Source organism: Euphorbia lathyris, chromosome 5, assembly GCF_963576675.1.
Source record: "Euphorbia lathyris chromosome 5, ddEupLath1.1, whole genome shotgun sequence".
Taxonomy (NCBI): Eukaryota; Viridiplantae; Streptophyta; class Magnoliopsida; order Malpighiales; family Euphorbiaceae; genus Euphorbia; species Euphorbia lathyris.
In genome coordinates, this window is record NC_088914.1 from 82,911,519 (window position 1) to 82,983,607 (window position 72,089).

The window sequence follows — 72,089 nt, forward strand, 5'->3', positions numbered from 1 at the left end:
TAACAATAAGATAGAAAAGCCCACTTCCATAAAGGGAAGCCCAATTCTATTCCATGCCCTAGAATTAGAATTAGAATTAGAATTCTCAATTCTTTTCAATTCATCATCCTCCATCCATCCTTTCAAAAAAAATCATCCTCCATCCATAATCACTCATTCTAACACGAAAATCCATTTGAGACCAAGACGAACAGCCCTGTAGTACGAGCAAATCCACAGTTTTGTAGATTCAATCTTTTTTTAGCTAATTGCTAAACATGACTGATTACGAAGCGGCAAGATATGATGGCAATGGTGCGGATTTTGATAACAATAATTACGGTTCTGACGGTGGTGCCTCCTCTCCCCAACCTCGAGCTAACAGCCACAGCAATGGAGGCGCTGATGTTCACAGAGATTCCAAATCACAGGTTATATATAACTTTTATCAATTGCTTTTGGATTTTTCAATTTTTTGTTAGGTTTCATGCAACCACGACTATTACATAGCTTTGCTTCTCTTTGTTGCGGAGTGATCTTCTTGAGCTTATTTCGTTGCACTTATGTAATTTTTAGATGCAAAATCTTCTCTAGGTATTCAAGTCATCGTGCGGTAGATGAATTTATTTATGGTTTCTTTAGTATTACTCTGTCAATCCACCAAATTTTTCTCTTTTCCTTTATGAGTCAATTCAAAATTAGTAGATAATTTTATATTAATTCAAATAAAGCTCGGGCTGATTTTAGATTACTGTGTGATGCAATGTGTTTAGTGGGTGCTGTGTGCTATATTTTATATTTTGTTGACACAAGGCGTCTTGTAGATAGCAAATTATGGCAAGTTGAATTCTTGCTTTTATTATGTTTTTCATTTGTTTTACTTGTTTTGTCTAATCTATTTACTGCTTAATCATCTAAACGTTGCTGATAACAATTGCAAATCACAGCATGGGCCTCGTGACTATGAAAGAGAGTCTTCAAAAAGCAGGGAAAAAAAAGAAAGAGAAAAGGGGCGTGATAAGGAGAGGGATCGTGGGAGGGACAAGGACAGGGATCGTGGGAGGGACAAGGATGGGGAGAAAAGTAGGGAAAGGGATAGGGAGAAAAGTAGAGAAAATGATAGGGAGAAAAGTAAGGAAAAGGATAGGGAGAAAAGTAGGGAAAAGGAAAGGGATAGGGATCGCGACGATCGTCATCACAGAGATCGTGATCGCCATAGAGAGCGTAGTGAGAGGAGGGATAGGGGAAGAGATAGAGATGATGATGATTATATCAGAATTCGAGACTATGACAGGGACAGGTAATCAAACCTGAACTTCCCTTTCAGGGTATCCCTTGTTGTTTAACTTTTTGATGTGTAAGTTGCTTATAATTTTATTGGTTAATATATTGAAAGGCGGAGAGATTACGATAGGGACAGGGAAGATAGGCATAGGCGACGGTCACGATCTCGTTCAAGGGGCAAGTCAGAGCGCAGATCCAGATCTCGCTCCCGCTCACGATCTAAGAGGTATGCCTATGGACTATGCATTAATACTTGTTCACCTTCCTATTCTGTGTGCTAACTTTATATTGATGCAGCAAAAGGATCAGTGGTTTTGATATGGCTCCTCCTGCGTCTGCATTGCTGACTGGTGTAGCTGCAGTTGCTGCCGCTACAGGTATAGGTCCCGTCAATAGCTAAGATTGTCATACTTCTTAACTGTTGTCTTTGTTTTTGTATGATCTAGTGTGGAAAGTTCACACAAATTACATGATGTCATATTGGTAAGCAGTTTATTGTTATTTCATTATGTGCTTATAGCTACTTTGAGATGTGGAATCCGAATGATCTGTACTCTTATTATTTTCTTATTGCTTGGTGAAATAATTCTGGAACTGAGAGAGTTTTGGTTTCTCTTGTCTTTGGTGTTTGTTTGTTGTTTTTTTGTCTCGTCTTTGTTGTAAGATGGCAATGTTGGGATACTTGCCCCACTGTGATGACTATGGGTGTGAGCAGACTTCTGTAGCTTTTTTGTACAACGAGGAATCAATGCACCGGTTTGATGGTTCTTGTTCGTCTTCAACTGGCAACTATTGCCTGTTTTGGTAGTCATGCAAATATATCCTCCAGAACTTGAATAAATGATGTATTCTTTTCATCTCTTTTAATTAAATTATCATAAGATGTTAGAACTTAATTGTTCTGTTAGAAAACGATGTAGGGGTCTTTTTTGATAACTACCTAAGATGCATACTACTGATTATGTGTGTCCTAATCAGCTTAACTTTGCAGGTCAGATTTCTGGAACACCTCCTGCCATTCCTGGGATGTTTCCAAACGTGTTCCCCTTGGGGACTGGCCAGGTTTGTGTTACTTTTTATGTGTAATATACGATTTGATCCCTTCCAGTTTCCACTATTTAATTTGTTGTTATTTGTTTACCTGCAGCAGTTTGGCGCTCTTCCTGTTATGCCGGTTCAAGCAATGACTCAGCAGGTAGGCAGAATTGAAGATGCATTTTAATTTCTTTTGGGACATTTTTTATAACATCTTTCAGTAAGTTTTTTCATCGACAATATGTGACTACTTTTGTTATTCCAGGCTACTAGGCATGCTCGGAGAGTGTACGTTGGAGGGCTTCCCCCTACAGCTAATGAACAGGTTAACTCCCTATACGTTTTTCTTTGGCTGTTCTGTAGATCTAGTTCTAAGATACCTTGTTCATTTTTCATGGCCTGATGTGTACATCTGGTTCTATAATACCTTTATTATCTTTTGCAGTCTGTCGCGACTTATTTCAGCCAAGTTATGGCTGCAATTGGAGGAAATACTGCTGGCCCAGGTATTACCAATGTTTATATTGGCACAACCATGATTTATGTACCTACAGTTTTTCGCCCCACTAATTTTTTTTTTTGTTTGTTTTCTGCAGGGGATGCTGTTGTAAATGTTTATATCAACCATGAAAAGAAGTTTGCATTTGTGGAGATGAGATCTGTTGAGGAGGCTAGTAATGCTATGGCCTTAGATGGGATTATATTTGAGGTAATTGTTTTTCGTAATATCTCTTCTGGCTTAGGACTATGATCTGTTCAAAATATGCATGCTGTTATGTGGTACTGAATATCTCATCTGAATCACATTTTCTCATTAAAAAAATTATTGCTTTCAGGGAGCACCTGTGAAGGTGAGGAGACCTAGTGACTATAACCCATCTCTTGCTGCTACACTTGGTCCAAGCCAGCCCAATCCCAATCTTAACCTGGGTGCAGTTGGCTTAACTCCAGGCTCTGCTGGTGGGCTTGAGGGTCCAGACCGCATCTTTGTTGGTGGGCTTCCTTATTACTTCACCGAAGCACAAATCAGAGAGTTATTAGAGTCTTTTGGCCCTCTTCGAGGTTTTGATCTAGTCAAAGATAGAGAAACTGGGAACTCAAAAGGCTATGCCTTTTGTGTTTATCAAGATCTTGCAGTTACAGACATTGCTTGTGCTGCACTTAATGGAATTAAAATGGGTGATAAAACTCTCACTGTTAGGCGTGCTAACCAGGGTACTACCCAGCCTAAGCCTGAGCAAGAGAATGTGCTATTACATGCCCAGCAGCAGATTGCATTGCAGGTGAAATCTTGTTCTGTTATCTGCTCAACTCCATTCAATCCCATCTGTAGTCCAATTATTTTGTTATCGCTATTTTTACTCTCTTTTTGATATCTCCCGTTTTTTGTTTACGGGTTCCTTACTGAAGCCTTTTTTTTTCATTGAATTTTTTTGCAGAGGCTTATGTTGCAACCTGTCCCTACAAAAGTTGTTTGCCTAACTGAAGTAGTTAGTGCAGATGAGCTCAAAGATGATGAGGAGTATGAAGATATCTTGGAAGACATGAGAATGGAGGGCGGGAAATTTGGTAAAATTCTGAACTGTCAATATGATGTGTTTCGTCGTTACCCCCCTTTCTTTCGTTCTATATGGCTCTTTAACTGAGTAAAATACATCTGTAGCCCCTGCACTATAGCTCTACTAATATTATGGCTCCTAAATTCATTTCATGACAGAAAGAAAAACCTTGATTTTTACATTACTTCAACATTAAAGTCCAAATCAACTAAACTCCGTTTAAAAAATTAACAAAATGATGACATGGACAAGTTTTACTTCGTCGTTGACTCTTTTTTATCCATGTCACCGTAAATTATGGTCAAATACTTGTTTTCAAGTTATCATTTGGTTAATTTTTTAATATATTTTCTTCGATTTGGACTTTAATGTTGTAATAATGTAAAGTTCAAGGATTTTTATGTCAAGAAATTAAGTTTACGGCCTAGAATGTTAGTAGTGCTATATTTCAGCGGACATGGATGTATTTTACCCCTTTCAACCCCTCCTTTTCGTTTTCTCCTGTGAGGCGTTTACTTAGTGATTGATTTTCTTTGTTTTCTTTTTGTTGTATGTCTGTTTTACAGCCTTTTGTAGTCCCACATTCTGCTATAGAGAATCAGGCCTAACATACACAGACAGAAGACTTCATTATCCCCTATTTACATGATATCTTTTTATATTAATTTGGAAAATTATGGCTTGCATATTTTCACACTTCTAATGCAGGTACACTAGTGAATGTTGTTATCCCACGTCCGAAGCCAGATGGTGAAGTTTCCTCAGGAGTCGGGAAGGTTCCTATTCATCACAATTTAAATTGAACTCGCTAGCTTCTTTCCTTGTGCTTTTCATCAAATAATCTCCCTGTTGTTATTTTCAGGTGTTCTTGGAGTATGCAGATACAGACGGTTCTATGAAAGCCCGTGCGGGGATGAATGGGAGGAGATTTGGTGGGAATCAAGTCTTGGCGGTCTTTTATCCAGAGAACAAATTCTATCAAGCCGACTATGATGGCTAGTTAGAATTCGAGGTTTCCCTCTTAATCCTTAGAAGCTTTTTTATGAGGGAGAATGTGATGGGTAGAGTTACATTCATCTGGTTTGCATAAGCTGGATCTTGTATCTGGTAGATCTAATGAATTAGTAATTCGGTGCTATTACGTTTTTTTTTTGGTACAAAGTTTTGATGCTGTTGCTGATATTAATCGAGGTCTGTTGTTTTCTTGATGTTTTTAAGTTTGGCTCAGAATGTAGTTTGTATTTTAGATAGTAACAATAGTAAGAACTGTTCTTTTCTTTTTAATGTTTTGCTAAATTTCTAAGGTAATTTTGTATTCTGTTTGTTCTATTTCAAGGTAAATTTTGATTAAATGGGCTTAGGCATGAACCGAATTATGATCAAGAGTTGCGGAAAGCTTAAAAGCTGGACGAACATAATTAAGGTTTTCAATTTGTGACACGATAATATGACTTGTGATATTTCGTTTAACACAGTTCGTTTGATATGATTATCTCAATTTTTTTTTTTTTTGTTGCTTTTACATTATGTATAATCACATGGAATATAAAATTACATTTATGGTACGAGTTTTAGAGCTCGTGTTGGTCAATCTATGTCAAAAACAGAATATAGATTTTGAATTGGAAAATCAAATGATAAACATTAATCTAATAGAGTAATAGTAACATTTAATTCAAATAAGATAAAAATAAAGATGATCTACTTTTGTACAAATTAGTATTAAAAAAAAATAAAAATTATCAATAAATTTCTTTGGTTAAAATTATTTTAATATAAACAATTAATATATGTAACAAATTATGTGGATTTGTGACAGAACTGTTGGACAGTCAACCCTTGCCATGTTTTCCAAAGCCCAGGCCCAAGAGTTTTCCACATTTATTCTAGGAGAAAGAAACCTGAAACCTGCTGGTATTTAATGAGGATTTATTTAGAAAGCTATATATTAGAGTATATATTAGGGTTTTGAGGTGTGAGAACGTAGAAAGGATTTTAGTTTTATTATTTTGGGCTCTTTTTGAGAGAGGGAGATTTCCCTGAGTGGTTACTATCTTTTGTCCTGTTTATTCCATTTTTCTAATTTAAATACAATTAAGTTCCTGCTTTTCCTTTCACTCAGACTCTAGTTCGATACATTGATTAATTTTCCTAATTCTTTGATTATCGATTTACCTCTGTTTCGTGTGTTTCCATCATTGGTCTGACCTGCCGGATTCAACTGAAGGTGAAGAACTAATCCCACAATGGAGACACGTACCCAAACCCAAAGTCATTTGGACGCTTATGACAAACAAATCAAAGATTTACAGAACGATGTTAAAGATATCAAATATTCCATAAAATCAGAGAAAATTACGCAAATGAGTTTCGGACTTACATGATGAGTTGGATGAAACAGCAAGGAAAAAACACAAAAGGAGAAGGCAATATTAATAATTCTCCTCAATATCACTCACTCTGGTCCCGATTCATCTCAGTATAATTCAAAGGGAGGTCATGGCGATTTCCATCTTGCTGCAAAGAAAGTTCAATTGCCAGATTTTTCGGGTTTCGATCCTGGAGGGTGGATTTCCAAGGCAGAAACGTATTTTGAGATTCACGAGACACTGCCGGAAATACAAATCTGTTTGGCCAAGCTTAGTATGGTCGGAGTAGCAACACTGGTTTGCCATTGTCTAGGAAATTCACGATTCTATGACATGTGAACACTTTACTAGCGACCTCCTTCAACGGTTTAGTGGGTTGGAAATCCAGAATCCATATGAGCAGTTATCGGCTCTCCGTCAAATGGGCTCCGTCTAAGACTATATTGAAGATTTTGAGTATCTCCTATCCTTAATTCCTTGATTGATTTAACCTCAACCCTGGGTTATTTTTTGGGAGGATTACAGAACGTTATCAAGAAAAGAATGCGGCCTCACCGGCCGGATTCAAGGTTGGTGGCAAAGGACATCAAAACAATGTTGAAGGACTCTGAATAGGAATTTTCATCCCGCCGTTTGCACCACGATTGGCGTATTGATGATGGTAAGTCTAGAATTTCCTATTCTAATTCAACCTGACCCGATTTGGAAGTGGGTCATAACCCACGACCTGATCCAAAATATGTGGCGAAATTCTACGATTAGAAGCGGATGAAGAAGAATCTCTACCTCTTAATGCTGAAATTTACAAGGCGACATGTGAATGCAAAGTTCTAGATTTTTCACGAATGACGGCTGTTCCAGGCCAAGAATAGCAGACCTTAAAATTGAGTGGGAAGTTATTGGCCATACCAATTGATATTTTAATCGATAGTGGAGTAACACACAACTTCCTATCTAGGAAGCTAGCATTGGCTCTGCTTATTTCAATTGACAAAATTGGCGGTATGTCTATTAAATTGGGTGATTGTCACACCCGACCCTAAACGACCTCAATCGGCATCGGACGTGAAATAGAAAGATCATAATCAACACTTAGGAGTCTCCAACCTCGGCAGTAACCTTCTTACCCTGGGTTATTTATCACCTAAAAACATTAAAACATTTAAAGAGGTGAGACAAAAATCTCAGTAAGAAACTATCAGCTATAAAAACCAACTTACTGAACATAAAAGGGATTTAATTAAAACCTTATAAAATATATTCAAAATCAAAGTTCATAATATAGTCAAAGTAGTAAACCAAAAACTAAAAATATAAAATCTTGTATCGATTCTTGAGTTCAAAACCTTATAAAATATTATAATCAAATAAGTGTTTTATCAAACCAAATCGTAATCAATTAAACGTAAAACCTTATATCAAAATCAATCATAACGTAAAACATAATCCAAATGAACTTAAAACATTGTATCCATCCTCGAGTTTCTCCCCTTAAGTATCACTCCATAACCACATATATAATCGAGACGTCTCTTAACATTGCCTATCCCATATGGTCTTACCCGACACTTCTTTGCCATACCCAATAGGTCTTTCAAACTGTGTACACAGGCCATGTCCCTCACTGAACATGGTCTTCAAATATGGAACCACCGATCCGGATAGCTCTCGATGGATATAAAATCATAACGTACTCAAATTTCCTTTCACAATCAAATTCCAAACTATTTCATCACCATAAATCATTTGGCTTCAATTAGCCTTTTTGTATCATAAAAATCATATTTGGACTTCAATCCAAAATAATAACAATAATAACCGCAACAGATTTCTCAATCCAAACACAAATCGTAAGAACTCATCAAATTCATTTTGTTCAATATAGATATATATTGAAACCAAAAACATATATGTATATATGTAAATCAACCAAATTAAGCCTTAAATCAACATAATCAAGTAAAATCTGAAATTCATATAGAAGCATAGTCAATAGCTTCATTTGAACCATAATTTCACAATAAAAAGAAAAATCGTGAAAAACCCCAATTTTACAAAATTCCTGCATAGCCTTAAAATATCAATTTCTGAAAATTCTTTAATTATATATATCTCTATATACATAAAACTCCAAAATATAGGTGATAGTTACTTACCTTGGCTACTAATTAAAGACCACGAACCCATTCAATTCGCCTCTTACTCTGTCTAAGCCATTTGCCTTCAAACACTGCCGAAAATCAAAAACTCTTCGGCTAGGACTTAGATCTATACATAAGGATGCTATGTTTCCAATTTCAAGTGATTTGAACGGTCGAATCTCCGTAAATCAAAGAAACGGTGGAGAAACGGTCGAAGAACGATAAACTGGCAGAAAAGAAAAAGAAAACAGAAAATTGAAGATAAGCATCGCCCACCTCTTCAAATTTCGAATATATATATATACAAATTTGGCCAATATCATATTTGATCCTTTATCTTTCTATAATCTTTTAAAAATTATCCTAACTTTTAATTTACAAATAAAACCCTCAAATTAACTCCAAATTTTTCCTATAGTACCAAATTAACTTCACACACCCACTAATTATAATATATACTAATATAAAAATATAAATTCTAGAAATTTAGTCACGGACGTGACAGTGATGGTCATCGTGTTCTTGTCACTGAAAAGTGCTCAGCACTTCCAATTAGTGTGGATAAGTTTCAGTGTTTAGTAGAGGCATTGGTTTTCGATATGGGCAATTTGGACATATGTTGGGAATTGAGTGGTTAAAAACTTTGGGAGAGGTTACCCACAACTAGGATTCACATATTATATGCATTTTACTTGCGGGAATCAAGAGTTTGTTCTTTACGGAATCAATAGGAAGTCTATCGAAGGGAATTCTTCTCTACATACTTGGCTTTCCTAATTTGATTCCCTTAAGTCAACTTTTTAGATTTTAGGAGGAGAAAAACAATTTGGCTCCTCAATTGAGGTTCAGTTGGATCGATCTGAGCTAGTTTCTCTTGAAGCGGTTCTTGCTCAATTTATTAAATTATTTCAAGCACCTACGGGCCTACCTCCTTCTCGGCTATATGATCACGACATTAATGTAGTGCTGGAACATGGTCCAGTTTGTGTCTGGATGTATCGGTATCCTTATCATAAAAAAATTAAGATTCAAAGACAGCTTACCGAATTACTTCAGATGGGGGTTATCCGCCCTAATAAGAGCACTTTTTCTAGTCCGGTGATTTTGGTGAAGAAAAAGGATGATTCGTGTCGGATGTGTGTTGATTATAGCACTCTTAACAAGGTAACGATTCCAGATAAATTTCCTATTCCCATTGTGGATGAACTTACTGATGAGTTAAAGGGAGCCCAATACTTTACCAAGCTAGATTTGAAATCGGGTTTCAACCAAATTCGCATGACGGATGATAGTGTTGAGAAAACGGCTTTTCGAAGTCACGATGGGCATTATGAATACCTTGTAATGCCTTTCGGTCTCACCAACGCGCCTTCCACTTTTCAAGTTATGATGAATGACTTGTTCCGCCCTTATTTGTGTCGGTTAGTTTTAGTTTTCTTTAACGACATTCTGATTTATAGTCGCACTTGGTCTGATTATCTAACCCATCTTTCAATTGTTCTTCAATTGTTGGCTGATGGTCAATTTTTTTTCTAATCAAAAGAAGGGTGAGTTTGGCAAGGTTTTAGTGGAGTATTTAGGGCATATAATCACGGGGCAATGAGTTTCTATGGATCCAAAAAAATCAGGTCGTGGATTGGCGAATTCCTAAGCGAGTAAAAGGAGTAAGCGAATTTCTCTGCTTTACAGGCTATTATCGCAATTTTATTCAGCATTATGAGAGTATTGCTCGTCCACTAACGGAGTTAACTAAGAAAAATGCCTTCGAATTGGTTGAGTCACAAGCTGCTTTTGAAAGATTGAAGGCAACAATGGTATCCGCACCGGTCTTAGCATTACCCGATTTTTTGCTTCCTTTTATGGTGGAGTGTGATGCGTCGGGTCGGGGAATTGGGGCTGTATTGATGCAGAATTGTCATCCCATTGTCTATTCAGCAAAGCTCTCTCGGATAGAAATTTGGCTAAGTTCGCTTATGAACGTGAGATCATGGCATTGGCATTGGTCGTCCAACATTTGCGGCCTTATCTTTTGGGGGCTAAATCACTGTGTTCACGAATAAAAAAATCCTCAAACATTTGTTGATGTAGTGCATTACTATCCCAGACCAGCAAAATTGGGTGGCGAAGCTATTGGGGTACAATTTTTCGATTTGTTATAAACCAGGAAGGGAAAACAGGGCTACTGACGCCCTATCTCGTCATGATGAAGATGGAGAACTCTCCTCCTTAGTTTCAGCTCCTTCTTGGATACAAAGGGCCCAACTATTAGAAGAAGCTAAGCAATATATTCACTTACAACAGCTAGTTTCAGATTTGACACAAGATTCCAATCTTCATCTAGGATACTCCCTTCAAAACAACATCTTGTACTACAAAGGGCAGTTGGTCCTCTCCCGACAATCTGCATTGCTTCCTAAACTGATTGAAGAATTTCACAACACCAAAACGGGAGGGCATTCTGGGTATTACCGTACTTATAGATGGCTGGCAACAAACCTTTATTGGGTAGGAATGGAAGTTGACATTCAGAAGTTTGTCCAATCTTGTGGTGTGTGCCAATGTTGTAAAGCTAGTTCTCTTGCTCCTGGGGAACTTCTTCAACCTTTGGATATTCCTGAAGTGGTTTGGGAACACATGTCTATGGATTTCATTTTAGGGTTGCCTAAATCTAAGGGGTGTGATGTTTTACTGGTTGTGGTTGACCATTTATCCAAATACAGTCACTTTATTTTGCTTAAACACCCATATTCGGCAAAGAGCATTGCTGAAATTCTTGTACGAGAGGTGGTGCGACAACACGGTATTCCCAAATTAGTTTTGAGTGATATGGATCCGATCTTTGTAAGTAATTTTTGGCAAGAATTTTTCTAATTGCAGGGGACACAGCTCCACATGAGTTCCTCCTACCATCCTGAATCCGATGGACAGACCAAGGTTATAAATCAATGTTTAAAGTCTTACATTCGCTGTTTTGCAGTTGATCAGCCTTGGTTGTGGTCTTTATGGGTGTTGTGGGCCGAATTCTGGTATAACACTTATTGTCCCCAAAATGGAGTGACACTAGCAAGCGCACTAGGTCCCAAGTAATAAAATGAAAGTATATTATCGTCTCCATATGGATAGGAAGACTAGAAATCATGGAGTTCTTTATAGAACAATTGGGTTCTTAGAACAATGAGTCAAGTGAAATTATAGGTGCTGGTGAAATGATTGAGGAATTAATTCTTAGACTAGCAAGGAGGTAATTTATGCTAAACAGTAGCTACGCATGCAATGAAAGTAAGGTTGATTCAGAAATTAAATAGAACAGGCAAGAAGACAACCAGATAGCTGGTGAATAAGCAAATTTCCCCTATTGAACAATATCATGCACATAGATCCAATGTAACTTTCACTAATCTCACCAAGGTCAGGTCTCCCATGTTCTAGAGATTCTTTTAAGAGTATGCAAACTAGTGTAAAACGTAGGCTCACAAAGACGCTTATGCATTAAGAACAAGAAAGCATTTTAACGGTGAAGCTGAAAACCCTTGGCACATTAGTTAATAGTGTCTCCATCATTGACTAATGTGTGTTAGATTGTGTTTTCTGTTGTCTAACCTGAGTCTCCTCCGTAATTATTCAACTAAGGTATAGGCTAGCTAGACCTATCATGAATTAAGCACCCAACCTAACAATCATTTAAAGATACTCTTGCATGCAATAGGGGCGGACAACTACTTGCATCAACCAGCCTCAGGTACTTGCATCAACCAACCTTAGGCCGGCTTCAGCCCGTTGAGTGACTACTCACTCATGCTTATAATCAAAATAAATGAAAGAATAAGATAACATAAATGGAAAGCTAGATAAAAAGGTGAGATCACTAAGGATCTCACTATAGAGTGCAAGTACAAAGGTAAAAGATAGAAAGATAGGATGATCTATGTCCCCTTGCTTCCTACAAGAAGCTATATAAAGGGATACAAAATAACAAAATAAGGTACCAAACGAATTACATGAAATCAGTAGAAAACAGTCTGCTGCTGGTAAGAACAGTCTGAGACAACAGACAAATATTTCAGAAAAAGACAAGTCTGCGGAATAGGACAAAATAGCACAAGCAGACAAGCCTGTCTACAAAAGGACAATGTTTTTCTTTTCCACAATCCATTCAAGATGCATGCAAAGACTTTTGAACTTAGAAACTTGTTGAATCAGCATTGGGACTTTTTATTTCTCCTTCCCAAGCTTGGTCACGTGATCTCTCCTCCCTCAATCAATTTGACTACCTTGACTCTAGTTGAGGAAGCAGACGCATAAGAGAACAACCTACACGGATAAGACAAATTATAAGGCAGTTTGGGTATTGATTTGATCATTTAAGTACTAAAACTAGTCCTTAATTCCGTGATTATCATGGCATAATTTGCACTTATCAACACTACTTTTCATAGCTCTACATGAATTTTCCCTTTTGAAGTTGTTTATGGTAAGCAGCTGCCATCGATTGTGCAGTTTTTTCTGGGCGAAGTTAGGGTGGAATCTGTATGACGTGAGCTACAAGACCATGATGAAGTTTTGCGTCAACTTAAATTTCATCTCTGTCGTGCCCAGGAGCAAATGAAAGTTCAACCGAATAAGCATCGGAGGGAGGTCTCTTTCACAGTAGGGGAATGGGTATATTAAAGCTTCGTCCTTACAAACAAACTTCAGTTTCTCAACGGTTCAATCCGAAATTAGCAGCAAAATACTTTGGGCCATTTCAGATTCTTACAAAAATTGGTCCCATTGCCTATCGCCTCCAGCTCCCCGACTCTTCCAAAGTTCACCTGGTATTCCATGTTTCCCAGCTAAAGAAAGTCGTCATCACACAACCAGTGTCAGCTTCTCTTCCTTCTGACTTCGAGTTGGATGTTTCTGATTCTTATATATCCGTAGCTATCTTAGGCCGACGTACCCAATCCAAACAAGACAGTTTTAAAAGGAGGGAGTAATGATAGAGAACTGTTAGACAATCAACCCTTGGTCCATGTTTCTCAAAGCCCATGCCCAAGAGTTCTCCACATTTATTCTAGGAGAAAGAAACCTGCTAGTGGTATTTAATGAGGTGACATCTATTGGTTAGATTCTATTTAAAACTGGTTTAATGAGGTGGCATCTATTAGTTAGATTCTATTTGGGTCAAATTACAAATCTAGCTCAACTAAAGGACTTCATTTACATATGTAACTCACTTTGTCTAATTTGATGAGATGGAAGCAAAGTGTGTTACATATGTAAATGGGATCCTTTAGTTGGGCTAGATTTGTAATTTGCCTTTCTATTTGGAATTTATTTAGAAAGATATATTATTAGGGTTTTGAGGCGTGAGAACATAGTAATGATTTTAGTTTTATTATTTTGGGCTCTTTTTTGAGAGAGGAGATTTCCGTGGGTAGTTACTATCTTTTGTCCTGTTTATTCAATTTTTCTAATTTAAATACAATTAAGTTCCTCACTAAAACGACAGTTCAATACTTTGATTGATTTTCTCAACTCTTTGGTGATTTACTTCTGTTTGGTGTGTTTCCATCAGTTTGCAATTTAATTCTTTCTATAAGTGAAGTCAAATACTTTTGCAACAGTTAGAAAATTTCTCAAATCAAACAGTTTTTTCTCCTACTCAAATCAAACAGTTTTTTCTCCTAAGTTATTCTAGGATTCTAAAAACTTTTAATTTAGTTTTTTGGTTCAAGTATTAAATTTTTTTGTATTAATACACGTGTTTTTCAACATTCCAATGCTTACTTCCCAATAATGACATGAAAGAGAATTTTTTTTAATTAACCAATATATTTCTTAATTTATGTGAAATACCATAGAATCACTTATATAAGGGAATGGAGTGAGTGATAACATTTAATACACTAGCATAATATATACTTTAAAGATGTTTCATCAAAAGTTAATTTGCTGTCCTTCAAAGATTTATTGGTATAAAGTGAAATGATAAGCTGTTCTAAATTTATCTAAATCTTCACTCTCTTCCCCTGCCAATTTTTTAGTAAGAGGCCGCTCCTAAAACTCAAACCCGTGACTTCTTAATCACACGATAATAAAAATAATTGAATTGTTTGGCCAACACATAAACCTGATGTATTAAACCTTGAAATAATCACCATTTAAGACCTAAATGGCTAAATGTAGCGGAAAGAAAACCGATAGGATGTTAATACCAGTACCAGGACAAAAATAATAGTAATCCAAGAGATTTTATTACAAGAAAAAAAGTTTCAAGTAGGACACAGTTACAAAAGTTGAAAGGCAACACATAAATAAAACATAATAAGATAGCAATCGTAACACTACAAACATCACAATATACCGACCAAAAAACTAGACCGTACCTAAATATTCAAACTTAACTTCCCACTCAACCTTACGTAATAGGATTCAGCAAACCTACTAAACTTGTTACTTCAGATTTCAATAGCTAGATTACCGCAACTCCGGCCTCACAAAGTCGGCATCTGCGGGAATTGAGATATCGACAGTAGGTCTCAACTGGGCACATACTTCTATGGCTCCATGAACAGGGTCTGATAGGAAATTGCTGATGAGATCTCGGTTCACTGGGGCGCCACTGTCAACAGCTACCAAAGCTTGCTGGGTCAGGATGTAATCAAATCGAGGTGCCCATTTTCTTGATCCCAATCTTGCTGTTGTTGAGCAGTTGTCGACCATGAAAGAAACTCCACGGGCGTGCATAAATGGATTCAAGGAATCAACAGACTCTATCACACTCTCGTTAATGATTTCAGAGTATGAGTGTCCTTTCTTCCTCAAGATTTCAATCTGGAATCGAAAAGATAGAAGCATCAGAAATTGGAGAATGAATGCTAAGCATCTTCTCATCAGCTGCAACAGGCAAGCTGAATATTCCTTTTGACGAAAAGAAATGTGAGGGAAGAGTTATACCTGTGCCATCATTAATGCCACGTACACACCAGCAGTGAAAGGATGCAGTGGACCTAAGTCACCTGCTGGCCGAGTTGAGCGGACTCGTTCACCGACCTTCCACATGCGTGTTTGATCAATATTACCCATGGGGAAAGCTGGTAGACCTTCTTTCTCCTGTAGAAGATGAAAACACAAGTATTCATATTCTGTAATCTCTTTAAAGCAGAGAAATAAAAAAATATAATATAGTTTTGAAACAAAAGTGGCAATTAAATTCGAAAGTATAGTTTTCCCATCAGTAGAATGAGAATGAACATACATAAAAGCGGCGTCCAGCCAAAACAACACTGCGAATCTCGCTACCACTGGCCACGTCTTCGTAGCACTCATACAAAATTTCCATGCAAGGATAAAATGCGGAACTGTAAGCAATCTCAAATTCTTTTTTGCCTTCTTCAGACAGAGAATTGTATACAGCCAACATGCCCTGTAAGACAGTACACAACAGTAACAAAATTTTAAGCCTGAATATTACAGCATATACTGTCCATATAATGGAAGATACATCCAATGGGTAACGACGCACTAACCTGAGTTGAGATGGTCCTTGAAATATTTCCTGTTATGCCCTCAACGGTATTTTTGTAAGCATCCTCTTCACTCATTCCATTTTCTGTGTATCGTCTAAACAAGGACTCCACAATTCCGTGAACAGCACCAAGCAAAATGCCTATAGTTCAACAAGTCAGTCAAGCATGTCAAAACAATAATGCAGGTAGTTACTAGCAAAGCTTACCTCGTTCCCCAAAGATGTCACTCTTATACTCTTGCTCTAGTGTAGTGGCAAAAGTGAAGGGAGAACCCAGGGCAACTGACCATCCCAATGCAACATCTGTAGCTCTACCATCAACATCCTGCAGAAGAAAACATTTATCACCCAAATGATTAGTAAATTAAATTAATCTATAACATGTATCTGTGTGTTAAACAGAGATAACCTGGTGGACTGCGAAACTTGAATTAATTCCAGCACCATTGACCTCTTTCCCTTGAACATAAAGTCGTCTTACAGATGGACCCATTCCCTTTGGACATACAGCAATCACACTGATGTTCTTTGGGAAGTCAAGTCCACTTGATTGGAGATGTCCTAGCAGAAATCCATGAGACAGTCCAAGAATGCTGTTTGGCTTCATATGTGAGAACACCTTCTCATAATTATCAGCCTGGCATAGTAGATACATTTAGAAACTTTCCAGGGAGAAAAAGAATTGGCACAATTAGGGAATAAAAAAACAAAAAGACATTGAAGTGCTAAAAAGAGTAGATATTGTAATTGCTAGGTAGATATAAACTTCGCATTTGCTAATAAGATCCAAGCACTGAAGATAGGGAGTAAATCCAAAAAACTTATACGGCATGGAACTTCCAGAATAATGACATTTAAAAATTAGGAAAAGAAAAAAAGAAACAAGACAATGTTTTATAATGCGTAAATTCATAATGCATAAAACAACTTACAACCTGTGTAACTACAGAGATAAAAAATAGTGAAGGGAAAAAGGGCAAAGAGTAAAAAAAAAAGGTCAAAACTATGCAGTAATAGAAGTGACGAGTACTAAGTAACCAACCTGTGCAGCATCAGAAATCAACAGCAATACAAGATCACTGCCTGAAACAGTTTCCCATATATCACCCAAAGTCCCACTCTCTTCATTAAAACCTGCTGCACGAGCTTCAGCAAACGATCGAGATCCCCTCCTCAGTCCAATCTACATCAACCAAAGCAAACATATTATGTTAGTTGAATAACTGATCCTCCGCGCCAGTACAACATCATCTAACAACTACTTTTGTTACAATTCCGGTTGTAATTGAGCCGAGCCGAACCTTGACCTGCTCATGCTCGGCACTTCAAAAAATTGTCGAGCTCGAGCTCAACATTTTGTTATTGAGCTGCTCAAGCATCTAGTTTATTTGTTCACGAGCTTTGCTTGCGAAATGTTGTGCATGAACTTTGCTCGCAAAAAGCTCATTAATTATGTTACTTAATCATGTTCATTAATTATGTTACTTAATCATGTTCATTTGAAATCTCTTTAACACAAAATTAATGCAAACTAAAAAGTTCAATACAAAACTACTTAGTTTTGTATTTCTCCATTTATAGAAATACTATTATTAAAATAATAATCAAACAAAGCTTGCTCAGGAGACTGCTCATTAACATTAAAATCGAAAGTGTTCATGAACCTACAACTAGCCTACTCAAACTCGGCTGATTTATAAATGGAGCCGAACAAGGTCGGCCCTTCCGCTCATTTGCACCCTAGTTACAATTGAGCTATGCACACTAAAAACACAGAATAATTCAAATTTATTATACATTACCTTCACTACAATATCAGACTTGGCTTCAGCAAGGGAATCCCTTAAGTTTTGAGCTTGAGCAGGACCCTTCAAAGTTAAACATCATTAGTTTATTTCCACATTTAAACATATGTAATACACAAAATTAATCCATAAAATAACATAATATTTCTGACATGAACATAGATCGTTGTCTCCCATTATCAAATAAAATAAGCGATTCACCTGAGAACCCCAACCAATGACGCCAATCTGCTTGATTCCTTTGAATGCATCGGGTAGCAAGTTGAACAAATCCCTACCTCCTCTCACAATGTACTACAATACGAAACACAGTAAACATAAATAACCATCCGTACACCAGAAGCTACGCAGACTACAAATTAGAGGCGAGATCGATGTAACACATGAAGGTAATTTCTATTTATTCGTTTCATTTTAAATTTTTAGTTTCACTAGTGAAGTGACAAACCTCTTCATGACCAGCAAGAGAAACCTTCTCTTTCTTGAAGACAGAAGTCTCAAAATCAAGAGAAATCAAGGGCTTAACAGCAGGCATAGACACCATACGAGCACCGAGAGCTGAACCGCCGCCGTTACTAGCTTTAAGTGCCTTGAAGGACTTGTGGCTGACCGAATTAAATCCTAAACCGGAGCTCGACGACAATGATTTCGGCGCACATTTGAGAGTTTTAGACGGCGACGGGGAAGAAAGAGTAGCGGAGAAAGAGGAAGCGGCGGCCATTTTTGTGGCTCCGATGGGAAATATGCAGCCGCTAGAGAGAGGAAATGACAAGTGAAGTGGCGGCTGAAAATGTAAACGAGAGATTATAAAGATGGTGCCTTTTGGATGGATTATAATCACATGTAGCTATTGTGCGCCATGCGTGCGATACGGCCATTTCCTACATCATTCATTTTGTTTGTCTCGGATCTAGATCCACGGATCCACCAACCCGACTTGGACCAAACCTACCTCTATTTCTTATATATGAGAAATGCTGATTCATCATTAAGAAACGGTTGAGCAATCCAAATCAACACAATCAACAAGGAACTAGGCCCTCAATCATGTGTTTCATCCGAGTTACGATTGGTTATTTATCATTAGATCTAGGAGCAATTAAGGTCCATATAATTAAAACCACATGTGTTTATGATAATGGAGTAATTTTGGGTAATATCGTATTTAGCTATGTAAGATCTATTTGGTAGGCAAATTATACTCCTACGCAATTGATAACATCCAAATAACTCTACATGTCTCGTACATCAATAAGCACATTTTGATGAAAGCGTAATTGTCATTGATATATGGACTAATAAGAAAACGCGTGGAAGCTGCAAACTGTCAATCCTCACAACATTAACTATTCATTTCGTAAGAGAAAAAAGACCACCAAGTTGTATTATATGTTGACAATTAGCACATGTAAAATCTCATTTGGCTAAAGAAAAACTCTCTACCGTCAGTCTTACATGTGTCTCAAGTCACTATTAGGATGTACACACTAACAAGTTACCATAATTACTCTAGACAACTTATAAGTAAAAAAAAAACATAAAATAAACCATATATACATCAAATTGTTAGTTATCGGGGGAACAAATATCGACCATCCGCTTTCTTCACCTATTTTTATATCCAGTCAAACAATTTAAATTTCTCTAATATTTGATCAAACATGCTAATTCAAATCTCTCTATAACGCTACACAAAATATTGGATTGGCAACACTGATCACAATAATAGTTGATACTTAAGTTATATGGCACTCTCTTTAGCAGCGCTTCCACATTTCGTATTTGTATTCGTGTTTGATTCGCGTTCGTATTTGTTTTTGTTTGAAGAATATTTTATGAAAGTTATGTTTTAGAAATAACGTTTCTCTTATCTGTTTCTGTTTCTGTGTCCGTCCTTAGACATTTCGACATATGTCTGGCACAACTTTACCCTAATGTTTGGCGCGAACTTACCGCACTTTACTGGCTCTATTGTAACATGGGCTTCCTATTGACCAAATGGTTGTTTCACTCCTTCACCTATCAAATCAAGAAAGATACTTGTGTTTTTATGAATTTCCATAAGAATGAGGATTTTTGCCTCTCCAAGTATCCAACCACACATTTGAAAGGTTGGGTAACCGACTTCGTCTTCATCTTGGAGGATGAGAGAATCATTTTCCCTACTAAGTGGAGCCCAAGATGGATCTTTAATTAGTAACATGTCTCAGGAATGACTAAATGATCGGAACGTATCACTGAATGAGGTGTTACTAGTTTTCATCTCCCGGTGAGGACTAGATTTTTCCACAAAATTGTATCTATAATATATTTCCTTAGATAAATAGGATCCAAAAAGGCAGAAATTTCATTTTTACACGAAGTCTGAATGTGAATTGAGTATCATTTTTGTGTTTACATAGATATCTTATCTTTGACCTCCTTTCCATGAGTTTAAGTCATAGAGAGTTCCTTTACAAATATGCTTATAAAGGTCATGGAAGGAGTCCCTAGCCAATTCCTATTACCATTGTGACCGTAGAATCTATATTTAGGATCATGAAACCTTCTCCACGCTTTTCTACCCCTGATCTGGTCCTTTCTCCCCGAGAGAAGTCGCTAGACTCGGAAGCTGAGACTTCCAAAGCTCAAGGGAAGATAAAGTTCCGTGAGGTATCCCTTTATACCGCTTATACTAGATGGGTATTCCTTTTTTTTACAGGATCTCGCGTTTGACAATATGTGGTACAGGATAAGGCAAGATCTATATAGTTTGGTTTTTAGCTTAAAAGACCCTCGAGTTCTTCTATATGTTCTGGAAGAGAACATATATATAAATGAAAGTTAGTAAATTTACACAAATGAAATGAAAGTGATGTTGAATCTTAAAGTAAAAACGATACCTAGGGTTTCATCGTTCTTATTGTCAACAATCTGAGTTGCGGATTGCAGTTAAAAATGATACCCTATCTAAAAACACGATAAAAGGAACATAAATAAGAGTATAATCATTCGTAGGTTTCTCACAATCAAAATCCAAGGAAAATCAAATTAAACCCTAACAAACAAACATACTTGAATGCAATAATCATACCGTGAGTGGTTCTCCTAAAAGTACCAGAAAATGAGATAAAAATAAAGTTGCCTTTACTCGAGCTATAAAGGGAAAATGAGGCGGCTTTCATGGAGGTTGCGAAGAATAGCATCAGTCAATAGAGAAACGATCCACTTGAGAATCCACCGTTGTCTCCTCCATATCTCTATCTATTATTTCATTTGACACGCTCTTCCATTGCCAAACAAGATTAGCTCTCCAAGTTAGATTTCGATTGGAGAGCTCTAGAAGGAGGAAGAAAGCTGCAAAGGGAGATGGACAATTAGGTTTTTCAAATAAGCTTTTATATCCCGTTTTAAAGTTTGAGCGCGTTATAATTTTAGAAACTTTTTGCTCCCCCGAGAAACTTATAAAATTTGCCGCTTTTTTGTTTATACACAACAATGACAGTGATAATATAAATAGTGTCATTTGATAATGATGGACATTATGAGTTAAAATCAGGTTTTAATGGGATGACATGCGTGTGTCATTGTAAAGCCATATCATGAGGTGTTTTGTGTTAGAAAAATGGACTAAATAAAAAATTTATAAAGGACTGGTTATGTAATTTGAGAGGACTAATTGGATTTTTTTAGAATATAATATTCAATGGCACAAGACACTAAGTCTTACTCTCTTACACAATTTTAAATGCACTCAATACTACTGTATTATTTCATTCATTCAAAATGATACAGATTGAAAGCGATAAATGAAGGTTTTAATCGTAAACCAACAAAGAGGTTCTTCTCTAGCTAAACTAGAAGGAGTGAATCCCAATATAACAAGGTATAAACCTTTGGTTCTCAAAGAGAATGATTTTAGATTGATAAAAGTTGCCTATCCTTACAAAAGTGAGGGTTTAAATACATCCCCCTAATGATAATAAAGACCAGGACTACCCCTACTAGGGTTATAACAAAGCGGTGGACAAAAGGGTAAAATAGGTAACACGCCCAGACAATTCGTACAGAGGTGCAAGTACGGAAAGTCAGGGTGGTTGGTGATTTACTTCGTGAGGAAGTAAGCCTGGAGATCTGCATAGGGATAGAAGTTGATACACCCTCTCTTATAATCTGAGATCCACCCTTCTCGTATACGCCTGGATCCGCTCCACTTGTGCATCCATAGGATCCGCCCTGATAGGTGCTTGTGTTGCTTGTGGGGTATGTGGCGTCGAAGGATCCGCCAGGGTGTGTTTGGGCGGTGGCCCTAGTTAGGATGTCCGCATCATTCTCTCCTTCTTTAAAAGAGCAGGGCGCTGACTTGCTCGTGCCCAGAGGGCCATCCGGTTTCCACGGGCTAAGGTCACGGACGTTGAAAGCTGGTGACATTTTACCAAGCCAATTTGGCAACGCTACATGATAGGCATTGGCATTGATCTTCTTGATGACTTTATATGGCCCGTATTTCCTAGGTCGAAGTTTACTGCTTGGGGCGTTGGCGAGTCTTTCTTTACCCAAATATACCATAACCTCATCCCCAACTTCAAACTGTAGGTCCTTGCGGTGCTCATCTGCCTTAGCTTTTAATTTCTGGTTTCTCTCCTCAAGAGTTTCCTTCACCTCTTGATGCATCTGTACATAGTCTTTGGCTAGCTGGTTAGCGGTCACGTTCCCCTTAGGAAGATGTGCTATATTAAGAGTATGATTCGGGGTCTTCGTATATACCACCGCAAAGGGTGACTTTCCAGTTCCCGAATGTACAGATCCATTGTAAGTGAACTCAGCCTGGGCCAAGACCACGTCCCACATCCTAGGCTTATCCTTACACTTGCTGCGTAGTAAGTTTCCCAAAGTTCGATTGACCACTTCTGTCTGACCGTCTGTCTGAGGGTTGGCGGTGGTACTAAACTTTAGAGACGTATCAAAAAGGGCCCACAACGTCCGCCAGAAGTGACTTAGGAACTTCGTATCACGATCTGAGACAATGCTTCTCGGTACACCATGTAATATGACAATCTCTTTGAAGAATAACTTGGCAGTTGCTGAGGCATCATTAGTTTTGCGACAAGGTATGAAGTGTGCCATCTTCAAAAACCGGTCAACAACGACAAAGATGGAATCCATGCCTCGTTGAGTTCTGGGTAATCCTAGGACAAAATCCATGGATATATCCTCCCATATAGTTTCTGGTATAGGCAGGGGTAGATTCAAACCGGCGTTTGTAGTGTGTCCCTTAGCGGTTTGGCAAACATAGCATCGTTCTACCAAGTAGGCAACATCTCTCTTCATCTTAGGCCAGAAATAATAGGAACTCACTGCTTCATATGTCTTGTCTCGCCCAAAATTCCCTCCTAGGCATCCGCCATGTAGATCCCGAACAACCTTCTCATGAATGGAGGTGCAGGGTAAGCAAAGTTGGTTGCCCCTCATAAGATACTCATCCATCAAGTGATACGCCCCATTCCCAGGCTGTTGCTGACACTTTTCCCAGATACTGCCAAAATCAGGATCCGCCAGGTGTTCCCCTCGGATGTGTTCAAAACACTCGACTTCCAGGTTCACTGTCTTTAATAGTAACATCCTTCGACTCAAGGCGTCCGCCACCTTGTTCTGTTTTCCAGCCTTATGGACAAGTTTATAGGGAAACTTATCTATGAAGGCGGACCATCGGGCATGCATGGAGCTTCGAAGTTGCTTCTAACTTCCCAGATACTTGAGGGCTTGGTTATCAGTGTAGAGGATGAATTATTTCCCCACCAAGTAATGCTCCCATACTTTTAACGCCCTCACTACAGCATAAAATTCTTGATCATATGTGGCCCACTTTTGCCTTGCCTCACAGAGCTTCTCACTGAAATAAGCAATGGGCCTCTTTTCTTGCATCAAGACACCACCAATCCCAACTCCACTGGCATCACACTCAACTTCGAACAGTTTATCAAAATTGGGATACGCCAGTACGGGCGTTGTACTCAACTTTTCCTTGATCAGGGCAAAACTTTCCTCTTGGGCATCCGCCCACTCGAACCCCTTTCCCTTCTTCAAACACTCCGTCAACAGGGCTACTATGGAACTGAAGTTTTTGATGAATCGTCGATAAAATGTTGCTAGCCCATGAAAACTCCTGATATCCCCCACGTTCCTCGGAGTGGGCCATTCTCGGATGGCTCTTACCTTCTCCCCATCAACTTGGACTCCGTCGCCACTAACCACGAACCCAAGGAAAACCAGGCTTTTTATGATGAAATCACACTTCTTAGTGTTGGCGTATAACTGGTGTTTCCTTAACAGGTCAAACACTATCTGCAAATGCTCCACATGTTCCGCCAAGGTCTGGCTATGAATCAGGATGTCATCAAAATACACAACTACAAACTTTCCAATCACCGGGCGAAGCACCTGATTCATCAGCCTCATGAATGTACTAGGGGCGTTAGTCATCCCAAAGGGCATAACTAACCACTCATACAATCCATCTCTGGTCTTGAAGGCAGTCTTCCACTCATCCCCAGATCGAATTCGTATCTGATGATATCCACTCCGAAGATCAATCTTGGAGAAAACTCTGGACCCGCCAAGCTGATCTAGCATGTCATCCAGCCTTGGAATAGGGAACTTATACTTGATAGTGATCTTGTTAATAGCCCTGCTGTCCACACACATCCGCCAAGATCCGTCTTTCTTGGGCGTAAGTAGGGCTGGAACGGCGCATGGACTCATACTTTCCCTAACGTATCCCATCTCAATGAGTTCTTCCACCTTCTGCCTCATGATGTCATTCTCCTTTGGAATCATTCGATAATGGGGTAGGCTTGGTAAACTAGCCCCGGGCACAAGATCAATATGATGTTGGATGTCCCTCAAAGGTGGTAACCCACTTGGCAACTCCTCAAGGAAAAGATCCGAATACTCACCAAGTAGGCGGGTCACCTCATTCGGCATCTCTCGCTTGTCCACTGGGAATGCTTCGTGATTCTCCTTAACCGTTACAACATACACCATCTGGCTCTCTTCACACTCACTGATAAATGATTTGTGTATGGGACAGACTACCAAGGTAGACTTCTCGTCGACCTTTGGCTCTCTCATCATTGGCATAAGTATGAACTTCACCCCATTCTTTACAAATCTGTAAGTATTCCCTCTTCCTGCGTGGATGGCGTCGTTATCAAACTGCCATGGTCTGCCCAACAATAGGTGGCAGGCGTCCATATCTACCACGTCACAATAGATTTCATCCCTATAATCGCCAATCTCAATAGGCACCCTACATCTTTGGTTCACTCTAAGTTCACCACGTTCTTGATCCACCCCACCCTATAGGGGTCAGGATGCACCTCCGCCAATAGCCCGAATTTCTGAACGGCGCTGCTGCTCACAATGTTCTCTTGGCTGCCACTATCTATTATTACATTGCATTGTCCGCCTTTCACGAGACAGAGGGTCCTGAATAGTTGGTGCCTCCGATCTCCTTCTATCCGGCTGGAGACTAACAAACGCCATACCACATGAATGGCGTATCTTTCTTCACCCGCCTCGTCATCATCTTCTCCTAAGGGCTCATAAAACACTTCATCCCCTTCTTCATAGTCATCTTCATACCTTTCCACCATGTTGGCGCTCTTCCGCCTAGGACACTCGTTGGACCTATGACCTGGCTCATTGCACCTGAAACATTTAAAAGGTGTTGGCCTGGCGTATGGGTTGTTGCTCTTAGGTGGTATAGGTACTTCTTTGTAAGGCCTGGTATCTCCGACAGATCCTCTTCCCACATTGTTGACCTTTGCCCCACTAGCACTCACCACCTGCTTGCCCTTGTCATAAGGCTTCATGTTATCTCTTCCTCCAGGCGTATGCTCGGTAGTGGCGGATCTCCTGGATCTCCCATGTAGTTGGGGTTCGGCCTTAAGAGCTAAGTTTCTGGCGTCTTGTACCCGAACCACCATCTGTGTGCCGATACGATCCTGGATGTGGTATCTTAACCCTTCTAAATACCTAGAAGTCTTTTGACTTTCGGTCTTCGACAAGTTAGCCCTTGCCGACAGCCTCAAGAACTCTGAGGTATACTCATAGACACTTCGGGTTCCTTGAGAGCATCCCCGGTATGAACTGTAGATGTACTGCTCATAGTCCGGCGGTAGAAACCGCTCCCTCAACATCGCCTTCATCCGTAGCCAAGATCTAATCGGATCTCTGCCCCCTCTTCTTCTCTCTTCCCTCAACTGGTCCCACCAGACTGATGCGCCACCCTTCAAACGATACGCCACCAGCCTCACTTTCCTTTCATCAGGAATCCCAGCATACTCAAAGAAACGCTCAACTTCAGATAACCAGTCTAAGAATCCTTCTATGTCCAGCTCACCCCTAAATGACGGTAAGTCTATTTTTAGCCTAAAAGCATCATCTCAGTCAAAGTTCCCTAGACCTAGGTCTGTCCTAGCGATGCCCACACGTCTGTTGTCAACCGGACCAACATCCCTCATGGTTCTAAAGGCACCATGATCCCCAATATCCTCAAAATCATCACTATCACTATCAGCATTATGCACAAGAATATAGTTGGGTCTTCTTACCTCAGGATCCCTAGAACCCATCCGTGGAAACTGCGCATTTGCCAATGGTAGTCTGGGTGGCGTGGGTTGCCTTTGGGGTCGTTGTTCAAGGACTCCTTCCCTTATCTGGTCTGACTCTCCGGCGGCTGGTCTGATCAAGGCAAGGACCTCCAGTTTGAAATTTTCCAGGGAAGCGAATAACTCCTAGAACCGTTGGTCGGTTTGCTTCTGCCGCTCAATGCTGGCCTGGATTTGTTCCGCGAGGCGCTCCCTCGGCTCTTCATATCTCCGGTCACTGGCCTCTATAGGATCTTGTGGTTGTCGGGGTTGAACCATTGCCAAAAGAAGTTTTGGGTCAGGAAACGATCGGCTCTGATACCAACTGATACAGATTGAAAGAGATAAATGAAGGTTTTAATCGTAAACCAACAAAGAGGTTCTTTTCTAGCTAAACTAGAAGGAGTGAATCCCAATATAACAAGGTATAAACCTTTGGTTCTCAAAGAGAATGATTTTAGATTGATAAAAGTTGCCTATCCTTACAAAAGTGAGGGTTTAAATACATCCCCCTAATGATAATAAAGACCAGGACTACCCCTACTAGAGTTACAACAAAGCGGTGGACAAAAGGGTAAAATAGGTAACACGCCCAGAAAATTCGTACAGAGGTGCAGGTACGGAAAGTCAAGGTGGTTGGTGATTTACTTCGTGAGGAAGTAAGCCTGAAGATCTGCCTAGGGATAGAAGTTGATACGCCCTCTCTTATAATCTGAGATCCGCCCTTCTCGTATACGCCTGGATCCGCTCCACTTGTGCATCCCTAAGATCCACCCTGATAGGTGCTTGTGTTGCTTGTGGGGTATGTGGCGTCGGAGGATCCGCCAGGGTGTGTTTGGGCGGTGGCCCTAGTTAGGATGTCCGCATCACAAAACCAAATACAACTCTATATTTATAGAGCTAAATGATGAATATAAACCATACATATCACATTTTTTTGTCCATATACTTAGGACTAATTATAACCACAATTCATATGTATCTATTTTCAAACTTTCATACTATACTTCTTTATTTTCTTTCTAAACAACAAAACATGTCAACTTATATTTATTATTTATGTTTTTTGGGTTTTCTTTCTTCTTCTTCTTCTTCTTATTTATTTATTTAATTAAGTTTATTTTATTTCAACATCCTCCCTTAAACTTAATTTTTCGTGACTCCCAATTGAGCTCTCAAATGACTGAACACATCGTACTTAAGCGGCTTCATGAAAATATCTGCAATCTGATATTGCATCTTCACGTACTTCAGTGTCACCTCCTTTTGCCCAATACACTCCCGAATAAAATGATACCTCGTGTCAATGTGTTTACTCCGGTCATGAAACACTGGATTTTTAGCTAATGCTAATGCAGACTTGTTATCAACAAAAATCTCCGTCGAATCTCGTTCTTCCATCTGAAATTCTTTTAGTAATTTTCGGAGCCAAATTGCATGACAGACACATGAGGTTGCAGCAACATACTCAGCTTCACGGGTTGACAGCGTCACAATTGCCTGCTTTTTCGAACTCCATGTAAATGCAGTATCACCCAAAAAAAATACAAAACCAGTTGTACTTTTTCGGTCATCCTTGTCACCAGTCCAATCACTATAATAGTATCCAAATAATTTGAAATCGTCAGTTTTTTTTAATAAAGTAATCCCAAATTAGTTGTACCTTTCATGTAACGGAGAATTCTTTTTACTGCGTTCCAGTGTGACACCATTGGGGCTTCCATGTATTGACTTACTAAGCCGACTGCATAAAGAATATCCGATCTCGTACATGTCAAGTATCTGAGACTTCCGACCAAGCTTCGGAATAATGTCGGGCTGACTCTGTCTCCACCTTCATCTTTTGTCAACCTGATTCCACATTCGACTGGCGTGCTGACGGAATTACAATTTTCCATCTTGAACTTCTTTAAGATCTCCTTTGCAAAGCCACTTTGAGAAATAAAAATTTCGTCGTCATTCTGCTTCACTTCAATGCCAAGATAATATGACATTAGACCAATGTCAGTCATCTCAAACTCACAAGTCATTGTATTTTTGAACTCCTCAAACATCTTAGGATTGTTCCCTGTAAAAATAAGATCATCCACATACAAACAAACAAGTAACATATCTCCATTTTTTACTTTTGCATACAGGGCATATTCATGTGGGCATTTGACAAAACCATTTTCTTAAAAATATTTATCAATGCGACTGTTCCACGCTCGTGGTGCTTGCTTGAGATCATAAAGTGTATTTTTCAATTTTAGCACTTTATTTTCTTGACCTTTCACAACATACCTAGGTGGTTGCTGGATATAAGTTTCCTCTTCTAGATATCCATTGAGAAATGCGGATTTCACGTCCATTTGATGGATTCTCCACCCATGTTGAGCAGCTACAGAAATTATCAGTCTGATACTCTCCATTCTAGCAACAGGAGCAAAAACTTCATTGTAGTCAATTCCGGGTCGTTGACTGAACCCTTTCGCCACCAATCTTTCTTTATCTCGAACAATTTCACCGTTTGCATCTTTCTTTGCTTTGAACACCCATTTAACTCTAATGGGTTTTTGACCGGCCGGAAGTGATGTCAGCTCCCATGTTTTATGTTTTTCGATCGAATGAATCTCCTCTTCCATGGCTTTTCTCCATTTTTCATCTTTCATTGCTTCTTCTGGATCTGTTGGTTCATCATTAACAAAATGACAATAAAGAGTTAATTCACCATTGAGATTTCTTGTTACATCATAGAGATCTTCAATAGGTATGAATTTTTTAGGCTTTCCGGGCGGATGTTCATTTGAACTGTTTTTATCACTCGAGGACGAACTCGAACTCGAACTGGATGAGCTTGCCGATGTCAAACTGGTTGCTAGTATTATGGTTGTGGCTGTGACTGGTTCTTCCCGATCATTATCTTCATCCATGAAAGGATAAAAACTGTAGCTGTTTTCTTTTTCACCGGTCCAGTTCCAAACTGCTTCTTCATCAATGGTGACATCTCTACTGATGATGATTTTCTGAGTTTGAGGATCGAACATTTTGTACCCTTTGGAATGTTCTGAATGGCCCACAAACAAGTATTTCTTGCTTTTATCATCTAGCTTCTTGCGTTCTTCATCCGGTACATGGACATGAGCAACACTGCCAAAAACACGCAAATGAGAAATACTGGGTTTTATTCCACTCCATGCTTCTTGTGGAGTTTGATCCCAAACATTGACAGTTGGTGATATGTTCAAGAGGTAGACAGCACAGTCTACTGCTTCGGTCCATATCTCCTTCGATAAATTTTTGCTTTTTAACATGCTCCTCACCATGTTTAGCACCGTTTTGTTCTTTCTTTCTACTACGCCATTTCGCTGAGGTGATCTGGGGACTGAAAGGAAATGACGGATTTCATGCTCTTCACAAAATTGCTTGAAAGAGATGGGTATGTATTCACCGCCTCTGTCTGATTTGAGTGCTTTAATAAGATGGCCACTTTTTTCTCCACTTGGGCTTTGAATTTTTTAAATGTCTCAAAAACTTCTGATTTTTCCTTCAAAAAATACACCCAAGTTTTTCTACTATAATCATCAATGAAAAGTCGAAAATACTTATTTTTACCCAGAGACTGTGGAGTGATCGGTCCACACACGTCTGTGTGAACTAGCTCAAGTGGTGCTGTTAGACGAGGTGCCGCGGCCTAATCTCCCGGGCGGACCGGGGGGTGGACAACCTCATGGCGACGTAAGCGGTGATTGGCGCCGAAAGCAACCAATCGCGGAATCAAGCTGCTCGGTAGGACCGGAGCTCGGAGATATGGAAGAGTCGCCACCCACGAATGGGAAAATAAACACCGATCCCTTGCGGGAGACCGGTGTGGGTTCGGGAAACTTAGGTACGAGCCGAGAAGGCTAGCTCCTTTCCGGAGAAAGGCTACTAGGCACCCCGACATCGCCCGATTATGAACCACCGACCTCCTACTCAGCATGTTAGGCGATAACGGACTAATCGTATACTTCTTTAAGTTTAAAATTCATTTAAAACCCTTTTCTTTCTCTTTTTGGAAACCATTTTGAGCATATGATATTGAAAAACCACATCAGTAAAGAATCACCCATTTATGTTTATACATACACAGAGAGGGGGAAGAAAGAAGTGATTTATTTACAACCGTATTTAAATGTTATGTTGTGTGTCTATTCTACATTAACTCATTCCCCCAAAACGATGTCACCTTAATCGCCGTTGGAACGATTTAGGTGCGTTTTAAAACCCCGTTTGATGAAGCCTACCCGAATCGCCGTTGGAACGACTCGAGTAATTGAAAACGTTAAAGTAAAAGCCTTTTAATAAGAAAAACGTGGTTAAACATGCAAGTCAATTTTATTTTGTACAAATTCATTAAGAAAGCGATTCAAAATCTCCATTATTAACAAAGAAAACGATTTTGATTACAATGTTCGCTTAATCCGTCGTTGGAACGGACTAAGGTTTTAAAACGTGGTGTTTTGAAGACGATTTGAAATATCAACCAAAATGACTCTATTTATCTACATTAGAGATCTAAGAAAGCTCATTAGCTTAAATAATTTAATTGAAAACTCTCTTTTTGTGACTTATTTTCCCCACTTATTTAATGGACTCTCTAACTATTATAATTACATCAATAAACACATTTAGGCCCAAAAATTAATTTTTCCAAGTGAAGCCCATTTGAAACATGGACTTACAAATGACCAAAAGAAATAAAGAAAATAATATAGATATATATTTACACATTTTAGCCCAAAAGACATAAAATAAGAGTAAAAGAAAATATACTATCTAATACATATATGAGAAAGAATAATGAAAATAATACCTTTATACTTTAAACATAAGAAAATAGTGAATGAAATTCACAAATAAGAAAATAGCATTTATCACTCAAAATAATTTTATTTAACAATAATTAAGACAACCCAAACATACCCCAAAACTATATATATACATAACTAATATAATCCTAATGTCAAAAAGACTATATGTTCATCCCCCAATATCTACTAATTATCTCCCAAAATGCCCAAGTAAATAACATTTAAAATAGAATTTAATGTAATTTAAATGAATAATAATAAAAAAGAAAGTAATATGTACATATATAAAAAATTAGAATGAAAATGGAATACCAATCTCCTAAAATAATTATATATGCTAAAGTTTTAAAACAATTTGAGAAGAATATATTACATAATTATATATATATATATATATGCTAAGGATTAAAAGTCTAAAAGTTGAGAAAAAGGGACCGAAATGGCATTCTTTACATTTTGGCAGATTTACCGACGGAAAATCCGTCGGTAAACAGCATTTACTGACAGAATTGGCAAATTACAGCAGCACTCCAATATTTTCCAGATTTATTCAAAAGCTTTAAATTAAATCTAATTCAATCGTTTTGGACTTCCGAACTACCAAAGATGGATCATAGCCGAACACGGAAGCTCCTAAAACGAAGTTTTTATTTTAAAACGTTATTTGGAAACCTCTTTTAAATAAAAAACTTATAATTACAACATTTTCGATACCCGAACTACCTTTTTATCGGATCATGGTTCGTATTGGGATATCCAAAACGAGGTTTTTATTTTAAAACAAAACCGAATTTTATTTAACACGAAACGAAAATTAAATAAATACGTTAATTAAATAAAACGTGACAAAATAAATAAATAACTAAAGGAATAAAAACTATAGCATAAAAAAAATAAATAGAAGGAGAGAATAAATTAAATAAAATAAAGAGTCAAGTCCACGGATAATACCTTTAATTCGGTATTTGACCGTCGAAGTCGATTGATTCCACGAACCGCGAGCTCCCGTTTTTTATGAAAAATTTAGTAAAAATTGAACTTAGGAAATTTAGAGATTTTCAATTTCAGGAAAAAAAAATGTTTTTTTCCCAAAAAATCCACTTCCTCTCTCTAGAAAAATATCTAGTGTGAGAAAGCTCTCCCAAAAAATTCTCTCCTTTTCACCTTGGGATCCGTGCCCTTATATAGGGAAACGGATCCCGGAACAATGGGCGACGCCCAAAAAAATTGGGCGTCGCCCATTGTGGTTGGGCGGCCGCCCAACAATGTTAGGCGATCGCCCAACGGCGTTGGGCGAGCGCCCAACGCGAGGTTGGGCGCCCACACCCAACCTTCGTCGGGCGTCCGCCCGACGCGTTGGGCGTTCGCCTGACGTGGTTGGGTGCCCGCCCGGCGACCCTCGGGGCCTGCCCCGCGCCGTCGGACGCGTGCACTCCGTGGCCGCCGAGCGCGCGTTCCGCGCAGCTAGACGCTCGCACGTCGCGGCCGCCGAACGCACGCCTCGCGCTGCCAGGCACGTGTGCTCAACGGCCCACGAGGGCGCGCACCGCCAGCGGTCCCAGGCATTGCTCGGGCGTCGAGAGCGTGCCACTCGTGGTGCGTCCGACGGACGCCGCGCGCACGTCTCGAGCCGTCAAGCGGGCGTTCGACCATCGTCGTCCGCGTGCGGGATGCCGTTGTGTGCCCGCGTCGTGCCGTTAATTTTCCTCAGCTTATTATTCTTTATATATTTTTCAAAACTTCCGGAATCAGTCGCTTCGACCGCCTTGTTTCAGGTTTTCGTCACAGGTCCTCCGACTCGGTGTCTACAGTTGCCCCTACTTTTCTATTTTGATAGTGATGTGTGTGGTTCGAAAATGTTTTTGCTAACGTAACACATGCAATGTAAAACATATAAAAGTAAAAGACACGTAACGAGTAGGAGGAAACATACCTGACCTTTGCGCTGCGCGCTCTGGCGTTGCTCTCTGACTGCATCAGACTCTGCTTCGGGCTGCACCCTAGTTCACGATCACGGGGATAATGGCTAAATAGCTACCCTAGTTTATGACCGCGGGGATAATGGCTAAACAGCTACCCTATTTCAAGATTACGGGGATAATGGCTAAACAGCTACCCTGATTTACGACTGTGGGGATAATGGCTAAACAGCTACCCTATTTCAAGATCGCGGGGATAATGGCTAAACAGCTACCCTGATTTACGACTGTGGGGATAATGGCTAAACAGCTACCCTATTTTAAGATCGCGGGGATAATGGCTAAACAGCTACCCTATTTCAAGATCACGGGGATAATGGCTAACCCGCTACCCTAGTCTACGATCTTAGGTAAATATGGCTCAAAAGCAACTCCGGTCAGCGACCATGAGTCAGATGGCTCAAAAGCAACTCCGATCTGCGACCGTGAGTCAGATGGCTCAAAAGCAACTCCGGTCTGCGACCGTGAGTCAGATGGCTCAAAAGCAACTCCGGTCTGCGACCGTGAGTCAGATGGCTCAAAAGCAACTCCGGTCTGCGACCGTGAGTCAAATGGCTCAAAAGCAACTCCGGTCTGCGACCGAGAGTCAAATGGCTCAAAAGCAACTCCGGTCTGCGACCGTGAGTCAAATGGCTCAAAAGCAACTCAGGTCTGCGACCGTGAGTCAAATGGCTAAAAAGCAACTTCGGTCTGCGACCGTGAGTCAAATGGCAAAAAAGCGGGTTCTGTTTCTGGATTTTCTTATCACACTAGAGCTATCATCTCGACGATCCGATGGGCACACGTCTGAGTCCGAAATGAAATAGACTACTGATTGTTTTTCTGTTGACTGTCGTCTGTATTTCGACTGGTGTCACTGTTTTGTAAAAATTAGCTGTTGTCTGGAATTGATGTTTTGACAATGTTAGTCACTGTCTGGGAGAAATGCAGGCTAAAACGGACTGCAAATCGGAGGTCTGTGCACCTGGTAATTAATTATTTACTTTTTACCTTTATGTCAAATCGTACTTTTTTCACCATTTACGGGAATGTCATTCCCTTTTCCTATATAAGGTGGTGGGGTTTCATTTCAACCCCACACCTTCTCTCTCCTCTTTCTCTCACTAGACTTCAATTTGGATTATTCTTGGGATGGATTTAGACGAATGGGATGGCACCAGAGGCATGGACGAGGTTTACGTAAACCTGGATAGAGTGGATACCTTCCACGACCCTACGACACACTTGAGCAGGACACACTGCAACGAGGTAAGTGGTTTCTCACTTTTATTTGATTTGAACTCTAGGCTTTAGCATTCCTATACGAACATGATTTGCATGCTAACTCTTAGGCTGCCTTAGAGGACTTTAGCTAGAAAACGTGAATTCCTTTATTTACACGTAACACCTGTTTGTTTTTGTAAGAATGCGCGCTATATGCATGTGAATAGTACACTACGAATTTATGCATGTTAACAGTAAAAACGATGTGAATAGTACACGTGAATAGTGACAACGTGAATAGTAAAAACTTAGCTAACGCACGTGAATAGTAGAACGTGAATAGTGCACGTGAATAGTGACAACGTGAATAGTAAAAACTTAGCTAATGCACGTGAATAGTAAAACGTGAATAGTAAAAACATGAATAGTAAAAACTTAGCTAATGCACGTGAATAGTAGAACCTAATCTATGCTCCTCGTCACCGCAGACGAGGGTGGATCAAAGAATTGACTCAACCTTACGTGAAGGACCCTACATGAGAGATTTTTGCAGAAAATTGGTCCTAACTGACCGGATGTCTCTAAGTTAGAAAATGGAAGAATACCTAGTCTTAACGCGTTCTTTTCAATTGCATGCTTTATGAGCTGTATTTAAATTTTCTTATCTTGTTCCTTTTTAGTTCATTGAGATTTCGGGGACCACCGCCGAGGTTATCTCATGGTATGATAGGCTAGGTGCCGCGGCGAGAGCCCGTGTGCAGGAGTTGGGCTTCGGATCCTTTATTACAGCGCTGCCCCGCACCAACGGGGTGTGTGATCCTTTTGGCCTACGGGCCCTGTGTGAGCGGTGGGTTGACTCGACCCACACCTTCCACCTTTCCTTTGGGGAGATGACCATCTCGCCTCGAGATTTTTCGCTATTGACCGGATTGCGAGGGAGCAACACTCCCGTCCCTTTCCACTTTGGTATGATGCGACCACGGGTCGACCCTGCTAGGCTTGCTACCTTGATTGGACCGGGAGTTCGTCTATGCGCCAAGTCTACTCCGGCGAAGTTTGTCTCTACCGCGAGCCTCTTGAGTAGACGTGATTTCTGCGAGACTGACGCTACCGACCTGGTGGTTCGTAGTTTCTTAGTATATGCTCTGAGTGAGACGATTTTCCGCACGAAGGGCGGGAAGGTACACGCAGGTCTCATTCAGGCACTTAACGATCTGGATGCAGCGGCTTCTTATGATTGGGCAGGGGCAGGCTTAGCCTTTCTTTACAAGTTCTTGGATCTGACTTACCGGAAGCGCAAGGACTTCGGCGGTTATACCTTTGCCCTGCTGGTACGTGACGCCTTCTTGACTTATCCGTCTTATCTTTTTCGCATTTTTCACACTCCTAGTCCTTGTTTTTACCGCAGGTGTGGGCATACGAGAGACACATCCTTCCTATCCGGTCTCGACCTCGACCGAGAGTGCCGAGGCCGCCATTTATGACTCGATGGAGGGACTTCGACTTGAGCACTGAGAGGAGTCGGACAGTGTCGCGGCTTCTGGATCGGATCGACTCGCCGACCCTGAGTCAGGTAGGTTTTGCCCCATCGTGCCAGATTTTGGTTTGAGCCTTTCTGACTTTCTCTTTGTGTATTTTGCTTTAGATTCAGTTCAGGTGGGATGACCTCGACTTCGGCCCTGAGTATGCATACGTGTCGATGATCCAGGAGCAGCAGTGTGTGCTCACCGGCCCCTGCGTGCGGGCGTGGTATTTAGGGGATCGAGGCATTACCGGGGTTAGAGACGCTCATTGGACGCCGGGTGAGATCCCCATCTCTATGTTCGCGGTACGGACCCTGCCTTTATCGGTCATTCGTCGGGACCTGACCCGTAGGTATGTTGGTAGAGCGGTGTGTCACGCCGGGGGCCGCGAGCCTTACTTGTCTACTTTACTGAGCGCGAAGGATGCCCCGGCGACAGCGATGGAGGTAGATCCGGTGACGGACGTGTTTTCGAGAGAGGCTGTCGCGGCAGTCTTCGGTCAGGAGGAGGTTCCGGTAAGTGATTCCGTTCCCCCTTCATTTTATTTATGATATGCTCGAAGGTTTTATTGTGTGTTTTTTTTTCAGGAGGGATCTTGGAGGAGTGCCCACTTATCTGTTTTTTTTTATGGCACTCAGACTCAGACACCAGCGCGCGAGCAGCCCTACCTCGTCGGCGAGTCCTCCAGCGCAGCCCGACCGGAGAGATCGTCCATAGGCGTGCCTATACCAGGCTACGGGAGGGATTATGCTACGATCCGATATGACGAGTCTGGGACACCTTATGCGGGATTTGAGGCGGCCCCTCCTATCTTCTCCTCGAGGGTCCCGTTTGATCCCTCGGACGCTTCACTGACCACTAGGGAGACCTGTACAGACTACGTGGATCTATCCGGCTTCCTACGAGATTGCCTCAGCTTGCGCTGCACCGACCACCTGGTATGTATCATTACTGTACTTTAGTGTAGTGAAATGTATGCATGTATGTATGATTTATGTTTTTGCCTATGCTGCCTCTTATCTGTTTTTTTTCTTTTTTTTTTGTAGAGTGATCTTCATGCCCATGAGCGGAGACAGAGTGAGCTAGTGCGGGAAGCTGATGCCCGAGTTGGTCATGTGTATCAAGAGAGGAACGACCACTGGTCGGGGGTGATGCGATGGGAGACTGAGGGTCGCCTTGCCGTCGAGGAGAGGGCGCGTGATGAGTCGATCAGACGCCTTGCTACAGAGGAGAGAGCACGAGCTGCTGATGAGAGAGCACGGGTTTCTGATGAGAGAGCACGAGCTTCTGATGAGAGAGCGCGTGCTGCCGAGGAGACACTATCTGCGGAGCGGGCATCTCACCTGAGAGATTTTGAGAACTATTGGGACTTCCCTCCGTATTAGGCTCGTAGCTTTCATTGTTGCTTTGTAGCTTTTATTAGGGTTTCTCCGATGTATAGCTGATGTATAGGGAGTGGGGTGGATAGTAGGTAGGCTTTTTGTGAAAAGTAGGATAGGAAATGTATAACTCGTGATTCATATTACCATGCATTCAGTAGATTATGATGATTCCAATCATTCTCGTCAAATATATTCATGCCTTTATTTATTTACAAACAACAGAAATACTTAGTCTCTTATACATTGTTTTTGTAATTGCTCAAGTCATAACTATTGTTACCAGGACCCGCCTTTCGGTTTTCGGATCCCGGCGATTTTTCTTCTCTCCTTTTACTATCCCGGAATTTTTAAATGAGTGCCCTTTCGGGTTTTCACCCATTGGGATTTCCCTTATTGTTGCATAGGTCGCCCTTTGCGGGTTTTCGACCTATCGGGAATTTTTCTTTATTTTTCTCTTTTTTTTTTTTTTTTACGAAAAGTATTTCTTAAGCCTATCCAGATTGGTAGGTTCGGAGAATTCCATGCCGTCCATTGTGGTTAACTTCACCGCTCCTTTGCTTAGTATCTTCTTTACGATGAATGGTCCTTCCCAGTTAGGCCTGAACTTCCCCCTCGGGTCGGTGTGCGTCACACGGATCTGTTTCAGCACCAAGTCTCCTTCTTTGATAGGGCTGGTCTTGACTTTTTTATTGAAAGCCCGAGCCATCCTTCTTTGATACAACTGTACATGGTAAAGGGCTTCCATCCTTTTCTCATCAACTAAAGCCAACTGCTCGCATCGCCTCTTTACCCATTCCGCCTCGGGAATTTCTGCTTCCACTGCGATTCTCAACGATCGCTTTTCAATCTCAATCGGCAAAACTGATTCTGTGCCATACACCAAAGAGAATGGTGTTGCCCCAGTCGAGGTTCTGACTGTCGTGCGATAAGCCCACAACGCGAGAGGGAGGTGCTCATGCCAGTTCCGATGTGATTCTACCGTCTTTACGAGGATCCTTTTAAGGTTCTTATTAGCTGCTTCTACTGCCCCATTAGCCTGTGGACGGTACGGAGAAGACCTGTGATGTTCAATGCCATATTCTCGGAAAAGATTCCTTACTTCCCCCTGAAACTGGACTCCGTTATCCGTGATCATGTGATGAGGCACTCCGAACCTGGTGATCAAGTGTTTTTCAATGAACTTTCTCATCTGCTTGGATCCCAGTTTGCTAAACGACTCTGCTTCTACCCACTTGGTGAAATAATCGATGGCGACTGCAATAAACTTATGTCCATTTGAAGCATTAGGCCTTACTTCGCCAATGATGTCAATGCCCCAAGCAGCGAATGGCCAAATAGGTGCTAGCACGTGTAATTCCATGGCCGGAAGATGACTGCAATCGCCGTGGATTTGACAATCGTGACATTTCTTCGCATACTCGTTACAATCCCTTTCCATGGTGAGCCAATAGAAGCCTTGCCTAATAATTTTCTTAGCGAGTACTGCTCCTCCCATATGGGCTCCACAAATTCCCGAATGTACTGATTCCATCGCTTCGCGGGCTTCACCCGCATCCAAGCATCTTAGTTGTAATCCGTTAATGTGCCTTTTGTAAAGCAAGTCGTTATGGATGACGAACTGACGAGCTAGCCTTCTAATCACAGCTTGATCCCTAGGTTCTGACTCTGCCGGATATGTTCCATTTTTCATGAAGTTCACGATATCGAAATACCACGGTTTTTCATCTGCCCCTAACAGCATTACGTCTTCGTAGCACGGTTTGTGAGATCTTCTCAATACTAATGGTTTCGAAGCAAGGTTCCGGGGGTTGTCCCAAACTGACACCAAAGTGCCCAAGGCATCCGCGGCCTGGTTCTGAGCTCGAGGAATGTGATAGAAGCGACATTCTTTGAATCTCAATGCCAACCCTCCTAGCTGATCTAGATACGGACGTAGCCTTTCTTCTCTCACTTCCCAGTTCCCTTGTGCCTGTTCGATGATCAACTTGGAGTCACCCCAAATTTCGACATATGATGCTCCCAGTGCTGCTAATGACTCCAAACCATAAATGCACGCTTCATATTCGGCCATATTATTAGTAAGAGGGAAGGATAACTTCTTCGCCATCGGGATTCTTTCTCCTTCCGGTGAGATAAGTAGTACTCCTATTCCGGATCCACTCGAATTAACTGCTCCGTCGAAGAACATTTTCCATGGTATGACTTCGATTGCGTTCAAATGTTCATCGGGGAAATCATAGCTTACTTCTTCCTCTTCTGCATTCAGGGGTTGGTTAGCCAGAAACTCTGCCGCGGCCCTTACTTTGATAACCTTCTTCGTCACATATTCAATGTCAAACTCGGACAAAAGCAACAACCATCTGGCTAACTTCCCCGTTAAGGATGGAGTTCGGTACAGATACTTCACGGGGTCCATCCGAGAAATAATGATCACTTTATACGATTGGAAATAGTGCCGCAGTTTCTTCGTCAACCACACCACTGCCACACATGTCTTTTCGATCATGTTGTATTTGAGCTCATACTCTAGGAACTTCTTACTCAAATAATACACCACGTGCTCCACACCGGTGTCTCCCTCTTGAGCTAACATTGCTCCGATAGATCGCTCCTCAATTGCTACATAGAGGAGAAGTGGCTTTCCCAGTTTAGGCGGTCTCAACACTGGCGGATTAGACAAGTAGTTTCTGACGCTCTCCAAAGCTTGCTGACACTTATCATTCCAAACAGCGGGTTGGTCTTTCCTTAGCAACTTAAAGATTGGCTCGCAGATTGCGGTGAGTCTTGCTATGAACCGGCTGATATACTGAACCTGCCCTAGAAACCCTCTCACTTCCTTCTCATTTCTCGGCGCCGGCATTTCCTTTATAGCCTTCACTTTATCGGGATCCACCTCAATTCCCTTATTTCCGATTACATAGCCTAAGATTTTCCCCGACGAAACGCCGAAAAAGCACTTCTTCGGGTTTAACCTTAGCTTGAATTCTGCAATTCGGGCCAAAAACTTCTCGAGTGCGGCCAAAATGCCCTTCTCTTGTCTCTGATTTGACCCTCATGTCATCCACGTAGACTTCTACCTCCTTGTGTATCATGTCATGGAACAGGGCTGTGGCCATTCGCTGGTAGGTTGCCCCGACATTTTTCAAACCAAATGGCATCACTCTGTAACAGTATGTTCCCCACTCTGTTGTGAACGAGGTTTTCGCTTTGTGCTTTTCGGCCATCTGAACTTGCATGTAGCCCATGAAACCATCCACATTCGTGTATAAGATGCTTGACGCTGCACTGTCGATCAATACATCGATATGAGGCAAGGCGAACTCATCCTTGGGGCATGCCTTGTTAAGATCTCTGTAATCCACGCACATCCTCACTTCGCCATCCTTTTTCACAATGGGCACTACATTTGCGACCCAAGGGGATAGTCGATCACTTTGATGAATCCTGCTTCTAACTGCTTCTTCACCTCCTCTCTGATCTTATCTGCCCATTCGGGTCTTATACGTCGGAGTTTCTGCTTTACGGGCCTCGCCTCGGGATATGTTGGAATACGGTGAGTTACGATTGATTGATCGATTCCAGGCATGTCTTCGTATGTCCAAACGAATACAATTTCGTATTTTTTAATTATTCTCTCAAATTCTTTTCTCTCTTCAATAGTTAATTCTTGAGCAATTTGTATAAGTTTAGGATTTTCATCCGTACCAAGATTGAAAGTTGACATTTCTATTGTATTGATTTCAAATGTAGGCATGTTATATGAATGAGAATGCATGGAATGATCATGATCAACATCAAGCAAGTAAGCAAAATCAGAATTCATTTCATTGATAGCGTGGGTGATTACATCATCGGACTCAAACAAAGCAGTAATACAATTTTCATCCTCAATATCTTCGGACTTCTCATATACTCTCGAGGTACTAGGCTCAATTTCAGCTCCTGTAGCCGCTTTAATGGTGATGACCTGCTCCTCCGCATTTGAATCCAGCATCATGATCTCCTCGACAAAGCAGCTTGCCTTTCCTTTGCCTCAGTCGGCGACATCATTGAAGATTTCAAACCCTGGCAGAATCTTTCCTTCCGTGCTAGTCCACGACTCGGACGTTCCCGAATATGGCCTTCCATGCCCCTCGCTTACCAAATGCTTCCTCAAGCCTATTTTTCCTTCTGCACTCATGTTGGATGGACTCCCCTGCTCATATCCCAAACCCCTCCGGGTTTTCTGACTCTTAAAATCCGGAAACTCCGACAACCCTTGATGGTGTGCTCCTAAGGCCATTCCCGGGATGAAACCTCCCTTCATCATCTTCACCACATCGGTGGTCATGCTTGACTCATAAATCCCAGAGACTTGGAATCCGGAGAAAAGTTGAGGCTCAATTCCCAATGCTACCACCGAGCTCAGCTTTTCAGCTCTAATTGTTACTATCTCCTCCCCGAAAGGGAACTTGATCATTTGGTGGAGCGTGGAGGGCACACCTCCCAGCTTGTGGAACCAAGGGCGTCCCAACAACACAGCAAAAGTTACCGGGATGTCCAACACTGTGAACTCAGTCTCTTCCTCATGTGGCCCTACTTTCAATTTGGCCTTGAAAACTCCTTCAATATGCCTACGGCTGTCATCGTATGCTCTGATCACTGTTTCAGAAGCTGTCAAGTCTCCTCTCTCCATTCCCAACTTCGACAAGAGTTTCAACGAACAAACATTAATGGCCGATCCATCATCGACCATCACACAGCTAGTCTTCTTCCCGTTAATTTCTGCTCGGATATACAATGGCTTGTTGTGAGCCTTCCCCTCTTCTGGGAGATCCTCGTCGGTAAATGTGATCTCAGTCCTCTTTCGAGCCATAATTGCCCCTACTAGCGCTGTCGGCTCGGTATCGGTGGAAATAACCAAATTCTGCAACTCTTTCATCAGATTTTCTCGATGGTACCTGGAATGGCATAAAACTTCCCAGACCGTAGACTTAGCTTGCGTCTTCTTCAACTGTTCAAGAACTTGGTCGTCGGGCTTAGGAGCCGAACCTTCTCCAATCTCAATCTCTACCATTGGTGCCTTTACCTCGGCCACACGACCTGATCTCGTCATCACCGCAACTTCCGGCTCGTCATCCGACTCGTCCCAAATGTTGATAGGGATCTTCCGATTGGCATCCTCCTCGTCCGAGGAACTCGCCCAAATGTCTACGACCATTAAATCCATGACGTGAGGAACACTCGGATTCAGGAAAGAGGGATCCGCCGATCCATACAAGGCCCAACCTATCAACTCATCATAGTCACGGAGGGACACCCGGCTCATCCTCCTTGCGGCCAATGGAATAGCGCCTCGTTGTATGCACATAAGCTGCACCTTATCGCTCATTATCTCATTACACTGCTCATAACGGTGCCTCCACCTTCTAGCATAATCCACAAAATGTTCCTCGGGGAATTGCCTAATCCTATCCAGATCATCCAGGGATCCCGTCCATGGAATGTACATTTCATATCTCGCCACAAAGGCATTTCGGAGTGTATCCAATGGCACATCTCTTCCTCTGACAGACCCTGATGCCACAATAAGGCTTCCCCCATCAAGGTTTCCGGAAAATGTTCATGCAACTCACACTGTGGGAATCCAGCGTTATACATATGATCGCGGAATATCCTCGCATGCTCTACAGGATCCCGGTATCCACCATACCTAGGCATTGCTAACACCGCATCAGGTGTTTGGTAAGACGGGGAATCAGGAGTTTGCTCTGCTAGCATCCATACCGTATATTCCTTGATAAATCTCTTTGTCATAGCTGCCCAATCGGTCTTAACATACATCGGCAGCGACATGTACCACATCAGCGGTTCACCCATCAATGAATTACAAAACAAGCTAGTGATCTCTTCCTCTTTGAAACTCAAGGTTGTCATAGCTGACAAATAGAAGTGAAGGTGCTCCATAGGGTCCTTATTGCCGTTATACTTGCTCACCCTTGGCAATGGACGCTTGATGGGTCCAATCTGCATTGCAAAGTGCTCTGCGGTTCTATCCTCAGCTCTCTGATACTTTTCAAGAAACAAATCCGACAACCGATCCCAATCGTGCTTGCAAGAGTCGGGCAATGAATGGAACCATTGCAAAGGCTCACCTACCAGCGAATGGTGGAACCACTGAGCAATTTCATCTATCCCGAAGGATTCAATAAACATGTCGTGCATATACTCACGCAAGTGCACTTCGGGATCCCTTCCTCCACTGAACAAACCCAAATTTGGCACGATAGTCCGAGACGCCCCTTCACCGGTCTCTTCGGCACTATCCTCGTCATATGGTGCTCCACCATTTGATCCCTCCTCCATTGGTTCTTCCTCTTGTTCCTCACCCAAGAAGGACACATACAAACCATTTCCCACATTGCTTCTTTCGACGGAGTCCAACAACTCCTCTACATCTTCCTCAAAAGATTCCATCACTACAGTTTCCGTCAAACCAACTCCGATCACGCTCACCCTATGATTAGGCAATGGATTGCGCCTAACGGAAGGGTTTGCTGACGAAGGATCAGCTATCTTGTTCTCCTCAATCAAATCTTGGATTTCATAAATAATACCTTTATACTTTAAACTTTAAACATAAGAAAATAGTGAATGAAATTCATAAATAAGAAAATAGCATTTATCACTCAAAATAATTTTATTTAACAATAATTAAGACAACCCAAATATATCCCAAAACTATATATATACATAACTAATATAATCCTAATGTCAAAAAGACTATATGTTCATCCCCCAATATCTACTAATTATCTCCCAAAATGCCCAAGTAAATAACATTTAAAATAGAATTTAATGTAATTTAAATGAATAATAATAAAAAAGAAAGTAATATGTACATATATAAAAAATTAGAATGAAAATGGAATACCAATCTCCTAAAATAATTATATATGCTAAAAGTTTTAAAACAATTTGAAAAGAATATATTACATAATTATATATATATATGCTAAGGATTAAAAGTCTAAAAGTTGAGAAAAAGGGACCGAAATGGCATTCTTTACATTTTGGCAGATTTACCGACGGAAAATCCGTCGGTAAACAGCATTTAGTGACAGAATTGGCAAATTACAGCAGCACTCCAATATTTTCCAGATTTATTCAAAAGCTTTAAATTAAATCTAATTCAATCGTTTTGGACTTCCGAACTACCAAAGATGGATCATAGCCGAACACGGAAGCTCCTAAAACGAAGTTTTTATTTTAAAACGTTATTTGGAAACCTCTTTTAAATAAAAAACTTATAATTACAACATTTTCGATACCCGAACTACCTTTTTATCGGATCATGGTTCGTATTGGGATATCCAAAACGAGGTTTTTATTTTAAAACAAAACCGAATTTTATTTAACACGAAACGAAAATTAAATAAATACGTTAATTAAATAAAACGTGACAAAATAAATAAATAACTAAAGGAATAAAAACTATAGCATAAAAAAAAAAATAGAAGGAGAGAATAAATTAAATAAAATAAAGAGTCTAGTCCTCGGATAATACCTTTAATTCGGTATCTGACCGTCGAAGTCGATTGATTCCACGAACCGCGAGCTCCCGTTTTTTATGAAAAATTTAGTAAAAATTGAACTTAGGAAATTTAGAGATTTTCAATTTTAGGAAAAAAAATGTTTTTTTCCCAAAAAATCCACTTCCTCTCTCTAGAAAAATATCTAGTGTGAGAAAGCTCTCCCAAAAAATCCTCTCCTTTTCACCTGGGGATCCGTGCCCTTATATAGGGAAACGGATCCCGGAACAATGGGCGATCGCCCAACTTTCGTTGGGCGGCGTTGGGCGAGCGCCCAACGCGAGGTTGGGCGCCCGAGCCTAACCCTCGTCGGGCGTCCGCCCGACCCGTTGGGCGTTCTCCCGACGTGGTTGGGTGCCCGCCCGGCGACCCTCGGGGCGTGCCCCGCGCCGTCGGACGCGTGCACTCCGTGGCCGCCGAGCGCGCGTTCCGCGCAGCTAGACGCTCGCACGTCGCGGTCGCCGAACGCGCGCCTCACGCTGCCAGGCACGTGTGTTCAACGGCCCACGAGGGCGCGCACCGCCAGCGGTCCCAGGCATTGCTCGGGCGTCGAGAGCGTGCCACTCGCGGTGCGTCCGACGGACGCCGCGCGCACGTCTCGAGCCGTCAAGCGGGCGTTCGACCATCGTCGTCCGCGTGCGGGATGCCGTTGTGTGCCCGCGTCGTGCCGTTAATTTTCCTCAGCTTATTATTCTTTATATATTTTTCAAAACTTCCGGAATCAGTCGCTTCGACCGCCTTGTTTCAGGTTTTCGTCACAGGTCCTCCGACTCGGTGTCTACAGGTGCCTTTGCTCTTGACATGGACTCCTTTGGAAAACTGGTTCTGAATTGTTTTCCAACAAGACATCCTTCACACAGTTGATGAGGCTGGTCAATGTGAGGCAATCCATTTACCATCTGCTTTTGTCCCAACAGCTTCAGTCCTCCAAAATTGAGATGTCCGTACCGTAGATGCCAAAGCCATGGAGGACTTTGCACACAAGCTTTCAGACATTTGGCCACGTCCGTCTGAATATTAATTGTGAACATTCTGTTTTTCGCCGTGGGTACTCATGCAATCAACTCCTTTTTCTCATTCAACAGGAGTAGTTTCCGGTCAACTATGTGAACTTTATAATTTTTCTCTAGTAACTGTCCCAAACTCAAAATATTTCTTTTCATGTTAGGAACATAATAAACATTATCAATAAACTGGTGAGTGCCATTTTTGAGCCGAATAAGAATGGTTCCTTTGCCTGTGATAGGAACCTTAGAGGAATCTCCAAATACAACATTACCGCGAAAAGATTCATAAAGTTCCACAAACATCTTCTTATCACCACACATATGGTTACTTGTCGCATTGTCAAGATACCATATATTATTTTCGCGATTTTCTTCACCTTCGTAGGTAAGTAACACTGTGCCAGTTACTTCCTCATCTTGAATATTATTGGCAGTCTCCTCTACCTCCTTAGGCGGACTCCAACATTCCACCGCGTAGTGACTGTACTTAGAGCAATTGTAACATTGAATGTTGGACTTGTCGCGTCCTTCATTGGGCCTCCAATTTCCTCTTCCTTGATCGCGTCCTCGGCCTCCTCCTCTGCCTCTAGTGAATTGAGTGCTTCTGTCACTATTGTTGTTGCCATTTTCATTTCTTCCTTGACTTCTGCCACGTCCTTGTCCTCTACCATTTCCTCCTCGACCTCTTCCGCGTCCTCTGCCATACTGACTACTTTCGCCATTTTTAAACACAGTCTTTGTTGTTAAGACTTGTTCTGCGGAATCTTCTCTTCGTTTCTCAAACCGCTCCTCGCGTGCTTGTAATGACCGTACAACTTCATCAACGGACATTTCGCTGATGTCTCTGGACTCCTCCATAGCCACCACTACATAATCAAATTTTGGTAATAGTGATCGCATAATTTTTTCAACAATTCTGGACTCTTTAATTTTTTCTCCATACTGCCACATCTGATTTACGACAGATTTTACTCGGGATGAGTAATCACTAATGGTCTCCGTCTCTTTCATCCTCATCGTCTCGAATTCTCCTCTCAGCATCTGCAAACGAACTTTTTTAACTTTCTCCACCCCTTGAAGAGAAACTCGTAGGATTTTCCACTCTTGTTTGGCGGTGGTAGATTCAGCTACTTTCTCGAACATTAATTCATCCAAACCTTGATGGATGAGAGTAAGCGCCTTTTGATCGCTTTTGCGATTTTTCTGCAGAGTATCTTTTTCTACCTGTGACAACGTTGCCTCGTTGGCTGGAACTACATAGCCTTTTTCGATAATATCCCAGACATCTTGACATCCGAGTAACGCCTTCATTCGAATATACCAACTTGAATAATTGGTTTTGGTGAGCTGAAGGTATTGATAAGGAAGTTTGAGACCGTCTGGTATTTTTTATAGGATATGTTTGGCGGAAGACTAACTATCGTAATATGGCTCTGATACCACTTTGTTAGAAAAATGGACTAAATAAATTTTTTATAAAAGACTGGTTATGTAATTTGAGAGGAGTAATTGGATTTTTTCGGAATATAATATTTAATGGTACAAAACACTAAGTCTTACTCTCTTACACAATTTTAAATGCACTCAATACTACTATATTTTTTCATTCATTCAAAACCAAATACAACTCTATATTTATAGAGCTAAATGATAAATATAAACCATACATAGCATATTTTTTGGTCCATATACTTAGGACTAATTAAAACCACAATTCATATGTATCTATTTTCAAACTTTCATACTATACTTCTTTATTTTCTTTCTAAACAACAAAACATGTCAACTTATATTTATTATTTATGTCTTTTGGGTTTTCTTTCTTCTTCTTCTTATTTATTTATTTATTTAATTAAGTTTATTTTATTTCAACATTTTGCACTTAAGCTTCCAAATGATAGAAGTTTAAAAATATTGCTAAAAACAATAAGATGACACGAAAAAAATGTTTGTCATGTATTTTGTGTCATTTGAAGGTTCAAATGACATAGTGATTGTATTTTTTTTATCACGTTATTGAATCTTTGCTCATATATAGATCAAAACCCATAATGAAAACATGGAAATTCTTGATTATTATGTTTAAAAACCGGATCGGTTATCAAACCAGATTAATAAAAAGGTCAGGGGTTAATAGGTTCAACCGGTTAACTCGGATTGATTGAACCAGACAACATCATAAATCAATATTATATATATATATATATATATATATATATATATAGGGAATGGATCAAATGAGAACCCTCCCTTAGGTGAGGACACTTCCTTATGGTGAGAACACTCAAAACTATTGATGGAGTTCGAACCTTGGACCCTTCCATCTACACTACACCCTACTTACCACTAAGACAATTACTTCTCTTATGCATTATATCACGCGCGCTACTTAATATATCATTGTGCTAGTAGCTTCTATTATTTAATATTTGACGCATTCACTTATTAATATCGATTAAATATGCATAATAATGAATTATTAATAGAAAAAAAGAAATGTGCATAATAATGAATTATTAATAGAAAAAAATCCAAGAACATGCTCTAATTTTTTATTTATTTAATTCCTTTATATTTTTTTATAATTTATGTTATATAAGAAAATATTTTTTTTGAAACATACGTTAGAACATATACTTTAACTTTTGAAACACGAACTATTAAGTTTAGAATGTACGATATGTTTTTTAGAACATACGTTATGTTTTTTAGAACATGTGTTATGTTTTTTCGAACATAAGTTATAAATTATATTATAGAACAAATGAAAAAACGATCCAGATATATACTGATTTTTTTAGAACATTATACTTAATTTTTGGAACACAAACTATATATTTTTTAAAACATACGTTAGAACATATATTTTAACTTTTAAAACACGAACTATGAAGTTTAGAACGTACGACATATTTTTTAGAACATGTGTTATGTTTTTTCGAACATGAGTTATAAATTATATTATAGAACAAATGAAAAAACGATCCAGATATCTACTGGTTTTTTTAGAACATTATACTTAATTTTTGGAACACAAAATATAAACTTTAGAACATACGTTATGTTTTTTAGAACATACGTTATGTTATTTAGAATATGAGTTATAAATTATATTATAGAACAAATACAAAAATGATCCATATATTTACTAATTTTTTAAAACATTATACTTAATTTTTAGAACACAAATTATAAAGTTTAGAACATATGTAACAATATTTAGAACATCGTCCTTAACATTTTAAAACATAAATTATAAAAATATAGATGAATTAAATAAATAAGAAATTAGAGCATGTTATTTGATTTTTTTCTATTAATAATTCATTATTATGCACATTTTTTTTCTATTAATAATTTATTATTATGCACATTTAATCGATATTAATAAGTGCATGCATCAAATATTAAACAATAGAAGCTAAAAGAAAAGTGGTATATTAAGTAGCGCGCGACATAATACACAAGGGAAGTAATTGGCTTAGTGGTAAGTAGTGTGGAGTGTAGATTAAGAGTCCTAGGTTTGAACCCCATAAGTAGCAATAATTTTTTTTAATTTTCATACTCAAAACGACGTAGTTTTGAGTGTTCTCACCATAAGGAAGTGTCCTCGCCTAAAAAAGGGTTTTCACAAGAGCCCTCTCCTATATATATATATATATATATATATAAATTAATAAATATACTTAACCAAAGCAGTATGATAAAATAAAACAATATCCCTAATATTTTATTATATTTATAGTAGTATTTATGTCATTAGTAAATCCAATAGCAAAATCAAGAAGTCAGATTTAGTTTATAAAAATAATTGAATTATGATATTAAATGAAATAAATAAATAATGAAAAAATAAATAAATCAATAGCACAAAGTGGGATGTTTATTTATAATTACTCTAATTTTATTTAGTTCCAAGTTTTCCAAATTTTTGATGTTTATGTAGAGCCGACGAATAAGGAAGCACAAAGTGGAAAATGGAAGAATAATGAAGAATTAATCATACATTGGAAAATTGAAGAAAATGAAACACAAATTGGACTTATAAATAGATAAGTGGATGGGGGAATCACCAAATAGCATCAAGGTGTGCTACTTCATAGTTTCTTTTGAATTTTTTTATTAAATATTTAATACATTGGGGTTTGAATCCAACTTTTTTAATTTTTTTTTTAATTAAATCCAAGTGAGATCGGTTCACTGAGTTGATCCCGATTTGTTGGTTTTCCTCGATTTAAATGGGGTCATTAGCAGTGACCCAAAAGTGCTATAACCGGGCCAAAAACCTGGTCAATTTCCGATTAAACCGATTCAATTAACCGATCCGGTCCGATTTTAAAAATCATGTGATTATAAGAAATCAAGGAGTTGAGTGAATATCTTTATCAAGTAAATATTTAAGGAGAAAAGAAGAGAGCAGCATATATATCGAAACTTCCTAAGAAAAGGAATAAATCTATAAACAATCATATATATATATATATGCGCTATTGAGGGTTGGTCTGAGTGGTAAGACGTTGAATCTTGCTCAAAATTATAAAGCATAGATTGACTAAAATTATTTTATTAAATAAAATGGAAATGCTAATAATTTTGTTCAAAAAATTTAAAGTTTAACAACTTTTTTGATATACATTTCAAGCTTCTATATTTAATCCATTATCTTAGAGATGATTATCTTGTATTTATAAATAACTATTTAGCTTTTGTAGTTAAATATAAAATATATCAATGGAGTCTTGTTTTTCAAATCCAAAATGTTTAATCTCTAATTTACAATTATAGAAAGATTTGAGAAGTTTTGCCAAAATATATTAAAGATAAAAAACGATGACAAGGAAAAGCAGAAGAGAGTAAAGAAGATCCCAGAAAATCAAAAGGGTGAGATAGTGATTAGAGAAGTATAATTAAATGGATTAATGTGGAAAGATAATTAAAGACGTGGCAAAGAAAGAAGGGCCCATATTTAGTTGTCGTTTTGGGTAATTCCACAAAGTGACAAAACAGGGTTCAACAATGTGGGCGCCAAATTTGAGTCCAACAGTTTTCAGTCCACACGCTACAAGTGCGGCACTTACTTAGGCCACTTTAAGTAATTTTAACCTTAAATAACAGTATGCTCATCTAACTAATTTTAACCTTTAAGAGCATTTCCAGACACTTGAGCACTTTCTAAAATAATATAAATAACTGACTTTCAATAATTTAACAGTGACTAAAATATTTTATCTCCAATAATACTTTTTATATTCACTTTTTATTTATTATTTTATCATTAAAATTATTAATTATTATTATATTTACTAATAGTATGAGGATATAGACTTTTCAATAATAAATTATTAATAAAAAATAAATTAAGAGACACTAAGAGGTGGAGAGAGGCTCTCTATTAATAGATAAGATGAAGAGACTCTTAGTGATTTGAGGAGCAACTAAGAACCTGTTGGAGCTGGTTTTTCATTCTCACTCCTTAAATTTTAATTTAAGAGTCAACTTAAAAAGCTGTTGGAGATGCTCTAAGTAATTTAGACTTATTAGAATTTTTAAATCGAGATTTAAAGTTATTTTAAGATTTAGAATTAATAAGTTTAGATAGAATAGTGAATGACTAAATTCATTTGCTCATTTAGAATTCAAATAAACACTACGATAAAACGAAAAGTCGCTACCTCTTTATTGTTAATGCGGGATGCTAATTACATCTCAGCATATAAAAGGTTTGTACAATTTTTTTTACTCTAATTCATGCCAAAATTAGAGTAAAATAAATAAAGGGTAAAGTTTAAAAAACATCCATGTACTTTCACATATTGTTAAACGGGTATCTAAATTTTTTTAATAGTTAATGAGCTTTTTCATTTTCTCAAGAAGTTGACTAAGATTTTTTGTTTTATTAAAAACAAGAATCTTGAAATTAAAATGAGCAGATCTCAAAATTGAAAAATTTAAAGACTTGATAATATTTTAAGCAACTTTAATTCTTCAACTTTTTAATTTTAAGGTCATTTAGGTGTTATTTAGTGAGAAGAAAAAAATGAATGTTTTAGAGAGAGCACCGAAAATGATGATTTTAAAAAGTACAAAATTTGGTTTCATAGTAAATATGGTACTAAATAACTTTAATTTTTAGAATTTTCAATTTTAAAGTTGTTTACGATTATTTTTATAGTGTCAAACTAAAATATTATTGTTTTTAGCAAACAAAAAAACTCAATCACTGTTTAGACAATTTTATTTGTCAAGTGCCAATTTATTAATACGTGAAAGCATATGAATTTTTTTTTTACTTTACTTATAAATAAACAAGCCTAACTTATATGAAATTGGCTTAATTTATATTTCAAACAAATCAAAAGCTGATTTTCTCATGGAACAAATTTGTTTTATATTAAAAAGATAAGGTACTAAAACGAACCTAAGGTTTTTGAGAATTTTAAATTTAGATTTCACATACAAAATAACATCAATTTGAATTAACATTTGTAAAAAAGTACTAAGTTAAACATCGATAATAGAGCGTGATTCATTCCTGCCCCATTGCCATCCTTTAAGATCCTTCATTGCTCAAACGCCTATCCCAACGCCACCCACTCCGGATCTGGTCGTTATATTTGGAATAACTAACTATAATTCATGAATATTATTATAAAACTAACGCCCAAACACTTATAATAATTTATGTTTCACCATCCAGACAATTATATTGAGGGACATAATTATGAAAACAAAAAATTGAAGAGATAAGATTGATTACCGTAAATGTGATGTGAAATTTGGGATAAAACATACAACTGTTCTATAATACATGTTCATAAAAAAGACTATATATTTGCAACGACAGTATACTACTTGTTTTGATACATGTTGACGAGAGACTGTATATCTCCAACAAGTATACAATATTAGAGCTCTCGATAATATGTCGGTCACACGAACTATTTGCAAGTATAAACGAAATGAGATAAAGAACATGTTTCCACTATGCGCGAGTGTGAGATGTAAAAATTAATTAATTGAGTCACGTGGGCCTAATTAATTATCTATATGTAATAGAAATTAGCTAAGCAAGGTTCGATTAGGATTAAATTTAATTCTAATAAGTGACATATACATTCCATTTCTTAAGAACCCCATCTCTTGGCATGCATTCTTAGTTTATGGATCAACCACAAATACTTCTAAGCTTGCTCAGCGCAGATGTTATGAGCTCGGATTCTCTCGTATCAACGATTCCACATTACAAGAAGTACTCTGTTAAATAAAATATTTAACTAATTGATTTTATGGTACATTTCAAAATAAAATGGCCCAACTATCCATAAAAGTATTCAAAGTTACTATTCTTTTACATTGGTTTCAATAGTAGCTTTCTGTCATTTTTTATGTCTAATTAGCTGACATAACCTGATAAATCACTAATTCTTTGCAAAGAAAAAGCATAAGATAAGATGCCAATTTACTGTATTGTTTTTGGGAAGTATAAATTCTACTCCTATCAAACATAAGATTTAAATCTTATTTCAGGCTAAAACTGCCTAAGATATTTACTATTATACCACGGTATCATGAAAATCCACATGTCAACATGTAATCACATAGAAATAGGATCAAATGCATTATTATTTAACGAACTCGTTTCGATGACTAAGTCCTTTTTATGAAAGAATTAGAGGATGATCACAATAGTAAACAAAAATTGCAATGCAAATTTAATAGAATGAATAACCTCGTGTACCTTAAGCTGAACTTACCCTATTTATACTGACGTTGAGCTATATAAAACGGTTTTGGATTGTGGAACGGAGTGGGTCACATGTCTCTTTTTGATACAAGGAAGTGTGCCCATATCGGGACCGGATATCCTCCAAGCCTACTAGACCCGTGATTCTTGAGATCAGACGTAATTATGGTAACGACTAGATTCTTGACTGGGTCTAGTGAGACTTACTGAATCAATCCAGTCGCATTACTTTATTTCGACGAGGAGATATACATGCTCTTTATCTTCGATAGTTGGTTCGGATTTCTTAAATGCCACGTGACAAAATTATATTCTGCCTGATATCACTATTATAGAATTGATTTTTTTTATATAAATAAATTTGTATCCCTTTTTTTTTTTTTTTTTTTTTGATGTTTTGTGTTACTATTATTGTTATCTATTTTTTTATATAGTTACTTCCAAAACAGTTATTACTATTTATTTCTCAATCTTAGATATAGTTGGTTTGTTGAAAAATATTGTATTTAAAAAATATCAAATAAGAAAATTTTACGTTTAAAAAATAAATATTTTCCGATGTTTGATTACAAGATTGGAAAACGGAAAAAAATGGTGGATGACTACTGTTTTTAAAAGGATAAAATGAATATAGTATGATTCCAAAAATTTAGAAATTTTTTTTACTCTTCTGATAAATATTTACTTCACGTTTTTCATAAATTTTTATGTTGACGGACTTAAAATTTTTCATTGAGCTATTTTTCTAAAATCAAAAAAATATTTTTTCTCTATAATATTTTTCATCAAATAAACCGCGCTTAAACCAAATACTTCATATGTTGTTATGTATAGTTTTCTTTTGACAATTAATTTCTATATTTCATATAAACTTGGTTATAATATTATTAGCAAAATTTGAACTAAGAGTGTTTATTTATTTCATTTTTTATCCTTTAATTTTATTTTTAATTAAGAATGAGAGTTAGATATTTGGTTTATACATCATAAAAAATGCTAATTTTCAATGTCTAGGTTAGAATTGAATTTCATGGCATTAGTAAAAAAAATAAAATGAGAAAAACAAAAGAAAAAGAAAGAATGTCAGAAGTGTTGTGTTGGCTTTATCAATTATATAACAGGCAGAGAGGGATCAACCCTGAAGATTCCAATAAACAAGAAAAGCTTCAATCTTTTAAACCCCTTTTCTTTCCTTTTGCTCTGTTTCCTCTGTTCTTTCTCAGTCTCTGTCTCCACCTCATCCTCATCCTCTGCACTTTCTCCTTCCTTCTCTCATGGAACTACCATATCATCAACTGTAAACATAAACACCTACTAAAACCATATCCACTTCCACACTCACTCTTATCTTAGACATACCAAAATGGAATCTCATTCTTTGAGCTCTGATTTAGAGGGGTTTTGTAATGGGGTTTCGATGGATTCTTCTTCTTCTGGGTTTGAAATCAAAACAAGAAATGGGTCTTTTTCAACTTCTTCCTTGGTTTTGGATACTAAAAAAGGAGAGCTTGTGAAGGCCAATGTTCTTATGGGGAAAAAAGGGGTATCTGCTGAGAGAAATAGTGAAGCTTTGAGGAATCATAGTGAAGCTGAAAGGAAACGTAGAGCTAGGATTAATGCTCATCTTGATACTCTTAGAAACATTGTTCCTGGTGCCAATAAGGTATTTTTTCCCCCTTTGAATCTTCTATTTCATTGCTTCACTGTTTGGTCAATTTTAGGGAAAATTCTAAAGTTCATGCTTTTTGTTTATTCTTTCGTGATTAGAATTAAAAATCACTTCTTTATTCTATATTCTTGAAGATACCCTATAAATTATTGGCGATTATGATACATTTGTTGTCATCTTCATTAGCTTTTCCGCATTTCATGTCCGTTTCCGTGTTTCGTGTCTGTTTGCTAGCTAATTTTTTTTAGAAATAATGTTTTTCGGTTTCTGGTTTCCGCAACATAGGTTGTCCTTAGCTTCCCTTAGCTCCATAAAGCAAAGAAACTCTTTTTCAGTAGCGTTTCCACTTTTCGTTTCTTGTCTCTTTCTGTCTTTTTTGGTTTCGATTATCGTTTCCTAGCTATATTTTTTTTATAAATAAGGTTTCGGGTGTCAATGTCCGTTTTGGAGAGGGGTCCCACCACAAGGGCTTTCTGGGAGTAAGCTTTCCCAAGCCTTTTTTTTTTTTGGCAATAGGTCGCTCTAAGACTCGAATCCGTGACCTCTCGGTCACACAACAACAATGTTTAGCGTTGCGCCAACCTGTCAATTTGTGTCAGGTGATGTGTCAAAATGGTGACATAGTTTCTGTGCACGAAACAAAATTTGAATCGCACACATAATTGGGTTGTTCAAGAGGAGCTTAATCTGTTAAAAAATAATTGATCACGGTTTAATGTATCTATTTAAAAGATCAGGGATTAATGTGTTAAAACATAATTGATCATGGGCTTAATCAGAGGCTTAAAAATGTTTTTGTTTTCCTTTGATTTATTTGGTTTCAGTTGACAATTCGGATATTAATATGTTTCATATGATTGTATATGATATAAATGCAAGAAAAATGATGATGGTGTGATATGAGTCGGCTTGTCTCTATAAATCGTGTTATAATTCCTAGACAAGTTCGTGTTTGAATTATTAGATTTAGATTGGTATTATTGGCAAAGCTTCTGCTTAATTAAGTATGGTCTTGTTCAATTTGATCTTACAGATGGACAAAGCATCATTGCTTGCTGAAGTTATTAGCCATATGAAAGAACTGAAGAGAACTTCCGCAGAAGCTACCGAAGAACATTTCATGCCAACGGATGTAGACGAGATAAGAGTTGAAGAACAAGAAAACAAATCAGATGGTGCCCCTTATTTGATTACTGTATCACTATGCTGTGATCATAAACCCGGACTTCTTTCCGACTTGCGAAAAGCACTAGATGAACTCCACCTTGTGTTAATGAGAGCAGAGATTGCAACCTTAGAAGGCCGAATGAAGAACATGTTCGTCATTACGAGCTACAAAGAACAACGGTGTAAGGATACTGAAGTTCGTGAGCTGCTTGCGAGTTCTGTCAATCAAGCCATCAGAGCTATACTTTACAAGTTTTCTGCCACACAAGAGTTTTCATTAAAATCCACACTTTCGCACAAAAGGCGAAGAATTTCTCTATTCCATCCTTCGTTTTCATCTTCGTCTGCAGATCTTTGGTGAGCATACTGATTTCTATTTTGCGCCTTTTACAATGTTGCTCGTTTTACCGTCTGATGTATTACTTTTAAAGTCTAGTATAGGTTCTTGTGTGCATAATATAATGCTACATATAGTTTGCTTTGCTGCAATAGTTTACGTTTTTCGGGGAGCATTTCTTGTTTTTCGTTGAGGATCCCCTTTTTACGTGCATTCTCTTTTCGGGTATAGCAGTGTTTATTTACAAGTTCATGTGTTACAATTACTAGTAAGAAAGTTGGATTCTGAATCTACTTGAAATTCTATAGATGAGAGTGGATTTGCTAACCCGAACACAATTTCGAAAATCGAAGTCCCTTTTGAGACCTTGAACTAGTAATTAGTAACTCTATATAAGCAGAAACAAGCAAGATTGAAGTTGAATAAGGGAATGTAAACAAGAACTTTGATGAAAAAAGAAAATCAAATTCTTGCTTTGTGTTGTCTATAACACAGAATGAGGAAAAAAAGAAATCTGTATCCGAAAATGAACCCGAACATTACTGCTATATTACTCCATTTCTTCGACTCGTCGAGACCTTGCTGCGTTAGAAATCCTTCACCATATAGGAAACAGTTTCCTTGCAGAATCTGCAAGCATTTTCCCTTTCCTTTCTCTCCACCATACTCGTTTATGATAAAACACTCGAACGGATATTTAAAGAGGCTCAAATAATGCACGAAAATCCAATATTTCGGTATGTCCTCTTTCGCTATGAAATAGCCAGAAAAGAGGAAAAAGGCTCCCATAATGCCAGCAATCAGAGATGTCCCCATAATGAAATTTGGCACAAGAGCACTAAAACTTAGAACGAAAGAATTCGACATCAAAACGACCATCCATACCACCAGAAAGAAGTAGATAAAACCATCCATTTCCCTTCTCAATCCAACCAGCCAGTACACCGGTGTGCTGTAGAGGAGTGCAACGATTAACAGGAACGGGAGGAACACGAGAGTATTTGATATGACGTAGGAAGAAACTCGGTAAGCTCCTTTCGAAGTTTCTGTCATTAAAATTCTTCTCTCTTGTAAGAAAATTGGTAGACCTTCTGTTGTGGATGACAGCAAGAAAGTCAGACTGAACGCGAAAAACCCGAGTTGAGTTTGTATATTGTATTTCTTAGGATCATTAGTTGCATTCCTAAATATGGTGCCTAGAAGAACCCCAGCAATCACTGCTTGTAATATTCTTGCAGTGAAGAGCTGATTAGTTCTGCTGATGATAGTGGAGAATCTCTTAAACAGTATTAAAACCTCCTTGCCTCGTCGGTTCGGGTAAAACGTGTCCGTTTTTCTGAAATTGTTTAAGTGAGGATATCTTCTGATGTGTTCATCATAATCTTGATCTGTCTCACTATCTTCTGTTTCATTTTCTTCAGAATTTGTATCCATTACCACGGCTTCCATTACTTCGATTGCAAACTCGAGAACGTTAACATGCCGAGGAATGGAATGCCCCGCAAGTCGAAGCTGCTGCTCGAGGAGATGCAGGGTCCCTTGATGCAGCACAGTGCCTTTTGATATCAACAGAATCTGATCAAACAGCTCGAGTATCCGGAAACCAGGTTGATGGATGGTTAAGACAATTGTTTTCCCTTGATGTATAGCCATAGATTTCAGCAACAGTACTACATGAAGCGCGGACGCCGAATCCAACCCGGACGTTGGTTCATCCATCAGAAGAACTGCAGGGTCATGAACTAGATCAACACCAATTGACACTCTACGTTTCTCCCCACCCGAAATGCCTCGACATGATTGACTCCCAATTCTCACTTTTGCAACATGTTCCAATCCAAGCTCTTTCAGCAAAACCTTCACTCTCGACGCAGCTGTCTCGAAGCCCCCACGCAGCCTGAGGCGAGCGCTGTACAAGAGCGTTTCCTCAACAGTAAGAAGGGGGAAAAGAAGCTCATCTTGTGCAATATAGCCAGACAACCTCTGAAACCATCTAGGATTCATCGGTCTTTCGTTTACTAGAACACGACCGGAGACTCTACTAGGCGGGATCATACCAGCAAGTACCTCCAACAATGTGGTCTTTCCAGCTCCGCTTGGGCCAGCAATCGCGGTGATCTCCCCCGGTCTAGCTTCACAACTTACATTCCTCAAAATGTAGGCAGTGTCCACACTGTTTTTCCAAGCAAACCAATCAAACCGACGGGGCAGCTTGTAGTAGAGTTTCTTTGTGTTGATTCTAAATCGAGTTTCGGGTCTAGGAGAAGGCGGAGAAGGCGGAGATGGAGCTTTTCTTGGTTGCTCCATTAATGAAAAAGCAAAGCAAAGAGAAGGGAAAAGATGAGACAGACAGCAGCAAAAAACAGATATGTTTATAAAGACATAAAACGGCTTGACTGTTTCATATGTAGAAAATGCTTTGCAGGTGAACTGTGTTGACTGTGTATTGGGTTGGATTGCATCATCCATGTGACTAGTTGAGTTACAGTTAAAAAAACTTAATTTTACTGTTACTGATGGTAATTAAGATTAAGAAAGATTAAATCTTTAACAAGGAAGGATGATTTTGCTATAAATCTTTTGAGTTGATTTTCATTCTTGCATTTACAATAAATTCGGGTAAATTACACCCATAGCCATTGAACTTTACCCATTTTAACATTATGACCACTCAACTTCAATTTTTAACGGTTTGGCCCATTAAACTTTACACTTTTTAATATTGGTGGCCGCTCAATTTTAACAAAGTCCTCAAAATAACTGTTAACGACCTCAAAATGAAAATATTCAAGAATTAAAGTTGTTCAAAACAACATTTACCATAAAACCATATTTTTTATTTTTCAAAATCATATTTTTGGAGCTTTCACTCTCCCTCCTAACCAAATAACACATAAATAACCTTAAAACGAAAAATTTCAAGAATTAAAGTTCCTTAGAATATCATTAACTCTTCGATTATTTTTATTTTTATTTTCAGACCGTCATCGGTTGTTTTGAGACGTTGAGTGACCACCGGTGTTAAAATGTGTAAAGTTACTCATACTATTAAGAATTGTATTTCAGTGGCCATAATGTTAAATGGGTAAAGTTAAGTGGCCATGGGTGTAATTTACCCCAATTTGCTCTCAGAAAAAAGACTGCATCTTTTGTTGATATGATTATCCAACAAACCATTTCCAAAAATGGGTATCATGTAAATAATGTGATAAGAACAAAGGTAATCATTTTTTTTAATTAAATATGGATTTCTGTTAAAAGGAAATATGGATTTCCAATAATTTTTGCTTACAAACTATATCCTATTTTAATTTATTAACACTTTTTATTGAATTGAGAGATAATTTACAAAAAATATCCTTGTTATTGTTAGGTAAAATTTTACCCTAACATTTAATGCCAAAAAAAAAAAAAAAATTTTGATCTTAAACCACCAAATTAGAATGAGTTAGGCACGTTGTTTATTATTTAATTTCAGTAACAATCAGTTTAGTTCAGCATTCAATTTCAGCATTCAGTAATTTATCATTATTTATTATAATTATTTATATATAATTTATTATCATAATTATTATTTATCTATAACTTATCATTATTTATTATTATCATATTTATCTATAATTTATCATTATCTATAAATTAGATAAAAGTCAAGAAAGGGTAGTTTATTAAAATATACATTGTTTAATAAAAAAATAAAATTAAAGTATGCATCCATATTTGAAACTTAGGAATTGCATCTTTTTTTCCCTTCAATTAATAATGGACAAAACTAGATTTATGGGATAGGCTTTACAATTAATTGTAGAGTTAAGGTGCAAAAATACCCCTAACGTTTTGGATCAGGAACAATTTTACCCCTAACGTTTAAAATTTGTATTCATATGAAAATATGTATTTAATTCATAGGCTTTAAATTGTATATAAATTTGTATTTTTAATTTAAATTGGACTCATTTCTATAATTTCATAGGCTTTTATCGAGCCGAGCTTTTATTTGATATTCAATTTAGTTTTATCTTTAATAATATATTTATTTCTTATTGATATTATTATTATTATTATTATTATTATTATTATAAGCTTATTAATGTCCAATGTTATCATTAAAATTATTTTAAAGTTTAATATCATCATTATTGTTAAGTTCAGTAGCATTTAGTTAAATTCAGTTCAGTTCAATATTCAGTAGCATTCAGTTCAGTTTTTTTCAGCGATAAAGAACATAGCCTTAATCCCAAGTTTCACAGACTAAATCTGTAGGAATGAAGAAATCCCCATTGTTGAAGGTATGAAATCTTAACAAACTTCAATATAAAGGTAATAGTAGTTTTTGATTTAATAAAAGTTGAGGAATTACAAAGAAATAGATGAATTTATAGCATCTCATGATCTAATTGACAAATTACAAATAAAGGTAAATGTATACAATAAAGGATAGAAACTTAAAGGATAAAATAAGGTTGTCTAAAAAGTACCAGCCATGGCACTGTGAACAGTACCATGCAGGCGGCGTGTCAGGGTGTCCCCTTAGACAACAAGTAAGCCACGTCCCGTACGGATCGAGTCATTCTGGTCTCCTTGGAAAACAAGTAAACCGAAAGGTTTGAGCACAAGATAAGACCGAAGCAATTAGGCATAGGGCTCCGAAGTGATGCTTGAAGGAAGACCAGACAATGATAATATTAAGGAGCCGAAGCAAGGATACCAAAGGGACTCCCCCCTAGTTGACCGAAACAGCTTGGAAGAGGAGGAACCAAACTAATCTTGACGAGCTGTTACTTCTCTGTTCGGACTTGGATATAGTTAGTATATAAAAACCTAAAGGGGTAAATAGGTTAAAGATAAAGGGTGGCATGAGTGGTAATTAAGGGCTAATAGAAAAACAATGAATATCAAAGAGCAGACTGGTATGGCAGGTTTGTCTCTTTAGTGAGAAAGTAATCCTCGTCCCATTGGTGAGCATGTTAGTACTCTCTCCTTAGTGAGCAAGTAACTAGGAGTTCACTGATCACAATGTAGGGCCGAAGTCAGACCAGACGAAGTAGCCGAATAGATACTTCCAAGAAGACCGAAGCAACCTTTCCGAAGAGCAACCGAAGAGAAGACGACATGTCAGACTCAAAACAATGATCAAGAACTTCCCTTTGTTGTGAGCAAATAAACCTAAAGACTCGGTGAAGGTGGTATAACCCGAAGTAGACCAAAGTAGACGGAGGCACCGAAATAGATACGCTGATGAAGAGTGAACTAGAGGCAATGAAGTAAATCATTCTTCCTCGCAGTCGAATAACTATCGTGTTAGGGACGCACCCGCACGACGTGGCCGACGCGAATGCTGCACCGAAATGAGGTCCCTTTGGACCGGCCAACTTTTACTCTAAAAATAAATTGAAATCATTTTTTATATTTAAAAATATTCACGGCCCCGTCAGGGGCCACTAAAATTCGTTACACTCAGCTCGGCTAGCCAAGTGCAAGTGCAACTAAGCCTAGGCACCGTGCCTATAAATAGCATGAAGCCCGAGGCACCTAGGGAGGATTTTTGACCGACCTGACCCGCTGTCGATTTTTTTTCTGCACCCAAAATCACACCGAAACTCAAGCAAACACGACTAAAAGATGTTCTAATCAACTGATTTGGATCAAACGATACATCTAACAGGTATTAATCTGAGAAACTGGACCGGTTAAATTCATTTTTATTGTTGTTTATACGTTTCTGATTTTTATTAAAAATATTTCGTATTAATTGTTAATAAAAACTTCGTTTTATAATCCGTTTATGTGAACCGTGTCCCGATTTGGGTAGCTTGGGATTAAAACGTCATATTAGTATAGATCTAAATATTTTCTGATTTTTAAAATAAATGAGGGACTGTTTTAGATATTTGGGTATTTAGGGGTGTGTTATTAATTTCATATTAGTTGCATATAGTTGTATATTATATACTGATGCTCGCAAAATATATGGCAGTTAATAAGACAAGTGTATCCTATCACAACAAGTAGTAATGTGCTAAGCACGAGATCGAACCACAAAGACTATTTGTTATAATTAGTAAATCTACCTAGAGTGATCTAATTATTTAGAAGGTTGAATAATAGTTTGGTTTTGAATAACTAATCAATTAAATGAATTGAAATAACAAAATAAGCAATAAAGTGAACAACTAACAGGGTAGAAGGTGAATTAATGGAAGGTACGTTCCAGGATGAGGAATCCTTTGATTAAATCCTATGTATAGGTTTAAGGAGTTCAGACTTATGTTTTATCAGTGATTGACGGTAATTGCCCTAATAAGAAAGACAAATATGATCAAGATTTATCTAACCTATTCACATGCATTCAGCTAATGGCTTGATTAGGCATATAACTTAGGGCATGCAAAGCAATAGGTTCCTTGACAATTAAGACTAAAGCCGTAGCCCAGTCACAAAGCCGCACTCCTAGTGGTCTCTAGCGGGGTGGGATTATATAAGTCCGGTATAGACAATCCCATGGTCAGGTTCATGCTATCTATAATCCTATCTTTGTCAGGTTATAGGCATTAGGCACAAACATATATACATATCAGGCTAATTGATCGTCATCGAGTCTCATTCTAGCAATAATCCTATTCCTGACAACTTCAAGGCATTAAGCATGCATAATCTGATAAAAAAAGGTAAACATATAAGCCCTAGATCCCTAATCATACATAATCATATAATCAATCTCATCCTCATCTCAGATTGGATGGGGATTAGTTCATAGACAAACTAATCATAGCAATAGTGAGTAAAGGAATGATGGAAAACATCTTCAATAGATTATAAAAGTAAAAGATAAGAGGGAGAGATAGAAATCTCAAACCCGCTTTGTCGATTTCGATTTATAAAATAGAAGATCAAGCGCTTCTCCTATTAATTGTTCTTCAAAAGAAAAGACAAAACATAAATAAATCTAATCTAGAAAGGAAAAGAACAATACTGAAATAAAAATTGAAAATAGTAATGAACTACATTGTGAATCAGAGGATTAAGTCTGAATGAATAAAAAGATGGAAAATAGCTCCCTATTTATAGAGTTATGGAGAAACCCTAATGCAACAAGGGTAAAATGGACAATTTTAGTGTATTTTGGTGGGTCCTAGGGCAGGATTCGCACATTCCAGCAAAGGGGAAGGCGCTGGGATCGCCTTCCTCAAGGCGTGTCTCGACGAGACAATGCCCTATCTCGGTGAGACCTGTCTCACCGAGACAGGTCTTCCATAGGGGCAGAATCTCTAGTTTTTCTCCTGTTTAGTCCCTGATGAATCCAGAAGTTGCTCCAAAGGTCCCTAGATAGTCCAGAAATGCTCCAATGGTCCCTGGTCTGGTTCGGAAATGCTCAAAAAGTCCATGAATATCCCTAAAAACACTGATAATACCATAAGAAGTGGAAAATACTAAATTTAACTAAAAAAAATCAAATTAACATCTAAATTAACTAAAAACTAAACTAAAACAATCTAAATTACTCTTAAAACTCTATAAATTAGGCAGCTATCATATACCTTTATTAATTTCATTTTATTTATATATAGTTATACACTTTTTAGTTTCATTTTTTTTTGTTGTATATGTGCCTATACTATATACTTTTATTAATTTCATTCTTGTTATATTTATAATTATATGGACAGTTTTATTAAATTTATTATTGTTATATATATATATCCTATAATTTTTATTTTGTTTCTTTTTATATCTATACATAAATATATGGCATATTATGTATTTTTATCCTTTCATTTTTATAGTAGATATATGCTATAGATATTTGGAGGAGGAGTGGTTTCTCAGCCTAATGTTCTTGAGTTCTTCTCTAAGAAGATTAGTACCTTGGTTGAGAGTTTTGTTGATGACCCCTTACCTAGGGATGTTCAGAGGAAGGAGGTCAATCTTTTAGGCTGGTGTAGGCCGAGGGAAAGAGTGATTAAACTCAACACTGATGGTTCTTGTCTAAGAGACGGGAGAATTGCCGCATGAGGGGTCCTTAGAGACGATGGTGGCAGGTGAGTTTCTGGCTTCTCTCAGAATTTGGGTATTGGATCTTCCTTTTCTGCAGAGCTTTGGGGGATTTTCTCTGGCTTGAAGCTTGCTAAGGATCTAGGGGTGAAGAAGCTTCTTGTTGAATCGGATAACCAAGAAGCGGTTAAAATGATTTCTGAGGGCAACGCTGTTTGCCGGAATAACCTGAACATTATTAGAAGCATTAAAAGGATTGGCTCCTCCTTTGAGTTTATTAGGTTTGCTCACATTTATAGGGAGCAGAACCGTGTTGCGGACCGTCTTGCGATGGAAGGGCACTCTAGTGTGTTGGGTCTTTCTACCTTTTCTTCCCCGCCGGTCTTCATCTCTTCTTTGATCTTGGAGGATGTGGTGGGTGTCACGTCCATGTCTAAATTTTTAGAATTTATATCCTGATATTAGTATATATTATAATTATTGGATATATGATATTAATTTGGTGCTATGGAAAAAATTTGGAGTTAAATAGATGGTTTTATATGTAAATTAAAAGTTTAGAATAATTTTTAAAAGATTATAAAAAGATTGAGGATCAAATATGATATTTGTCAACTTTGGATATATATTACCAAATTCTGGAAGAAACGATGATCATCTTCTTCTTTTATATTTCTTTTCTTTTCTTTTTCGATTTCTTTTTAGATTTATCAGTTTTCTCTGAACCGTTTATCTACCGTTTCTTTGATTTACGAAGATTCGACTGTCCGAATCACTCGAAATTGGAACTATAGCATCCTTATGTATAGATCTAAGTCCTAACCGAAGAGTTTTTGAGTTTTGGCAGTATTTGGAGGGAAACGGCTTAGACAGGATTTAGAGGCGAATTGAACGGGTGTATTTCCCTCAATTAGTAGCCAAGGTAAGTAACTATCAACTATATTTTGAGTTTTATGTATATAGATATATATATATAATCAAAGAAGTTTCAGAAATTGATATTTTAAGGTTATGCAGTTATTTTGTAAATTGAGGTTTTTCATGATTTTGCTTTTTATTGTGAAATTATGGTTCAAATGAAGCTATTGATTATGCTTCTATGTGAATTTCAGATTTTATTTGATTATGTTGATTTAATGCTTAATTTGGTTGATTTACATATATACATATACGTTTTTGGTTTCAATATATATCTATATTGAACAAAATGAATTTGATGATTTCTTACGAATTGTTTTTGGATTGAAAAATCTGTTGCGGTTATTGTTGTTATTATTTTGGATTGAAATCCAAATGTGATTAGCCAAATAATTTTTGGTTATTAAATAGTTTGGAATTTGATTGTGAAAGGATATTTGAGCACGTTATGATGTAATGATTTTATATCCATCGAGAGTTATCCGGTTCGGTGATTTTATATTTGAAGACCATGTTCAGTGAGGGACATGGCCTGTGTACACAGTTTGAAGACCTATTGGGTATGGCAGCGAAGTGTTGGGTAAGACCATATGGGATAGGCAATGTTAAGAGACGTCTCGACTATATATGTGCTTATGTATTAATACTTAAGGGGAGAAACTCGAGGATGGATACAATGTTTTAGGTTCATTTGGATTATGTTTTCAGTTATGATTGATTTTGATATAAGATTTTACGTTTGATTAAATATGAGTTGGTTTGATAAAACACTTATTTGATTACAAGTTGGTTTGATAAAACATTTAAAGTTTTGAGTATATTTTATAAGGTTTTGATTAAATTCCTTTACAAATATATATATGTAGCTATGTTAAATAAAGTTGGTTTTGATAGCTGATAGTTTCTTACTGAGATTTTTATCTCACGCTTTTAAATGTTTTCATGTTTTTAGATGAGAAAGTACATGATATAAAGGAGGTTACCGATCGATTAGGTGAGGTTTGGAAGTTGGCTGCTTATTGTCAGAAGTATGATTAGAACTTTGGTATTTCAATTGTAATATAATGATATTTGGATAAATTGAGACTCCTAAGTATTAATTATGATCTTTCTATTTTACGCCCGATGCTGATTGAGGTAGTTTAGAGTCGGGTGTGATAGTGGGGTCAGTTTTCCTAGACTGATCCCGGGTTGAGCGGTTTTTTGTTTTTTTTGTTTTTTACTTTTCATTTCCTACCCAAAAAAAATATATATGCTATAGATATAGTTATATTTAATATATTTTATAGTTATATGTACATGTTATATATTTTAGCCACATTGAATATATGCTATAGCTATAGTTATATTTAGTATATTTGGTGGTGATAGGTATATTTTATATATTTTAGTTATGTTGAATATATATTAGAGTTATATTTATATTTAGTATATTTTATAATTATGGTGATATATTGTGTATTTAGTCGTATTAAGTATATTTTATAGTTATGTTTGCATTATATATATATATATATATATAAAAGGTACGTATGTTTATGTTTAGGTAGTTCAGGATTTATCACTTGAGTTGTAACATATGATGTTGTATTTATTTTCCTATTATTAATTAGGTATAAACGAAAGACTTTAGGGGACGAAACATTTCCAAATTAATTTCCTTAATCAAAAGGTATTTAAGAATGAATGTAACTAAAAGGTTTTAACTCCATGTTCCTCTAAAATACCATTTTTGCATATAAACTCACTTGTATACTTAACCACGCTTTTAACGATTAAACTCAAACGATTTCTCATCTCACGTTTTAATACACAAAATCGTTCCAACACTGATCTTGTGTAAACATATGTATATAAATGGGGAGGGGGGGGAGGGAGGTTTGGAGGAAGAGAATTAGATATTTATACATTAGTATATAGCTTAGTATATGAAATGTATATGAAAATGTTGTAATTTACTTCTTTCGCGTTTTATATTCCCGTCATGTATCACTTCGTACGCGTTTATCATTAAACGAAAATGGGTGATTATTTTAAACTAAATGGCTTTAATTCAAATGCTTAAAACGGTTTTCCAAAACGAGAAATAAAAGGTTTTCAAACGAATTTGACATTTAAAGGAATATACGATTAGACCGTTAGCGCTTAGTAGTGTTAAGTAGGAGGCCGGTGGTTCAAACCAGACGATTTTAGGGTGCATAGTAGCCTTTCTCCAGGAGCTAGCCTTATTGGATTGTACCTAATTTTCCGAACCCAACCGGTCTCCCGCAAGGAATCCGGTGATCATTTTCCCATCCGTGGGTGGCGACTCTTCTATCTCCGAGCTCCGGTCCCGCCGAGTAGCTTGATTCCCAGATTGGTTGCTTTCTACTCCAATCACATCGTTTTCGTCAACGGTATCATCCCCTCGGGTTCACCGGGTGAGGCTTGATATCTACATCAGTCTTTGATCGGGGACCCCTGTTACCGATCGGGACCACCTCAAATCTGTAACAGGGAATGAACATGCATACTCATGTCTTTCTGCCCGGGTAGTTTAGGTTTTACTTTCGGTAAATTTATTTCTGTCTTTTTATAAATAAGGATAAAGCAATCTTGAGAATAAGGGTATTTTAGTTATTTCTGTTAAAAACAAATTAGACGAAAGACTAGGTTTCGGGATAATTGCATGATACGTGTTAGATCATAGGAATAAAATGAGTCATACTTGATCGAGTCCGATGTCGTAGTTAAATCCGAAAGATGGGTCGCAAAGTACCCGCAACTAACGTTTATTGTCTTGTAGGTTTAATAGATTTACTTTCATAGAGCTAGATTTAATGTAATAGGGCAGAATGATGCCATTTGAGAAATGATATAATAATTTTACATTTCAGTATTTATTTATCGCTTTTGAGCGCTAAATGATATCTAATTAAACTGGAACAGAAATATAATGATATTTTAATAAAGACAAGTCTACGTGTTTATTAATCAGACCCTTGAACCGTTTAAGTCACGAACCTAACTCTAAAGAGATATGTTATGGGTCCATATGTCATCTAACTTTTTGACATGTTCCCAAGCATTACAAATCGGGTGGGGACTCTGATATAATATTCTAATCCTCAAAACATGATAAATTGATAGAATATACTTAAAAGAATGCATGCACTGGAAGGGACACGCTAAGCGTCGTCCTTAAAATGGTAAGTGACGGTGATATGTAAAAACGGAACTCTACTTGCCTAAATTCGTACCTCCACCGCGAGAGTAGGATAGTTGGGTCCCACGGCCGCTCACAACCGTAGTAGCTTGTAAATCTCCATGTTTGATTCATACAAAGGTGTATCTCTGTATTAATAAAATTGCGGCTGGAATCCCTAATATCCATCATCCCCTCTTCAAGCTAAATAAGGGTCAGGGCCCTACTTTTACCAACACAACCCCCACACAAGCTACTAGCATAGCCCAACTTCCTTTTAATTGCATCTAAACGACAGGAAATTAAAAGAGTTTCTAAGAGAAAAATAATACTTGGTTTGTTGACCCGGACAAGATCAAAGAGAATCCGAACTGAACGTGGGTTACCTAGCCCACGATAGTTCCAAGCCATGATACTCATGATGATGGGATGTAAGACAAAAACAAAGACACAAGGCAAAAGACAAAACTTATCAAAGATGTAAGACAAAACTCAACTTGTTAGAGAGACAAGACACATTTTAATACTTAAACGACAGAATTAAAGACAATGAAAGAAACGACCAGAATAATTCAAAATTGTCAGTCATAAGAAGGGAGTAACTAGCCAAGACTTAATTGGTCAAATAGAAACAAAACGAAACCGTGAAGAAACCAATTTGAAGTAAAGACCCCATTGATGACACAACCAATACTTAATTAATGTGAATTAATTCGGTAAGATTAATTCCTTATAAGTGAATTAATTGAGGAAACCCCTCACTCCACAGAACATGCATCCAATACTTAATTAACGTGAATTAATTCACTAAGATTAATTAATTGAGGAAAAAAATTGTATGATCAAACAAGATGAAACCACCTAAAAACCTCCTCTTCACCGGAGTAAACCGAAATCGTCGAAGATACACTCAGGTCGCCGAAGATGGAGTAGACAATGTGAAATTTCAGGATTCTGGCGAAGAGAACTTCAGGATTTCAGATCAATAGAAGAAGAATTATTCAACTGGGTCAGTGGTAATATTTTGAGCAGTGGAAGAGTTAAGAAAAAAAAGAAAACTCAAGTTCTCCTAACCGCTAATCACTGGAGAATTTCACTATGGCGGAGCTGCAGATGAAGAATAAGTAGCGACAGATCGGAGAAGGGAGCATGCGACGACGGTTCAAATAGAAAATAAGACGGTACATCGGGCGACGGAGAGATGCAATGGAGCAAATGAACAGACAATGTCAAGGACTGGATGATGACAACGACGATGAGCAACCAGAGGTCAAGCCGGAGGAGCCACATTAATAATGGGAAAGAGGGTGGTTCAGCCATGGCTGCTGCTCCTTCTCTGCTCCTTCTCATTGTCATTTTTAAACGATTTATTAAATATTAGAATTTGTTTAATTGCCATATAAATTTGTTTATGATAGTTTACCGACTATTTGAATTTATTTAATTACCAAACATACACTAATTTGAGATGAGCAGATTCTTTTTTCTAAAAGTTTGAGTTTAGTTCCTTATCTATAATTCAAATTTAATTAATTATTAATTTTCATTCCAAATATATAAGTAGAAAAAATAGTTTTTTCTTAATGAATAGTATTTATAGAAGAAGGAATGTGTTCAAGATGATATCAACATTTAAAAAAACTACTTAGATTAGTTTAGTTGTATATTCAAAATTATTTTAACAGAGGAAAAAATTTCAATTTTTGAGGCCATGCCTCCTCCTGGCTGCCTTCGTCTCCCCCAGTTAGGCAAGCTATAATGGAAGTATGTATATATTTAGTTTTATATATAAATAGTTATTTTATTTACTCTATAAATAGTTATATTATTTACTTTTATAAATAAGTAGTTATATTATTTAGTTTATATATGCATAGTTATGATAGGTATATATGATTTTTTTTGATTTTTTTTTTGTATATAGTTAATATATATTATATATATAGGTATATTATGTGGTTTTGGGTTATTTGTATTTATTTAGTATACTATATATATATATTATAGTCATGTTGTGTATTTATTTAGTGTTTAATATATATTATAGTCATATGTTTATTTAGTATATAATATATATTATAGTTATATTGTATATTCTTTAGTATATAGCATGTGATACATGTATGATGTATATAGTATGTATGTAGGCATTTTGGGGTTATGACATGTTACTTTAGCATATGATATATTACGTATATATATTGTATAGTATTTAGGATATATACATATATACGTTATATTTAAATGGCATGTTTAGTTAGGATATATATATATATATATTAGTTAGACGACATGTTAATTAGTATAGTTAGACGACAACGTTTATCCCCAACAATAGGATCCTTACTGACTTTGATTATGTGGATATGGAGTAACCAATCTATGCTTAAGTATCGCTCCAACATCGACGAATTCTAGTTCTCCTCATCACTAACATAATATGAAATTGTAACCCACAATTTCCTAGAGGGTGAACAACAACATCGATCAAAGCAATGTCATCCAACCATTTCTGAGTCTAGAAGCAAAATGAATGACCATTTCCCACATCCCTAACCGCCTTATTACAGAACTCACGAAACAAACTATGGATCCCTTTCCACAGAAAAGAACAATTCTTAACCGACTCTTGTCACCACCAAACACCTCGTCTTTCCTATATTTACCATGGAGCATTTTAACCCATAACGCCTCTGGCTTCTGCCACATGTGCCATATAATTTTCATAAGTATTGATTTATTATTATCACTTGCTTTACGGATTCCTGACCCGCCATACTCTTTCGATCTACAAACATCATTCTAAGATAACAGATTAACTTTCCTCTCTTGATTTTTCGCTCCCCAAAGAAACCTTCTATTTAGTTTATCCAACTCGTGCAAAACAGTATTAGGAAGAAGGTTGGCCTGCATAATATGATTAGAAGTCATGCTCATGACAGATTGAACAAGAGTCATTCGGTCAGCCAATAATAATGTGCCACTCTTCCAATTGACAAGCTTACTCTGAACAGAATCTATCGTTTTCTTAAAAGACTGTTTAGTAACCCAACCACTAAATATGGGAACTCCCAAATAATTACCAAATGAGGAAGTTAGCGGAATTCCACAAGCAGAACTGAGCTGATGGCAAATATGACCCGACATGTTCTTAGAGCACATCATCCGAGATTTATTCAAATTAAGCTTTTGCCCAGAAGCATCACAAAAGGTATTAATTGTTTTTCCCTTTCGTTATGACGCCTCAATTTAAATTACAAGTCTCCAAA

At 38.0% G+C, this 72,089-nt stretch overlaps 4 protein-coding genes across 8 annotated transcripts; 2 read left to right on the forward strand and 2 right to left on the reverse strand.

Moving 5' to 3' along the window:
- The first annotated feature begins 83 nt into the window (after positions 1–83).
- LOC136229232 (splicing factor U2af large subunit B) lies at positions 84–5,141 on the forward strand. 5 transcript variants are annotated; one of them, XR_010689017.1, is made up of 13 exons: positions 84–410; positions 927–1,279; positions 1,376–1,489; positions 1,561–1,640; positions 2,255–2,325; positions 2,411–2,458; positions 2,564–2,623; positions 2,744–2,804; positions 2,895–3,007; positions 3,135–3,581; positions 3,738–3,867; positions 4,424–4,633; positions 4,720–4,801. XR_010689017.1 is itself a non-coding variant. In XM_066017873.1 (13 exons), exons 1-13 carry the CDS (start codon positions 258–260, stop codon positions 4,855–4,857), a joined length of 1,836 nt encoding a protein of 611 aa, XP_065873945.1. In that variant the 5' UTR covers positions 85–257; the 3' UTR covers positions 4,858–5,141. The 5 variants fall into 5 exon arrangements, 4 of the variants coding, with proteins under 4 accessions (XP_065873945.1, XP_065873946.1, XP_065873947.1 ...); XM_066017873.1 differs by having other exon boundaries at positions 85–410; positions 4,566–4,633; positions 4,720–5,141; XM_066017874.1 differs by having other exon boundaries at positions 85–410; positions 2,414–2,458; positions 4,566–4,633; positions 4,720–5,141.
- Positions 5,142–14,581: 9,440 nt separating this feature from the next.
- LOC136229218 (ketol-acid reductoisomerase, chloroplastic) lies at positions 14,582–18,471 on the reverse strand. Its single transcript, XM_066017850.1, has 10 exons — positions 18,131–18,471; positions 17,884–17,976; positions 17,680–17,745; positions 16,920–17,060; positions 16,287–16,514; positions 16,085–16,202; positions 15,879–16,018; positions 15,608–15,775; positions 15,307–15,462; positions 14,582–15,183 (listed from the first exon to the last, which is right to left on the reverse strand). The coding sequence occupies exons 1-10, from the start codon at positions 18,401–18,403 to the stop codon at positions 14,827–14,829; spliced, it is 1,740 nt and encodes a 579-aa protein (XP_065873922.1). The 5' UTR covers positions 18,404–18,471; the 3' UTR covers positions 14,582–14,826.
- A 36,211-nt stretch (positions 18,472–54,682) lies between these two features.
- On the forward strand, positions 54,683–57,017 carry LOC136230955 (transcription factor bHLH30-like). The gene is made up of 2 exons (XM_066020173.1): positions 54,683–55,216; positions 56,256–57,017. Exons 1-2 carry the CDS (start codon positions 54,917–54,919, stop codon positions 56,748–56,750), a joined length of 795 nt encoding a protein of 264 aa, XP_065876245.1. The 5' UTR covers positions 54,683–54,916; the 3' UTR covers positions 56,751–57,017.
- Positions 57,018–57,157: 140 nt separating this feature from the next.
- LOC136229904 (ABC transporter G family member 10-like) lies at positions 57,158–59,033 on the reverse strand. Its single transcript, XM_066018770.1, has one exon. The coding sequence runs from the start codon at positions 59,031–59,033 to the stop codon at positions 57,189–57,191; it is 1,845 nt and encodes a 614-aa protein (XP_065874842.1). The 3' UTR covers positions 57,158–57,188.
- Between the last annotated feature and the right edge of the window lie 13,056 nt (positions 59,034–72,089).

Excerpts from the sequence above, each read along its gene's own strand:
- LOC136229232 (XM_066017873.1), top strand. The coding sequence starts at position 258 with ATGACTGATTACGAAGCGGCAAGATATGATGGCAATGGTGCGGATTTT. Across the intron at positions 1,280-1,375 it reads CGAGACTATGACAGGGACAG|GCGGAGAGATTACGATAGGG; the intron begins GTAATCAAACCT and ends ATATATTGAAAG. Across the intron at positions 2,805-2,894 it reads AGGAAATACTGCTGGCCCAG|GGGATGCTGTTGTAAATGTT; the intron begins GTATTACCAATG and ends TGTTTTCTGCAG.
- LOC136229218 (XM_066017850.1), bottom strand. The coding sequence starts at position 18,403 with ATGGCCGCCGCTTCCTCTTTCTCCGCTACTCTTTCTTCCCCGTCGCCG. Across the intron at positions 16,515-16,919 it reads TGATTTCTGATGCTGCACAG|GCTGATAATTATGAGAAGGT; the intron begins GTTGGTTACTTA and ends CTACTATGCCAG. Across the intron at positions 16,203-16,286 it reads CAAGTTTCGCAGTCCACCAG|GATGTTGATGGTAGAGCTAC; the intron begins GTTATCTCTGTT and ends TTTCTTCTGCAG.
- LOC136230955 (XM_066020173.1), top strand. The coding sequence starts at position 54,917 with ATGGAATCTCATTCTTTGAGCTCTGATTTAGAGGGGTTTTGTAATGGG. Across the intron at positions 55,217-56,255 it reads TTGTTCCTGGTGCCAATAAG|ATGGACAAAGCATCATTGCT; the intron begins GTATTTTTTCCC and ends TTGATCTTACAG.
- LOC136229904 (XM_066018770.1), bottom strand. The coding sequence starts at position 59,033 with ATGGAGCAACCAAGAAAAGCTCCATCTCCGCCTTCTCCGCCTTCTCCT.